General features: G+C 41.1%; 1 protein-coding gene across 1 annotated transcript; it reads right to left on the bottom strand.

The window, feature by feature from the left end:
• Window positions 1-4,445: 4,445 nt before the first annotated feature.
• LOC147886833 (uncharacterized) lies at window positions 4,446-30,783 on the bottom strand. The gene is made up of 6 exons (XM_087394388.1): window positions 30,490-30,783; window positions 27,550-27,715; window positions 27,133-27,385; window positions 5,637-5,901; window positions 5,285-5,448; window positions 4,446-5,154 (listed from the first exon to the last, which is right to left on the bottom strand). Exons 1-6 carry the CDS (start codon window positions 30,710-30,712, stop codon window positions 4,957-4,959), a joined length of 1,269 nt encoding a protein of 422 aa, XP_087250514.1. The 5' UTR covers window positions 30,713-30,783; the 3' UTR covers window positions 4,446-4,956.
• Between the last annotated feature and the right edge of the window lie 33,751 nt (window positions 30,784-64,534).

The raw sequence follows: 64,534 nt of genomic DNA, 5'->3' as shown, positions 1-64,534 counted from the left end.
ACAAGTCAGAGGGAGCAATGAAAAACCACCAACTCAAAGTGGACCGCAAACAGACAAATAACCAAGTTCTTGTTATGCTCAGTCCAACCAAAGAAATACTCGATGCATGTTCAAAACAACAAACAGCCCTCACTAGTATTTGAAATGAAAAATGGATGCAAATTGTGAGAAAAGAAAGCCACAAACGGACAAAAAACAAGTGCCTCTACACCTATTTTCATGGAGAAAACCATAAGACCTTGAACAAATTTTTTTGTTTGGATGATCAATCAATAGCAAAGGGCAACCACAAATGACAACTAGAATTGTCACCAAATGAAAGGTTTATTGCATCAAAAACTTGTTGCATATTAGGCAAAAAGCATACCCATGTTGGCTTTTCCTAGTGATTGCTTCAAGATAATGTGAAGTTCTTATAATTTTTGGAACTATAGGCACTAAACTCGATTCCCTAAGGAACACCTTGAAAAATTTTCCCTTAAGAAAGTCCTAAAATTCCAACAAAAAGTAACAAAATGGGAAGAAGAGAGACTTTAGAGAAAAGGGAAAAGGTAATTGAGGAGAGAGGTGTACCTCCAACATGGTGTTGGGCTGCTTAATTGATGTATTCATTTTCATTAATACAAATACTTTTAAAATTTCCTCCTGTTATTGTGTTTTCATGTGATGTCCAATAATTTTTTTAATCAGCATAAATTTTCTTTGGAATTTTCTCTCTCTATTGTGACAAACCATGCTTTTGTAGGTCTCTACCCACCACTCTCACAAAGCTTTCTAGTAATGCAATGATTTTTGGAAAAATGTTTCATTTACTATGTTTTCATACAATTTGAAACAATTGTTTTCATTGCACATGAATTTTCTTTTGAATTTTTATCTCAATTGTGTTAAACCATGCTTAATTCTGAGTCATACATGTCGAGTTATGATTTTTGAAAGATCTAGGAGACATTAGGAGCCATATGACAATTAATGACGAAATATAATATGACATTATTATTCAAGGAACCAACAACAATATATAACCAATTAGTTAGATCACATTTGGGCTAATATGTACTCACCACATACCATGATCGGAACAACACAGATATGGACTAATATGTATTACCAAAATACCTTAACCAAAGAAACACTTCTGGTCAAAGTATTTGGGTACTATATATGAGCCCAAATGTGATCTAACGGAGTGTTATATATTTGAATATAATTTCATATTATATTTTGTTAGTATTTGATGCAAGGCCATCGATTGTGGTGTGGTACTTAGCATACCTATATTCAAGTCATCCAGCAAGATAATGTTGAGACTATTTTATATGGACTTCAAGAGCTTGTCCAATCATTATAGTAGCTATTTATATTTATACGATGGTGATGTGCATACATTTCTTGAACATTTGCTTTTCAACAGCACTAACTTTAATATTATGGAGGTTCTTGCTGTATGAGTTGCCTAGTCACATTGTTTTGTGTATAAAATTGGAATGCCTATAAAATTGCAATACCTATATTATTGTACTACCTATATTGGATGATTTTTTCATTATTGAGAATTCTTTTGGCAAGCGTTGTGTGCAAAGTTTTGTAGAATGTCACCATTCCCAAATCTGAATGCTAAACAAACTCATGTTGAATGATTGAACTAATCTGCTTTTAGATGTCTTCTTTTGACATTAGGGATTTTTAAAGTCCATACTAATTGATTGTGCAATCTTATCATTTCATCATGGACATTTTTGTCGACTTTGAAATTGCTATTGATGTCAAGTGGTTGCAAGAGATATGTTACTAATGGTTGTTTCTTTTGATAAGGTAGTGTATGCTAATCTGTGTGAACATCTTTGGTTGAGAAAACTACTTTTTAACGATGCATGATTATGATGCCAAACCTACTTGCCACAAATCTCCACATGTTTTTACCACATAGGCTGCAAAGAAAAAAGTCATTATGGTTATGCAAACTAGCTCACATTATCAAATTTGAGTGGTTTACAATTTTCCTTCCAATTAAAATCATCTTATCAAAGACTCCAATTTGTAATTGTGAGTATGATTATGAGACCATGCTTGTTTTTTCATGTGATAAGGATGTCACGGTTTTTGTTTTTATTGGAAAATGCATGTTAATGCCACTAATTTTTTACGCCATTTTTGTAATTAAAACAAGCAATAGTGATGTTGAGAGGTTTGTGTAAATGCTTGTCATGCAACAATTGCAGTAGTAGTGAAGGTCGCCTTGTACTATCAAAAGCAACACATATGTACTTTAGTACTAGCACCACCGCTGAGAAATTAATGAATTATTGTTTGGATGAGTGATTTTTCAATCCAGATTATGTCCTTTTAAAAAATCAAGATTTTCCAACATGTGATCACATGTACTCCCAAACAATATGTACTCCAAGTTACACTTCAAGAGCACATGATTGTGTACAATATAATATTGTTTTTTGAAGGTCTTATAAACATGCCCAAAAACATTTTTAAAATCAAAATAGATATACCAATGGTATGGCCCTTTACGGTCCTTTTGTTGGTTTATATCATTGTTTGTATAAGGACCCATACCAACAATATATGATCTCTTACTAATAGTATAAAACCATTTACCTATAGTAAAAATATACCATTGGTGTATGGCCATATATCAATGGTATATTTCCAAATATTACCCAAAAACTTGTGTAATCACGTGATTAGGAAAACCCTAATTTATCGTCAAGTTTGTTGAAAATATACCTTGTGGTTCCATGGGTACATGTTTGAGGATTGGTGTGTTGCCTTATTATTTGTCGACTTTGAAATTGCTATTGATGTCAAGTGGTTGCAAGAGATATGTTACTAATGGTTGTTTCTTTTGATAAGGTAGTGTATGCTAATCTGTGTGAACATCTTTGGTTGAGAAAACTACTTTTTAACGATGCATGATTATGATGCCAAACCTACTTGCCACAAATCTCCACATGTTACCACATAGGCTGCAAAGAAAAAAGTCATTATGGTTATGCAAACTAGCTCACATTATCAAATTTGAGTGGTTTACAATTTTCCTTCCAATTAAAATCATCTTATCAAAGACTCCAATTTGTAATTGTGAGTATGATTATGAGACCATGCTTGTTTTTTCATGTGATAAGGATGTCACGGTTTTTGTTTTTATTGGAAAATGCATGTTAATGCCACTAATTTTTTACGCCATTTTTGTAATTAAAACAAGCAATAGTGATGTTGAGAGGTTTGTGTAAATGCTTGTCATGCAACAATTGCAGTAGTAGTGAAGGTCGCCTTGTACTATCAAAAGCAACACATATGTACTTTAGTACTAGCACCACCGCTGAGAAATTAATGAATTATTGTTTGGATGAGTGATTTTTCAATCCAGATTATGTCCTTTTAAAAAATCAAGATTTTCCAACATGTGATCACATGTACTCCCAAACAATATGTACTCCAAGTTACACTTCAAGAGCACATGATTGTGTACAATATAATATTGTTTTTTGAAGGTCTTATAAACATGCCCAAAAACATTTTTAAAATCAAAATAGATATACCAATGGTATGGCCCTTTACGGTCCTTTTATTGGTTTATATCATTGTTTGTATAAGGACCCATACCAACAATATATGATCTCTTACTAATAGTATAAAACCATTTACCTATAGTAAAAATATACCATTGGTGTATGGCCATATATCAATGGTATATTTCCAAATATTACCCAAAAACTTGTGTAATCACGTGATTAGGAAAACCCTAATTTATCGTCAAGTTTGTTGAAAATATACCTTGTGGTTCCATGGGTACATGTTTGAGGATTGGTGTGTTGCCTTCTTATTTTTGGATGGTAGGCATATCATAAATAATCAAACCTTCTGTTTGTATTAGTTTCTATTTGGTTTGCATTATATTTGTTTGCAATGGTGCGTCCCTATGTTCCAATCCTCACCTAGTATTTCTGCATAGTTAAAATTGCATATGTTGAAATTTCTATGTTTGAAGTCTTAGCTAACATTTCTTTGTAGTTTTGTAATCTTTGCTTTTCTCAAATATTTCCTTCACAACTACTATCATGGTCACAAAGGAACTTCATTACTTCTAACCTCTTCACTTCTTAAATGCCATTACAAAGCATGTGTTTATGTTCACTTAGCAAAAACTATCTTGTGTGCAGCTTGTCTTTATTAGTTTATCAAACAATGCAAAAACCAATTATTGGTATCCTACTTCTGGCATATACTAACAAACAAACCTTGCTTGATCTAGAATGGGGTTAACTTGGCCTAACATACATTGCCTTGTACTAATTCAAATATTATATGGGCTTGCTGTATTTAAGAGAAAAGTCTTTGAGTCATACAAACAATGGGATAACAATAGTCGCATCCTACATGAGAGTCGAGATAAGGTCCTTGAGGCATATGTACGTTCGCAACACATGCCAGTGGTCCTAGCAAAGCCTCAATCATGGTTTTTCTCCACACTACTTATCATCTTCTTCCTCCTCTAACGCATAAAGTCACAATCTCGATATTAACCTTCTTTCTAAGAGAGATACATTATGCTACACAAGAATTTCTTTACACAAAGTGTACCATTCTTAAACAGATTTGATAAATATATTAAACTGCCTGTTGAGACAACCTCTTTAGAAAATCTTTGAAGTGACAGCTCACATATGAACACTTCCGATGTTTCACAAATAATGTCATAATTGAGGTAAAGATACATTGAATCCACGGACTCGCGAAATTCCGTACAGAAACATTCAGCAAACTACTTCATAGCCTGATGTTAAACCCAGTATGAGCTCATGAGGAGTTCTTACAGTGAAGAGGATGCCAAAAGAAGTCCCAAAATGACAAGGTCAGGTATTATGCTGTCCAGGGAGCTTTATATGTTTCTATCATTTGAGAACTCCCAGCATAAAGTGCGCACCCCAACTTAAAAACTCAGCGACTGTTTGAAGGGCGGCCAACAATCCCAGCATTCTCTTCAACATGCATCAAATTGCGCATACCTGCCAAGGCTGTCAAAACACCAGGAGTTGTACGAACAAACTGGAGAGCACAATGTGCATCTGTCCGCTGATCCCCAAGCTCAGGGAACTTGTCTCGTATTTGAGCAGGTAAGCCCTTGCAAAGACTAGCCTGCATACAGTACAAATCCAGATTTCGTAAACCTTAAGTTCTGTCAAGCCAAGGTATTCAATCAATTCACTACAAGGCATTCAACATAATATTATAATGAATCAAAACACAAAATATACAGGCACTCCACCTGATTCAAGGAGGAAGATGCAATGACTGAAAGACCAAGATGGTTGGCAGCATGAAATAGAGGGAGCCGTCGGCCCTTCACAACCTGCATTGGTGAGCTAGCAGCTTCTTGCAACGTCAAGTTAAAAGGCGCTTGTACAATTTTGAAACGATGGTTATCTCCACCTGTGTGTTTTAAGTAAAATAATTGACACTTTCAAAATCCTAGAAAATCACATAATCCTGCTCAATGTAAATTATAACAAAGCAGTTAAATAAATTTGGGCTTTCAAGTGATAACGCTCTCCCACATTGCCAACTTGGACATTCCAAGAACAAACACACTGAAAGGTTGTCAAGAACCCAGAACTTACCAACTTCTTTGGCAAAAGATACTAGCTCCTCAAGTGAGAGATAATTCTTGGATCCAGAATTGCTTCGAAACGCATTCCAACTGGCTATACCATACATTGTTATCTTCCCATTGTCAACGCAATCCTCAAGCGCAGAAAATGCCTTTTTAATGCGCCCAAGAACCTCCTGGCGCCGGTATGGAGCAACAGCAAGCTCAAGCTCTGGATTGTGAAGAAGATAAACGTCAATCGTCTCCAAGCCAAAGTTTCTTCTGCTCAACTCCAACTGCATCCAAAATGGACAACCATTAGAAGGTAGTCGACTACCATGGTTCTCTCTCATTTTTATTTTCCTTTTTCGTGACAGATATATTTCCAAAAAGTTTATTTCACAGATGGTCACATGGCTGCCATGTGATGTCCAAGCTTGGTTCTCCCTCCCTCCCTCCCGCTCTCTCTCTCTCTCTCTCTCTCTCTCTCGTGGGCATATGTTCACATGCACATGGATATATATATGAGAGAGAGAGAGAGGGTGTGGGTGTGTCTATGCATGTGCGCATCCCCGTGCGTGTGCGTGCACGAGTGGACCACACCCATGCACATCTATACATACAATATTACATACATCTATAAATAGGTAAATACAATGTACATAGACAGACAAGTATTGTGTATGCATACATGTGTGTGCACGTTTGCACGTGCATATGTATATGTACATGTACATGTATGATACATACATGTGTGCACGCACACACTCGCATGCATGCACACATGCATATGTATGTATATACAATATACGTGTACACTTACTTATATATACATGTGTGTGCATGCACATGTGTAGATAGAGAGATGTATGTATGTATGTACACATGCACACATGAGTTCGTATGTGCACGTGTGTCGAAAGAGAGAGAGAGAGAGAGAGAGAGACACACACACACACACTCTTTTGTTTTTTGGGTGAAGTCAAGTTAGAGTAATATTACAATTTGCAACCCCCTAAAAGAAGGGTGAAGCAATGAGACACGCGCGTACACACGCATGCATTTACATACAATAATGAACATGCACAAGTATAAATGTGTGATGTTTTTTCTAGAAGGTAATATATGTATCTGTGTGAGTATGAATGTGCATGAGCATCTCTCTTGCCTCAATTTAGAACGTCTACGTACACATCAGTTATTGATCAATTATATCAATTTGTTTCTACATGTGCTCAGCTTTTCCAGGACATATACACAATTTTGCTCACATTTATGTTTATTAGTCTACTCCTTTCAATGCACTCTCTAAGTCATTAGATCTCAAAAATTGATAGCAAATCTGTGGCTTGGGGTCATTTTGATTCCCTACGGGTGAAGTCGTACTTCCCACATTTTCAAGTTTTCTAGTAGGTTACGATCTTTGCAACAGCGCTTTTTGCGGTTCACAATACTCATTGTCACTTGCACTCATCATCATCTTCGATCTTAGCAAGATTCAATATATGCTTGAAGCTTTCATGCTTGTGCCCATCCACCTAAGCCCTCCTCTCATTTGAAGCATTTTGCCTCCACATGTGCCCTTTAACTCTTCACCGTGTGAGGTTTTGGAGATAGAAAAAGCTCAAAAACGTGGAGCTGACCTGAATTGAAATTTCAAGAATGAGATTCAAGAGGGCTATCAACTGTTTAAACGCTGGGTGAGTTAAAACTCACGCAACTTCTAACTCAACCCTAACCTATCAAATGTTAAAACCCAAAATGTTAAACCTTAGGAGAAAAAAGTAACCAACACATTGGCCACTGCCCTGAATTTGACAATATTTCCAACAACCCCCTGCAATGACAATGTCCTAGTGTACAAGGAGAGATCTCAATCGCCAAATGGAATTAAGCCCAAAGCTCTACGGAAAGCTTCAAACTTTTCTCTAGATAGGGACTTGCTGAAAAGATTTGCAATGTGAGAAGATGGCTACGAACCACCACAAAGATCTACCATCAATCTCCTAAGCCATACACATTCAATTGTAGTTGTGAACACTTCCCTGTACTCCAATTGTACTCCAATTCTACATTTCTTGTTCAACCAAAAAATGCATGAACTGCCCCTAAAGAAACAATCTCCACTGGTGGAATGTAATCACTGAAAGCATGCAAGTCAAAGTGACCCTTTTGGCATAGAACAGATCAAGAGACTTAGTACCCTGCAAATATCTGAAAACATGCTTTACAGCATACCAATGCTGTGTTTTTGGGCTGTCATATACCAATGCTGTGTTTATGGGCTGCATATACCTTTGTAACAGTGCCTTGACTGTTTGAGCACACTGCCTTCACTCGTTTGCATAAATTGATAGTACAGCAAACCAGAACAGACATCTCAAATCAAGCTTCAAGATCCTTCTTGAATTCTGCAATTCTCTCTTTGTTTGTGCCTGTGAGCACCATATCATCCACATACAAAATGACAACAAACAATCCTTTTTGTCTTTCTGGACATAAAGGGTACTCTCAGGTGGAATACTCTGTAGACCCTAATTGGTCAAAAAAGTATGAATTCCCTTATTCCAAGCCCATGGGGCTTGTTTCATCCCATAGAGCACCTTATGGAGTTTGCATACTTTATGTTCCTTCTTCACATACACTTCTTCCTGTCCCCATTGCGAAAGGCTGTTTTAATATCCAACTAATCTACTTTCCAACCAAAATGAGCAGCCAATGAAACAACACCACCTGATGTTCCTCTTGGAGTAACAAAGTATTCAGCCTGCACATGCTGATGCACAGCAGCCTTTGGATGCTCAGGTCACGTCCAGGATAAGCCTATCAAACATGAGGATGTGCAGAAGGTTGTTAGAGAAGGGAGGGCTGCTTCACTAGAAGCTAGAACAGTCCGTAGATGGCTTTTATAGACTTTGCAAGACAGCAGACTTTCCAGCCAGACAAGGGCTGGCACAAGAGGGACAAGTGGAGCAAACTTGGTTGATTCAGCTTGGATGACTTTACTGTATGATACAAAAGAACCAAGCAGTTTTGAGTCTGCTCAAGACAGTGAGCATTTGATGAGGCCATGCAGTTAGAATTGGATACTATCATGAAGAACGATACATGCAAAATGATGAATTTGCCCAAAGGAAAGAAAGCTATTGAGACAAAGTGGGTGTACAAGATAAAAAGATCTGATGGTACCATTGACAGGTACAAGGCAAGGTTGGTTGCCAAGGGCATAGTTGCAAGAAACGGCCTGGCAAGAAAGAAACGGCCGTTTCTTGCCAGGAAACAAAAACGGCAAAACGAAAACGGCGTTTCTTCAATTTCGTAATACCCTCTTTTTTTTTTGGGTGGGGGTGGTTTTGTTGTTGTTGTTGTTTTGTTGGGGTGGTTGGCTCTCTTTTGATTAAATTGTTTTTTGCCCTCTTTTGATTAAAAAGTTTTTTGCCGATTCGTCGCCTCTTGTCATCGTTTCCACCGCCTCCTGTGCTGCTGCTCTCCAACCTCTCCATCTTTGATTCCTGTGCCCTGGCACCCGCAGCCTGCTCTCCTCTCCATCCCTCCATTCTGCCGGTTGCTCTCTACCCTACAGGCTGCAGCCTCCTCTCCATCCTGCAAGTTGGCGATTGCTCTCCATCTTTAGCCTACTCTCCATCCCTCCACTACCTCTCCTCTCTTACCTCTCCATCCTCCTTGTACCTCTCATCCTCCTCCTCCGACTCCTTCTACCTCTCCATCCTCTTTCAGCTCCCCATCCTCTTTCTACCTCTCCATCCTTTCTCACCTCTCCATCCTCCCTCTCAACTCTCCATCCTCCCTCTCAAACTTCAGATTGTGATAACTTCAAACTTGTTAGAACTTGGAACTTAGAACTTAGTTCATGACACATGTTGATTGTTGAAGCATCATTCATGGATAACAGATGATACGAGATAGATCAATCATCATAGGAATTTAGAATCATAGAAGCATGCATGATGCTTCAAGTATAGATAATTGTATTATGTACGATTTGCACTCTATTGATAATTATATTATGTATAAACAATAAAATTTTATACACCATTTCTTCCGTTTTCGTTTCGACAGGGGCCGGAAACTCCGTTTCTTCATTTCCGTTTCGGTTGGCGACTATGGCCAAGGGCTATTCTTAGCAAAAGGAGATAGATTAATGAAACCTTTGCCCCCACTTCCACGATGAGCCAGGTTGAAGTTGCAAGATCCAATCCCATCACACTTGATTGACTGATGATCTGTCAATACAAGAAACTTGGAACCATACAAGTAGTGGCGCCAAACCTTTATAGCATACACAACTGCATACAATTCTGTTTCTAGTGTGGGCCAACAATATCGGGTGTCATCTAGCTTTTTACTTTCAAAAGCTACAGGTCTACCCTCTTGGAATAAATTGCCCCAATCGCAAATTCACTCACATCGGCTTCCAGAACATAAGGCCAGGTAAGATCGGGTAATGCAAGAATAGAAGCTTCCTTGATAGTTTGCTTCAAGGTCTCAAAAGCCTTATTCAATGCATCATTCCAAGAGATCGACTGGGTGGACCTGCGTCCACGACCTTTCAATATGTTGCTCCAAGGTACCGTATTGTGCGAATAATCACGCACAGAGAAAGAACGGTTTCACTATCTGAGGGATGGGCCATCAAAAACCTTTTGGATACGATCTAAATCAATGCTAATGCCTTCAAAAGAAATCTTGGGTCCTAAGTAAAATGATCTCCTTCATAAAGAAGTCACATTTACTTATCTTGGCATAAAGCTTGTGCTGTCTTAAAATAACTAAGACAATCCTAAGGTGTCCGATGTGATCTCCTAGCGATCGGCTATATATATATATACCTTTGTAAGACTACAATAAGTCCAACCATACAAATTTAAATTTTGTTCTAAAGACAAAAAATCTACACAAAAAATAAAAGGAAAAATGAAAGAGAAGAAAAAAGAGGTAACAAAAACTTTTATGAAAAACAAAAGGAAAACATACTTAGCAAGCAAAGCAACACTTATGTCGTCATCAGTGCCCAAGCATAAGCAACTATATTGGGTTTCTAAAGACTTGCGGAGTCTCTTGGGCAAACCCAGTGCTTACTGAAGTACGTCAAATAAACAAAAGAGAAAGAAAACAAGATAAAAAGAAGAAAGAAAGAAGGTGACTAAGCAAAATAAACAAGCAAGTCAAGAAACAAAAAACAAAATCTTTCAAAAAATTGGAATTAGCTCTCTCTCTCTCTCTCTCTCTCTCTCTTATTTAAAACATAAAAAGGTAAAAGGACCCTTTACACTTATGTATCGTTTCCTACAAAGAGGCAAAATTACAATCCTAACTTAGAAAGCACAAGCATACTCAATCAAACTCTCTTTTAAAACTAAAAGAAAAACGGGCCATTCAGCTCCTCGCTTTTTGTTTTCAGCGATCGGCTATATACCAGATGTCATCTAAGAACACGACAACGAATTTACCTAAATAATCTCTGAACAAATCGTTTATTATTTTCTAGAAGGTAGCAGAAGCATTGGTCAAACCAAAAGGTAATACGAGAAACTCGTAGTGACCATACCTAGTTCGGACAGCGGTTCTATGTGTTTAGCATAGATACGGATTTGGTGATAACCCGTACGCAAATCAATCTTAGTGAAGTACTTCGCTCTGACCAATCGGTCTATCAAATCATCTGAACGAGGAAGAGGCTATTTATTCTTAATTGTCACTTTATTCAATCGTTTATAATCTACACACATTCTCCACGAACCATCTTTCTTCTTTCTTAAGAGGACAGGTGTACCCCAGGGTAATTTACTTGGACGAATATAGCCCATATTCAAATAATCTTGTAGCTGTGAAGCTAGCTCATCCTCCTCGAGTTAGCTCATCCTATAAGATGAAATACTAATAGGTTGAGTCCCAAGTACTAAATATATGCGTGTCCACAACACCTAGCGATCACACCTACGAGGTGCAGCTTCCAGCTGGCTACGAGGTGCAGCTTCCAGCTGGGAAGCAGTTTAGGATCGTAAGACCGACAAACTTTCTATCTGGATTCAAGACTACACAGCTGCTCTTATGTGCTATGTCATGCACTTCAAACATGTGGACTTGTTAATCAGAATAGAGTGGTTTAAAACCCACAATATTCAGATTGGATGGAAAGATCATACACTCTCTTTTTTAGATAAGGATACCCAATTTCGTATTCAATGTGATAATATTCACTCTTCTCAAGGACCTATTGTATTTGCGATGCAGCTTCAGAATATAATAAACACTTCTCATTATGATGTGTATTAGTGTGTTTTAATTCCGCTTTCTTCATTTGTTGTCTCTGTTAATGATTTAAGCGTGTTTGAACACCGTGAATTGAGAACGTTGTTAGATGATTTCACGGATCTATTCCCTGCTCAACTATCGGAAGGTTTACCTCTAGAACGGACAGTAGATCCTCTGCACAAGTTTATAGTTCACAAAATTGTGAGAGCTGCCCGGGTCAAAGAGAATGTAAACTCTTTGGTCCCTTACTTCTCCATAAGCTTAGAAAAGACCTTGGGGACCAAATAACGAATTATTAAAAGTGCAATTACAAGAAAGTGCGTAGGTAATGACATTTACAGAAATTGAAATACTACCCGCAAAAAAACAACCAACAACACTCTCTATAATGTAATTTCAGTCGTAAAATACAGCAGAGGCACTCTCATTTCTTTCCCTCTCTCCCTCTCTCAACAGAGACACTAGAGCCCAGGACAACAGTCGGGTTGGACCCCCCCGAAGGATTTTATTACTTGAGAGAAGATAAAGTACTTAGTTCAGCGTAGAGTTATTCATACATGAAAATCCAAAACGTGAATGAATGAATGAATCATTACATGAGCTCTCAGGCTCCCCTTCTTGGCAACAAGCCACTTGTCAATTTCTACACTACTTTCCTAATTACATGCCACTAAGGGCAACTCTGGAGTCTTCGAAGCACTTGGTCACGCGAACCACCTCCCAGACTCTGATTATGCTCCCGTAGTGCTTAGGAAAATAACTCCTCCTAGTACCTGCAACAATTAATTTAAAGTGCACCACCATGGCACCCATTAATTGTTAGCGCTTTGCATGCAAACAACACATTGTGGACTAGTTCTAGTCACGGTGGGCGTCCCCACTAAACACGTGCACACATAACAAATATAAAAATATATATATTTATTCTCTGGTTGACCGAAGTCAACGCTCTTGATCATAATTAAGGAGCTTTGACCAAGGGTCGAGGCACCTTAATTATAGCCAAGTCTCTCCAACCAGAGTTGACACATCTTGATTAACCCTGGTTAACCCTCTTGGCGCATGCCAAGTCTCGTTGACCGAAGTCAACACTCTTTCAACGTAGTCAGCTCTGTAGTTCTCTGGTTAACCGTAGTTAACTCTCTTGGTAATAAACCAAGTCTCCTCGACCGAGGTCAGGTTTACTTGACCAGAGTCAAGTATCTTTGACCATAAGCCTCGACCGAGGTCAAGTTTACTTGACCAGAGTCAAGTATCTTTGACCGTAGTCAATTCTTTGACCATTAAAAGAACTCTTTAACCATAATTAACACATATAAAACTCTTTAATTATGATCAAATAAATGATCAACTGTACTTTGACTTAGGATATTTACATGGTGGTAACATCCCCTCGGCTTCTATTCAGTTGACCTTAACTGAAAAGCTTCCTTGTAAACATCCAAAAGCTGTGGATGATCGGATAACATGCCTTCGTCCATCCACTTGGCATCTAATGCCGTATAATTCTTGAATTTTACAAGATACCTGTAAAACTCCTTGCCCTGAGGGCCTTTGCGTACAATATGGTACACAATTTGCTCTGGCTGAAGAACCTCCTCCAGCTCATCCACTTCTGGTGGATCCTCTGATACTGGCTCTGTAGGCTCTGGCCCTTAGAATTTCTTTAAGAGACTCACATGGAATGCATTGTGAATCCTCCAATGCTCTGGCAATGCTAACCTATATGCAACCTCATTTATTCTTTCTGTAACCCTGAAAGGACCATAGTATTTGGGAGATAACTTTGCATACACTTTCTGTTTGCCTTTAAACTTGCGGAGCCTAGCTTTTCCAAACTTCAAAAGTACCCAATCCCCTTCCTTGAGATCTAACTGTCTCCTATGCTTATCTACAGCTCTTTTATGTTTCTTTTGAGGCCTTTCGATTGCTGTTCGGACTTGGCTGTAAGCTGTCTGGAGGTCTCTCACAAATTGATCAGCTGCAAATATTTCGTCCTTGGTCCTCAGGATAGGTGGCAAAATCACCTTTCCATAGATGACCTCAAAGGGGGCTATCCCTGTAGAGCTGTGTACTGTATTATTGTAAGCAAACTCTATCAATGGTAGGTACTTTTCCCAATCTGAACCTTGGTCACCCACATAGCATTTCAGCATATCCAATGCTGTAGAATTTGCTACTTCACTTTGATCATCTATCTGGGAATGGAAAGAAGAAGAAAAATTCAAATTCGACCCCATGTTATCAAATAAAGCTCTCCAGAATAGAGTGGTCATTCTAAGATCTCGATCACTGACAATGGACTTAGGCATACCATGGTGCTTAAAGGTTTGTGCCACGAAAAGCTTAGCCATATGATCTGCCTTTATGGTTTTGCGAACCGGAATGAAATGAGCTTGCTTGCTGAATCTATCAATAATAGTCCAAATCCCATCATTCCCTGACTTTGATCTTCGCAAATCAAAAATGAAGTCCATTGTAATACTTTCCCATGGTGCCTGAGGCACGGGAAGAGGCATAAGCAGGCCAGGTGCCTTCCGTCTATCATACTTCACTTTTTGACACGTAAGGCATTCAGTAACAAACTGATGTATATCTTTCAGCATCCCTAGCCAAAAGAAATACCTCTCTAGTGCTAGAGTTGTTGCTGTAATTCCTCTATGTCCAGCATAGGGAGGTACATGGCATTCCTCCAAAATCTTTTTCCTCATCTCCTGGGTGATGCATAGGCAATCATCTTTCATTAGATACCCATCTTTCAGGAAATAGTGACTGGTGGACTGCCCCTCGTGCATCTACTGTAAAATCTCACCAAAATCTGCATCATTAGCATATTGCTCCCTCATGCCTTCCAGGTCCTGATGATAAGCAATAGTCACATTATTAACCTAGAGTCTTCGGGACACAAGGCATCTGCTACTCTGTTCCGAATTCCTGGGGTATGGACAATCTGAAAATGATACATTGACACCATATTTGCCCATTTCATATGCTTCTCGAAAAGTTTTGTCTGAGTTACAAAGTATCTCAGACTTTGGTGATATGTTTTAACAGTAAAATCTGCCACCCAAAAGAAAATGAATGCTTCCGGTATGGATGGCAAGGATTACAGCCAATAACTCTTTCTCATAGATTCCCAGATATCTCTCTGCATCCCAGAGTCTCCTACTCTCGTAGTCCACTACATGACCATTCTGATGCAATGCAGCCCCAACACATTCCCCACAAGCATCACAATGCACATCAAATGGTTGATATAAATCTGGAACGATTAAGATTGGCTCTGTAGTCAGTCTCTCCTTGAGTGTGGTGAAGGCTGTCTTTTGAGGAATTCCCCATCTGAAAGCTGTATTTTTCTTAGTAAGATCGTGGAGTGGAGCAACTATATCCGCAAAATGCCTGATAAACCTTCTGTAGTAAGAATACAGGCCTAGGAAACTTCGAACTTCATGCACAGTTTTCAGCTCTGGCCATTCCTAAATGGCACGGATCTTTGCTGGATCCATCTGTATCCCATTCTTGGATACTATATGCCCCAGATAATGGATTTCTTCCTCGAAGAATTCACTTTTCTTGCTGTTTGCATAGAGCTGATGATTTCCCAGCTCTTGAACACTATAGCAAGATGTTCCTTGTGCTCTTCTTCGGACTTAGAAAAGACAATTATGTCATCGAAGAAGATACCTGTGAACTGTCTATAGGGTCGGAAGATACGATCCATCATCCTATTGAAGGTAGCTGGGGCATAGGTCAATCCAAAAGGCATCACCAGATATTCATACAACCCAAAAGTAGTGCGGAACACTATCTTGTGCACATCCTGAGGCTGTATCCTCACTTGGTGATAGCCACTCTTTAAGTCTATCCTGCTCAAAACCGAAGCTCCATTTAACTGATCCAGCACATCATCAATGCACAGAATAGGGAATCTATTCTTGATGGTCATTTTGTTCAGTGCGCGATAATCGACGCACATATGGAATGAGCCATCTTTCTTATATACTAGCAGTACAGGGGAACAAAAAGGAGAAGAACTGGGCTAAATTAACCCCTTGGACAACATTTACTACTGCCTGGATTCTTGGACTGAGACTTGCTTTGTACTTTCTCATTTGGGTTCCTTTGGAGATCTTTTTGAAAGGTGCAACCTGCAAATAAGCATCCCAAAACTTTTGGTTGTACACATCCACTGTATCTCCTGCATCCATATGCAAACTGTCCCAATCTTGAAGAACATGATCTCTAAACTGTTTAGGCATAAACTGCTGGTAGAAGGCTTTCTTGAAGTCCTTCCACTTCTTTGGGGCTGACCCATCTGTGGTCTGTGCACTCCACCATGCACTAGCTGTCGCTGTCAAGTGTAAACTGACCATTCTTAATTTGGAGGATTCTGAAAACTTCTCTGTACCGAATGCAGCATCAAACTGCGTGATGAGCTGCAATGCTTTGTCTGTATAACCATACTGTCCATTGTAGGTCATAAACTTGACAGATTTACCTCCCTCTTTGAATTCCTAGGTCTCTCTAGAAGACTTACTCTTCCTAGACTTCTTGTGTTTCCTTCTTTTCCTTGATGGTTTATCTGATAAAGAAGATGATACAGAAGTCGAGCTCGAGGTAAACGGTGAAGGATTGGGAGATCGGTAATGATGCCTCAATCTCTTCCTGCTATGAGACCGTCCCCTATGAGATCTCTCTTTCTCTAGCTGTACACGAGAGTGTGCCTCTGGCATTGGCACATCATATGCTGCATTAGGCATAGCTTCTGCTTGAAACAAATGTTGAGCTCTTGGATCCTTTCTGAGAATTTCCATCTCTTGTATACGAGTGCATACCATCTACTCAAATTCTTGTTGAGTTTGCTGCACACTTCTTTGTCTTGGATGTACATCCCTATCTTGTGAATCCCACTGGATAGGTGATTGAGCCATTTTCTTACAACTTGTCTGAGATCTGCAAGTTTCTCACACACTGTGTATGCAACTGATGCACGCTGTCTTTGCTTTTCAAAGAGAAAATTTACCTCAACAAGAGGTGTCTTGCATTCACAATCTATGCCAGTACTGGGCTGTCAACTCAATGTATAAACTTAAAGCTGTATGCCCCTTTTCTGGCTACTGCAAATGACTTCAAAAAGTATCTGTTTTGCCCTCTTTTCACTGCTCAAAGGCATGCATACTCTTTTTCTGCAAATCTCTGATTTTTCTCTGTTTTCTGCTTTTTCTGACAGTAACTACTCTCTCAGATGGTTGAAAACTGCTAGCAGAAACAGTCTCTGTAACTGTCTTTTTTTTTTTGGACAGTAACTAGATGAAGTAACTGGCTGGTTACTCTAACCAGACTAGTTCTGGTCTGCTTTGGTTGGCTCCCAACTGAAGTCAACCCACTGTATTCTAGTTAACCAACTATGGTCTGGTTAACTACAGCCAAGGTTGGTTGGTCAAACCTGGTTTGTCTAACCAATCTGGTTTGGTTAGACCAACTAACTGAACTTCTAACCAGGGTGAACTAACCAAAGTTAACTGAACCACTGGTTTGCCACATCAGCAGCTGACCTGTCTGCCATGTCAGCCTCCTGTCAGCCCTGTCACATCAGCACCACACATGTGTGCGCCACGTCATCTGCTGACCTGCCACGTCATTTGCTGCCTGGCTAGGTGCTACGTCAGCGCAGTACACATGTCTGCCACATCACGAAAGCCACGTCACCTAAGGTGTGAGACCTTAGCTGAAGACGGGCGATAGATTCTCTCACGACGTCGCGCATCACACCTTCGCCAAGCATCCGCGTGAAGGTGTGGCCAGCGTGATCAACCTTTGCACTTCATTTGCTACGAATTCTTCCGTTAGGCGCCTCTTGGATCTACCCTGAAGCATGGAGAGCACAGACCCTTGGAGTCGCCATCACGTCCGTCACGAATCCCATCGAATCCATCACACTATCACCATGTGCACCTGTGTGAAGGCATCCGTTATCTCTATTAGTATCGTTACTTCCTTCACACAGAAACCCGAGGCCCAAATCAATGGAGCCTCTTTGCTCTTCCTCGTTCTCGTCAACCTACAAGTATATTGTCAGTCAGACTATGAGCAAAGCCCTTGCTCATTTTTCCATCGTCACACAAGAATTATTTTCTCTGATCGTGATTGCCATAGAAGGCAATTCATGCCTTGCTCTGATACCAATGAAATACTGCCTGCAGAAAAACAACCAACAACACTCTATATAATGTAACCTCAGTCGTAAAATACAGCAGAGGCACTCTCATTTCTTTCCCTCTCTCCCTCTCTCAACAGAGACACTAGGGCCCAGGACAACAGTCGGGCTGGACCCCCCCGAAGGATTTTATTACTTGAGAGAAGATGAAGTACATAGTTCAGCGTAGAGCTGTTCATACATGAAAATCCAAAACGTAAATGAATGAATGAATCATTACATGAGCTCTCAGGCTCCCCTTCTTGGCAACAAGCCACTTGTCAATTTCTACACTACTTTCCTAATTACATGCCACTAAGGGCGACTCTGGAGTCTTCGAAGCACTTGGTCACGCGAACCACCTCCCAGACTCTGATTAGGCTCCTGTAGCGCTTAGAAAAATAACTCTTCCTAGTACCTGCAACAATTAATTTAAAGCGCACCACCATGGCACCCATTAATTGTTAGCGCTTTGCATGCAAACAACACATTGTGGACTAGTTCTAGTCACGGTGGGCGTCCCCACTAAACACATGTGCACACATAACAAATATAAAAAATATATATTTATTCTTTGGTTGACCGAAGTCAACGCTCTTGATCATAATTAAGGAGCTTTGACCAAGGGTCGAGGCGCCTTAATTATAGCCAAGTCTCTCCAACCGAAGTTGGCACAACTCTCCAACCGAAGTTAACCCTCTTGGCGCATGCCAAGTCTCATTGACCGAAGTCAACACTCTCTAACCGTAGTCAGCTCTGTAGTTCTCTGGTTAACCGTAGTTAACTCTCTTGGTAATAAACCAAGTCTCCCCGACCGAGGTCAAGTTTACTTGACCAAAGTCAAGTATCTTTGACTATTAAAAGAACTCTTTGACCATAATTAACACATATAAAACTCTTCAATTATGATCAAATAAATGATCAACTGTACTTTGACTTAGGATATTTACATTGTGGTAACAAAAATACATGTCATCGATGCTTGGTTAGCTCCCTTAGCTTTGGTGCCTTGTCTCACATGGAGCTTTGGTCCCGGCGCTTTCATCTGGTTCTTGCGCTTAGGACAATCATTTCGAGTGTGACCCCACTCCTCGCAAATAAAACAACATCCTTTCTTTAGCTTAAGGTTGTAGGAAACAAGCTCGACCATTTTTCATCTGAGTCGAGTTCTTCTTGGAGGCGTTCTCAACTGACTTCGACTCCCCGGTACCAATTGTTGACTGGAAGAGCTTCCTCTTATTCTTCCCACTCGTTTCGACAGTAGTGGTTTCCTTTGTGCTGGCCATAGTATCATCATAGATGCGCGCATAGTTCATGGCCTCTTGCAAAGTGGTACACTTGTTGTTCTTGATCTGAAGCTTGTACGAGTCAAGCAAACCATCCACAAAGAAACCCAACAAAGTGATGGGGTCCATCTTTATAGATCTGGTTTGTAAATCAAACTTCTAAAGATAAACTTCAAAAGTCAAATTCATCTTAGACATATCGAGGGCCTTAAGCTTGCCTACGATATCATAATCCTTCTCCTTCTTCAGAAACTCTTTCCTGAAGACCTCTTCAAGTGGCAAGCTTTGGTCGGAGTTTCTTCCACCACAATAACGTCTTCCTTTATAAATAACCTCCTGCAAGTTGCATCTTCTTTTCATCGGAATAAGGGTGAAACTGAAAGTGTACTTGCCACTTGTACAACCAAGTCTCAAACACCTCCTTCGTTATGGATTTTTTATCTCCGGGATAGGAGTCTAGTGTAATGTTCGGACCCAACACTGAAGCACATGTGAGTGCTTGAACAATGCTAGTCAAAAGCGTGACAAAAACCTAAATCCCTTGGAGTTACTGTGTCAACCCCGTTTGATTCGCATTAACCAGCTCAAACTTCGCATCGAGAGTGGTGAATTCACTGAAGGCAATCTTCGTAATCAAATCATCGTAGAGGCCCTGGCCGTCCCCTCCATGGTAATCCATATCTTGATCACCCACTTGAAGTTTGGGTTCAACTGAATCGGCCATAACCGAGACTGGATTTGCTGAAGAGAGTAGTCTAGAGAAGAGAAGTAAAGGTGGCCTCGAAGCTAGGAGTCTAAAACGAAGGGGAAGCTTGTCTTAATGGTAGGAGATAACGAAGAAAGAGCAAGGTTGGTTAAGGAGGAGAAAGGCTAGTTCTAAGCTGACAATCAGCCGAGTTGATGAACTACAAACCCCTGCGAATCCTGGCTAACGAAGCTCAACAGTGATGGCGATGTTTTGTACGGTCCTCTGCAACAAGCCGTACCAAGTGATGGGATCCAAAGAGGGTGCCATGGAGGGATATCACATATACGCAATCCATGGACTAGGGCAGTGAGGCAAGCCGGCCAAGCTACAAAGTGAATAAGGCAAGCTTTTAAAAAGACCTGGATTTAGAAATCCCACCCTTCTATTTTGGAAGAGATGACTTAGCCTCTAAGTCTCCCGAATACAGCTCAACCCAAATCGCAGCCCTACTCAACCCATAGCGCATTCCTCTCCGCTCTCCTTCGCGCCCTCTCGTCTTCTACGCAACCACTCCCGTACACGAGATCTCTTGGATACCGCCTCAGCCCAGCGTCTACCTAGTAGCTCGTCTCACATCTCTGTCCAACTCTGAGGTCTCACTGCTCCCTCCTAACTAAACCTCTCTCTCTCTCTCTCTCTCTCTCTCTCTCTCTCTCTCTCTCTCTCTCTCGGACCTTCCACATCTAGAGCACCACTATGAATTTTGAATTTCAGACATACCTGGAGGAAGTCACGTCCAATTTTACTGTAACCGAGATTTATACCTCAGGAGTTGGCTCTACTACCAACTAGCCATCCTTGCAACCGACTGAATGTTTCTTCATAATCAATGCTATATGTCTGTGCATACCCCTTGACAACTAATCTTGCCTTGCATCTGCTCACAGAACCATCTGCATTATGCTTCACCTTATAAATCCACTTGCAGCCAATTGTATTCTTCCAAGGCATCCATTTCTTCATCCATGACTCTTATTTTTCTTTTCCCATGGCTTGCTTGGGTGTCAAAAGCAATAACTCTGCCTTCTTGCATCAAGACTGCTCATGTAGCGATGTCGGAAGCGTCGATCATGACCTCAAATGGAAGGTTTGGATCAGCAATAGCCATAACTGGTGTGGTAGTGAGTGCTTGCTTCAGTTGTTGAAAACTCAGTTTCGGGAAGCCACTGAAAAACTGCTGTGCTTTTCAATAATTCGGACATAGGAGCTACGATTTCGGAAAACTGATAGACCTTTGTATGGTAGAAGTTTACCAATCCGAGAAAAGAGCGGACATCATGAACATTCTTAGGAGTAGGCCAGTTTTGGATTACCTCGACCTTCTTGGAATCCACAGAGATGCCTTGAGCTGAAATAACATGTCTCAAATATTCGAGTTGGGTTTTGAAGAACTCACTCTTCTCAATGTTGATGTAGAGAGAATTTGCGCGGAGAACTTCAAAAACTTGGTGAAGATGTTGTTTGAGCTCATGTAGGGATCTGCTGAAAACGAGGATGTCATCGAGGTAAACGATGACGAACTTATCGAGGAAAGGCCTGAAGATGTCGTTCATTAGTGTCATGAATGTGGCCGGGGCATTATTTAACCCAAAGGGCATGACCAAACATTCATAACGTCCATACTTTGTTCAAAAAGCTGTCTTGTACTCATCGCCTTCTCATATGCGAATTTGATGATGACCTGAACGAAGATCAATCTTTGAGAATTGTGTTGCATGTAGAAGATAATCGAAGAGGTCATCGATGCGAGGCAATGGATACTTGTTTTTTATAGTGAGCTTGTTGAGGACTCGGTAGTCGATGCAGAGACGCATTGACTTATTCTTTTTTTCCACAAGTAGTACAGGAGATCCGAAAGGGTTGCAACTGGGCCGAATGTGACCTTTGTCGAGTAGTTCGGTGACCTGTCTTTGGATTTCTTCATTTTAAGTGTAAGAAACCCGATAAGGAGGTTTCGACGGTGGATTACTGCTGGGAATAAGTTCAATTGGGTGATCCACTGGTCGTCGAGGTGGTAACTGCTTTGGCAATTCCTATGGAAAAATATCCAAGTAGGGTTGGAAAAAAGGTTGGTTGAAGTATTCAGGAAGATCCTTTGTTGGTGTCTCCTCTACTGCCATAACTAACAGAAGTGAAGTCTTTACTTGGCGTTTACGAACCCACTTCTTTACTTGTAGGGCAGAGGCAACTGCGGTTGAAAGAGAGTCCCTAGAACCAGTTAGCTCAATAAGTTTTCCCTGTGGACAAACTCGATAGTATGGCTGCGAAAACTGATTGATGGATCATAGTCGTAGAGCCACTGTTATCCGAGTATGACATCGTACCGAGAAAGAGGCATGATGTCGAAGTTCAACTTGTCCGTATAATGTTGGATGCGAAAAGATAAGTTTTTTATCCTGGTGTTGCACAAGAAGGTAGTTCCATTTGCGAGTTCAATCTGATAGTCCATGAGACTAGGACTGGTGATCAATCAGATCATGAACTCCTCGATATGTGGAAATCTAATCCAACTGTCAGCGCCTTTTTGTAAAAAATTTAGTACTATATATTGTCGATGAGGATAGTGACCGTTGTTCCACGAATCAATCCTTGAACACAAAGTACTTGAGTGGCCAGGGAAGGTTCGGGGTTGCTCGCAAGGCTCAGGTGGATGGTATTTGCCATTCGAACAACTTTGCCTTTCTTGTCTTGTGCTGGGGTAGCATCTTCTCTTTGGGAAGTGCTAGATTCCATATTGGAATTTTGCTTTGGTCGCTTGGGACAATCGAACCATCTATGGTCGCCTGTACAGATGGTACAAAGTCCTTTTGTGCTGGAGTTGTTCTTCTTCTCAGTGGCCGCACTTTTATGTTGGGGATGTCAGTAATGACTTTATGAAGAAGAGGCGCGATCCTTGGAGGAGTGCTTCTGTTGGAATCCAGCATATGATTTCTGAGTCTTCTGGGGATATTGAGACTGCCGCTGACCTTGATTACCGGAGTTTTTTCGAAACATGGTGTTATCTTGAGGACAAGCACCTTTGGCCATAGTAGAGTTCTGTGTGCGATTAGCACTCTGCTTCCCTGTGTTTTGGAAATCTGTAATGCGCTCTGTGTAAACAATAGCGCCAGCTGTGATGGTGATGTTTGCTTTAAGGACATCAATGCGTAACGAGGGATTTAGGCCTGAGATGAAAGCATGAAGGTGATCATCCTCAGTTAAACCATCAATCTCCAACACCAATGTCGTGAACTGAGAGATGTAGGAAGACAGGGAGCCCGTTTGCTCCAACTGTCGGAGTTTTGAACGTGCTTGGAAGTCCGCATTGGCAGATATGAACTGCTTACGGAGCACGTGTTCAAAACGTTCCCATGTTAACACACTTTTGCCGTCCTTTAAGCGTCTTTGCCACCATAGAAAAGCTGTATCCTTGAGGAGGGAGGCTGCTAAGGCGATCTTTTTGCCTTCAATGAGGTCAACAGTATCAAAATACATGCGCATTTTTGCGAGCCATTGGTCAACTGTATGGCGATTGCGTTGACTAGTGTAGGCTTCCGGAAGTTTGATGTCAAGACTTTTAGTTTTGGAAGCTTGAAGTAAACGGTAGAGGGCACGTAGTTTAGTATTTTCTACCTCTGGTGGGAATGAATCCGCATAGTCATCTGGTTGCGTCACGTCATCCTCTGTATGTGTGGTACTGCTAGAATCTTGAAGTTGTTGGACTTTCTGAACCAAGTCAGAGATGCTGTCCTGAAGCTGGAAAATTTGAAGTTGCAGTAGTGTATCGCCTTGTACGTTGACTTCAGGGGTCTTTTTTGGACTTGAGTCTTTGATCTCTGGAGAGGCTTCACGCGAGCGTTGCGACATATCGGAGATCCCTGTGAGAAAAGCGCAAACTTGCGCTCTAGTTTCTACCATTCCTGGAAGAAGATTCGGGCTGCTCCATGAGGTTGCTCATGTTGGAGGGGGCAGGCGAGGCAAGATGGAACCACCCGTGGAAGTCTAGTAAAGGAGGTCATGTCTGAGGTAACACTGGTGATGCCGAAAGTGGTGTTACTGCTCGTGAGAGGACAGGAGTAGGTTGCAGAGTCCACGGATCTGAGAAGGGATAGGGAGCTGCTGTCGGAAGTGGAGGATATCCAGGAGAGCCTTCAGAGTGTAAATACTATCTTGGGGAAGGTACAACCTGTATAGGAGGATATCTGGGAGCTGAAGGAGGTGAAGAGTACCCTAGAGATGCTGAAGGTGAGGTGTAAAATTCTCTCCAAAGATGGATAGCAAACTCTTGAGGAATATCGGGTTCCGGGTATCTTCGTGTCTCGTGGAACATAACCTGGATTGTGCTAAGGAAGTAATGTAACTGAGATGCCTCACGCAGAAGATATAGGATGTGGTCCAAATCACTAGGAGGGCACGTGACAGAAGATCCACGATTCAAAAGCTCCGAAATGGGCTGGTTGTGCAATCTGAACACGATATTGTGTGGTAGATGATGCCTGAGGTGTCCTTGAGATGCCGGGTGAATTACCAAGGGTGTCCATGCTTTAAGGGAGCGTCTTTCATTTGCTGAAATTTGATAATGACAAGAGAATCCTTAGAAGTAGAATGGAAAGAATTCACCTGGCAATGATTTAATCTGCCAATTTGTTGCATAGAAAAGGCCTGCAGATTTCTGTCCGGAGGTCCTTGTTGCAGTGGGTTGCGAGGAGCAGATTGGGGCTGGCTGGTCCAGATTGGAAAACAGGAACAGGGCGCATTTAATAGGCTGTCTGCATTGCGATAGGAGGGCTGAACCGCTGCTGAACTAGCAGGAAAAGGTGGCGAAACAAGGGGGGCAGGCTGTCAATGGCGAAACAGGTTGATGGCGAGACCAGGCTGCGGGCTGTCACTGGCGAAACCAGGCTGTCAATGGCGAAACCAGGCTGCAGGCGTCCAAGGCTGATTTGCGACCGAAATGGCAGGCTGACGCTGAATCTAGTGCTGCAGGCTGGCGAGGCTATCGCTGATCTGGCGCTGCAAGCAGGGAACCAGGGCCGAAAGACTGGCGAGGCTAGGGGTTGCATATGGCGAGGGGAGCAGGGCAGCGAAATGGCAAGGCTAAGGGCTGGCAGCGAAATGGCGAGGGTATGGGCCGCGCAGCAAGGCCAACCTGTTTGACAAAAATCTGTATGGGCATTGAAAAGGTGCGCCCTTTTTTCGTTTGTGCTGCCTACGTTGGGTAGTTGCCCCAAAGAAAAATAAATTTAAAAGGTGGGTTTATTTGACCCTTGGGTAACCTAGGGTAGACCTAAGGTATGGGGCTGGGTTTTCCTTTTTGGTGCCCTTTTATAAGTGCTTGGTGCCAAAAGGTGTGCCTATTCGAAAGGGTGTGACCCTTGGAATAGGTGCACCTTTTCATGAAGGCGTGTGTCCCTGTTTTTAAAAGGGGTGTCCCCACATGAAGAGGTGTGTCCTTTTTTCCACGATGGGGTGTGTCCCTTGGGTGAGGAGTCAAGACTCTTCATCAAAAGGTGTGTCCGATGGTGGAAAAGGTGCGTCCCTTGGTTTTGGGACAGCCCAAGCACATGAAAAGACACGATTTTTGTCGTGTCCATTCACATCAACTCATGATGTGTGGGAAATGGAGAGGCCATTGATGACTTTAGGCAAGGTTGGCGCTAAAAATTTTTACACTCATCCTCTCCATCTCTTCCATGCACAATGTGCACAGATGTCCTAGCGGAAAGAGATGTATCAGATAGGCGCTAGAAGGTGGAGGGCATTTCCTACAGGCAGGAGCGAAATTTGCTCTGATACCACTGTAAGAAATCCTAGATTTACTATATTTAGAGATGTGCTAAGGAACAAAAAGGAGACTGAAATAACAGAAAACAAGGAATAATTGTATTGCTTGAATGTCTGTAGGGTATCCGTTGTGTGTCATCCATACAATTGGGCCTCTCTTATATAGAGAGTGAAGAGTTACACATGAAAAGGTGTGTACTCCAAAGTGTATGTGCATGAAGAGGTGTGTACCCCTTGTGAAGGGTGTGACCCTTGATGAGAGGGTACATTACAATAGAAATGTCTCTTCAATAGAGTGTCTCTTGTGAAGGGTTGTGCCTCACAGGAAGTGTCCCGTCGAAAGGGCAAGGGTTGTGCCCCATAGGAAGTGTCCCGTCGAAAGGGCATACCCTTCCACAAGTGTCCATTCATCAAACCATCCATAAGTCTAGAAATAGAGAAAGGAATACGTCACAGATCGTGACAACACCTACACACTATTGGATGTAGAAGCATCAGTAGAGGGATGGACTGAGGCTGCCATCCAGACAGCAAGATGACTGTCACATAAAAGATCTTTGTTCATACTTTTAGGGAGCAGCCACATGTAGGTACACCGTTCGAGCTTAATATGTAAGGATTTCTACATCTTTATGAGATCTACTACTGGCTGTACATCTGCATATTCTCTCTCCACTTCTGAAAGTGTTATCTATCTCTCTCTTCTTCTATCAGCAAGCAAGTTCACTGAGTGTTGAACTCTGACAGATCTTAACTTTAGATCTCTTGCTCTCTCAATTGGTGATTGCAAGGACAATATAATATATACACATTGCGTTTAGCTTTGCTATAAACCCAAACAGTACCCAATCATAAGCTGCCATCTGGGTTTCGAATCTCTTAGGTAAACCCAGAGCTTACTAAGTTTTTTAATCCCAACCTAAACAACAAAAGCTTCAATAGCAAAAAGGAAAGAAACAAGCAGAACTAAGAAAAAGAAATGCATGCGTGCATGAGAGAGAGAGAGAGAGAGAGAGAGAGAGAGAGAGAGAGAGGTTAACGTAGATTAAATATCCATGACAACATACCCCCACACCCAAAAAAAAAAGGGAAGCAACAACAACAACTAATGCTAACACAAGGAAACAAAGATAAACCAACATACATATAAGAAAACAAATGAAAGACCAACGCAAACACAAGGAAACAATTATTATCATTATATTTAATTTTATTTATTTACTTTAAATTTAAAAATAAAAGGATGATTTCATTTCACCTGGTTCATAATATATGGTACTGTAAGGCAATGGCATCCACCCAAGAGTTCACCTTGCTGGAAAAGGCCAGGTTTTATGTATGTCTCTTCGATGTATGTGCGAGGATCAACACTCTGCCTGTAATCAAAAGACAGAAAGCCTCCCTTTGTACAGACAATCACTTCATTCCTCTTAATAATCCCCTGATTAATGGCTCTTGACAAGCACTGACCAATAGCCAACTCACTGCGCATGTTACGGTAATTGCTTGCACTGCAAAACCTCAGGTAGAACAATATACTATCAGACAAGAGCATGCATTATTAGTGACACAAAAATGCCTTCCAAATTCCTTGGGTATAAATGAGACTATGATAAAGCAAATAGTGCATCTTTGGTCCCCCAGAAAAGTATGACATGGGCAAGAGAATGCTTACGAGTCGATGACATTAATACCAAGGGTCAAGCATCTTGTTATCGACTCTATGTATTCCCTATCAACTTCATCCGTGTCTGAGCCATGGTAAGTTCCAACACCAAGAGATGAGACAACGAGATCCCCAACCTTACCACCTATTTTCAAGTGTCTGAAGTGACCAGCTCCTGCAAAATATACATACCGATATGTACAAGTTGGCCACAAAAAGCAAGTAAAGTAACATCTCACCTTCTCAAAGTAAAATAACCTTGTGCCTTCCAGCATAAAGCACAGAATGAAACAAATAGATGTGCTTTCCTCTTGAGAAAATACTCCCTGTTGGCCACCAATGGCAACCACATGGCCTCCTAATGTTACAAGTCCACCGGTGAAAAACATCCAAAAATGAACTGCATAGTGTGCTCAATAATTCCAGCATGAAATCAACATTGAAAGAAAGAACACACAGATAAGTTGTGGAAGCATATACCTAGATGAATCCAGGAACATTCCCAAACTCATCCTCTAAAAACACAACATAATGCAGTTTCAATCTCACGATAGTCACTCGTAAGATTGAAAACTATAAACTCCATCATGCATAGCAGGGACTAGCTACTATGACATCCCCACTGACGTCATCAGCACCCAACAATGGGTGTAGACCATAGTATAAAAATATTCTCACACATACAAATCCACGCACCCACACATACTTGAGCATCTATTTATACAAAGTCTTCGTACTGAGTTTCTGTCGGCACTCCGGAGGTGAAGGGCAAGCTCAGCCATGACGAAGGCTAGCACTAAAGGAGAAGGCTAATCAAAAAGTTGTGGAAGCATGTCCAATTTGCCAACCAGAAGCCTGTTGCCAGATTTGAATGGCCAGAGTATTACAATTGAAAGAGATCTTGACACAAACACTACTAGATAGTTAGGTTGAATTGAGATCAGCTCCAGCCATTTTGTATAAAGATGCAAAAGCTTGGTTACAAACTGAACCAGCGTTTTCATCTTACACTAGGAACAGAGGGAAGCACACTGCTCTGAGCATAAAACACAGCATTTAGAGCACATGTTTATCAGACTGCATTGTATTAAGTCAGATAAAAGGGAGGCTTGAAAAGGCTGAGAGAAAAAAACAGATACCCAATAGCGCCATTGAAGAAATGGCAGAAGGTGCAGACTGCCAGAGACAAACACTTAGATTTTCCCGGTTGGCGGGAGAGAGAGAGGGGGGAGGGGGGGGGGACTTAAAAACTCGATATATTTCTGAAATCTGCCTTCAGAAAATTTTCTAAAAGTCCTTCCGGAATCTTGACAACAGGCGACAGCATCCAGAGATGATATCTGCTCATGAGATTGAATTATGATGGACCTTCTGAATGCATTTTTGGCAAAACTAGCATAGAAGAAAAACATGGAGACCGAAAGAGAAAAAGATTCTTTAAAATAAGAAACCCTTGATTAAAAATGACGTTATTTGGGTAAAAATACAATCCTTAACCCTAAAGGAAAATAGGCCACTGTGGGGGATAAGTACTTGGGAAGCCAAGAAATGCTCAACCCTGCAGGACCATAATGATGCCAAGTATAACCCTAAAACTTTCAGAGGTCCATAATTAGGATGTGCTTGGGTTCAATAATTATTCGAAATCCTCTTTGTTCACCTGTCAGATGTCTTGCATACAAAAAATCACACAACCCACGGATGACCTGCGATGATAGTATGACTATACCCCAAAAAGTCTCATTGGGATATGTAAGGGAAAGAAGTTTGTGAGACAGCTTTAATCAAATTCTAGATGAAGGCTACTAGGCACATCTCTCGACACAGTAAGGCACCACCTTATTGTTTATTGGGAGCAGTACCAATGGATGGGGCGATTGGTAAGATCCGGCAAGGGTTGAAGAGTAGTAACGAAAACACACACACACACACACATTCTAATTTCACATACAAAAGAAAAATAACTTTGGTTAAAAATGTTCGCCAAAGCACTAACATCTAGCGACGTAGTTCTGATAAGAGTTTTCTAATCTTGCATGAGAAAGGTATGGATCTTGGGCACCACTTTTTCGTGTTAGAAAAAGGATAACAACTAAGTCAAACGTCAGCATCAGGTATGCTTTCCATCTATCCTCCTTTCTGCTGTTATTTCATAATAGGCAAATGGAATTTCTGCGCAGCGGACATGCTTTCACTCCCGTACATGGGGGATGGGACTCGATTCACTCGCTGCAAGATGCTGTTCGATCTCACCCAGATGACTATCCAGTTGTTCTGTCAAATCAGTCTGCTGAAAATTTCAAGGCTACCGCTCCACGTGACCTACCATGCGTAAGGCTACCCCTCCACATGAGTCTACCATGCTTTAAGCTCCAATAAATTAATAACACGCCCCAGGATTCTGTTTGCATGCTTTTTAGACTGCTTCATATGGGTAGGTGTCACTCCTTCGTTTATAAGCTGGTTAATCCCTCTCGTCACTTAAATACTGACACCTACTTCAGGTGTAGCACGAGACTACAATTCTCTTGCAATGGCAAGGGACGATCGCTGACCACTCTGCCAATACACGGAAAAGCAATGAAAACCACCAATGGAGGATTGCGTGTCGGTTTAGCGCGAGCTGGAGCGATCACTGCATGCACAATCATTCTGGAAACTGATGAAAAATATACTCTTGCAGGACGTGTTCGTCAAGATGAAACTAAGACTCCAAAGCAGTTAAAGAGCGTTGTTGGTAAGTCAATGTCCCATGTGGAAAACGAAAATTCAAACGTCCTACGATAAGATAGAACCCCAAAAGCTCTGCAAAAGAGCTCAATCGAACCTTGGGAAGAATGACAGCCCGAGCAAAAACGAAACCGCTCACAAAGCTAAGCGACAATGAGTGTAATGTAAAGAAAAAAACTCTAAAAACTGGAAAGAAGAGGGAGGCAAGGAAGAACCAACCTGCAGCGGAGCCGATTCTCTCGGCGTAGAGGGCGGTGCCAGCGGCGTCAGCGCGGCCAGGGATTAAATTGGAGGGGGGGGGAGAGGGAGGGGAAGGGGAAGGGTCGGAGGAGGAGGAGGAGCAGAAGGAGGGGTGGTGCTGGAGGCGAGGGCAGGGGGACTGCTGAAGAAGCCATGAGTGAGCTCGAGCTCGAGCTCGAAGGAGGGCGCCCTTGACTGTCATTTCGCGAAGACGAAGCTTGTGAAGACGAAGGTGGTGACTACCCAAAAACAAGGACCTTACATCCGCCTCCCTTCTACTTAGGGTAACCCATTCTTTCACTTTATGAATTTGCGCCTTATTATACAAGCCTCTCCCCATGCTTCCTCTACATTTCCATCTTCGCCCAAAGCAACACCCAGGTGCGCACACCTTCCCTCCACCCCTCTTTTGGCGCTCGAGAGCCCGTCAATTGAGCAAAAGAAGTAGCGCTGCAAATTGCCTTTCCATGTGATGGAGATTCACGCAACCTGTTCCTACCTACATCGGCCTCTCAAGGTCTCTCGCAACTCCATCGACCGAATATCCCAGTCCAATATAAGGGAAAGAATTGATTAAAGCCCTTGTTTTAATAAAGAAAAAATCAAATGAATGAAGAATGAAAAATCACTATACTAGATTAGTCATTGATTTAATAATAACTTAGAAATAAGAAAATGATTAAATTACTTTGAATAAAGATATTATTTTAATAAGTTATTCATTACTTCGTATAAAGCACTTCATTGAATAACTTATAATGAAAGAATAAATAGGGTTAGGGGATAGGGGAAGAAAGGTTGGGCTCATTAAATTAAAGGGTTCTTAAGGGGAAACTAACAGTTACAATTAAGCATGATATATAAAATAGAACCAACAAAGTTTACGAGTTGAAAAGCTACAAGAAGGTAGAAGGATAACTATAGGCTTAAAATCCCAATTGAGCAACATAAAATGAATGTGTGTGTGTGTGTGTGCATGTGTGTGTGTGTTTGTGTGTGTCTGTATGTATGTATGTATGCGCACGCATGTGTGTGTGTGTGCATGTGTATGTATGTATGTATGTATGTATACATACATACACACACACACGCATATATATATATATATATATATATATAGAGAGAGAGAGAGAGAGATACATAGAGAGAGAGAGAGAGAGTCAATGTATAATGTATAAGTAAGTCAACATAAAAAAATATACATATAAATGCATAAGAATGGAAAGGATGCAACAAAGCAACAAGAAACAATTATATGCACACAAATTATCCACTAATTTAAGAGTATATGGAAAGTAAAGGAGGCTTAACTAAATACAAATAAGGCAAAGGATAGTAACCGGACATCTCTCCAAGATTTCAAGTGACACTAGAACTGTTAAGGTGGGTTGGTTGACGATCAACATTGAAGAAGGGGAGCACAAGACATTGTGAATTGAGTAGGGGGAAGCTCGCCAAAAAGATAATCTTCGCTAATCATCATAGGCGTAAAAGGATTCTATGGGGCAGGGGGGTGGTTAAAGATTTATCATTATTTGAAACCAATGACTTCTTAAGAAAAGGTGCATCAAAAGTTAGAATTGTCAAAGTCTAAGGAAGGAATTAAAGCACTGAAGGTTGGTAAAGTGATTAAACTAAGGAAGGATTAAAAATTTCTCAAATCAGAAATGCATGTGTGTATGAAATTGTGTGTAGGGGTAAAGAGGAGGAGGGGTAGTGGGGGAGGAGGGGGAGGGGCAGGGGGGCGGGGAGTTTAGACATGGACTTGGAACAAAGATAGGGAAGTGTGTGTGTGTGTGTGTGTGTGTGTGTGTGTGCGTGCATGCATGCATGCATGTACATACATACATGCATACATACATACACACACACGCATGCACGCACTCACATGCGGTGCACACACACACACACATATATGTTATGGCTTATGCTAGATCAAGGGTAGCAAAGGACATCGCTATAGAAGGAGGTTACATGTGTAATGGGTACATTGCTCATACTTAGTGAAACAAAGTTATGCCATGTGTCCCCTCCAACCTCCTCCTCCACTCTCTTCCTTTTGTGTCCATTTTTTGCCAGCCCTAGTGAGAAGGATATAATCATGAGTTTGCTTCTAAAGTTAAAATAGTTTTTTGAAATTTTGGGTGTGTGCAGAGCGTGGAAATTTTTTATTCGTCCATTTGTCAAGGCATCTCATGCAAAGCCAATTCTGGAGGCATTACTTGCAATGAGGGATGGGTTCCCTTGTGAGGTGTTGTGTGCCCATGGATGGCCATTTGGGACCTGTCAAATCGATACACTCCTTGCATGATTCGACCTTTCTTCTCACAATCAAGTCTCCATGCAGCTATTCGCTTCGCGTTCTGACATGTGTTTGAGTTCTCTATAAATGATTGGCAGCCTCATGCTTTGGCTCATGTTGCATCGTGTTTTATTACTATAGTGAGTTGCATAGAGATGGCCAAGTATGAGCAACCCTATGTCCATGGAAACCAAGAGCAACACTTTTGGGCGAGGTTTGTTTGGTTGTTGTTTCTAGTTTCGTACTTCTCTTCCTACTTCTAGCTTCGTACTCTTCCTACTTGTGGTTGTATTTGCATTGAAATTCAATCATCTATGTTTGCAGAACTTGCAAAGTGATGTGCAAGACCATAGAAAGGCATGTTTGTGAAGAGACTTCCCATATTTGTAGTGAGGATCTTCGTTAGGAGCCTTTCTCATCTCTGTGAGTTCTCGTGAAATTGAAGCGGGGCTTCTACTTTTCTAGAAACGTCAACTTCAGTGGAAGAAGGGGCATGAGGTTTACCCACAGGTGGCTTCTAACTTTACTCTTATCCTTTTGTGGCTAGCCCAAGGAAAGCTCCAAAGGAGGAAACTTCTAAAGCACTCTGCCATTAACGAAACTGCTAAGAAATCATTGCATAAGGCCTTTGAGGCAGTAGTGAAAGAAGCGTATGCTGAAGCTAGATTTTAGAAAATGATTAGCAATAGTTTTTAGAAGCCCTTTCGTTTCTTGTTTACCATGATTGTTTGTCAATGAGATATTTGTTCTTGTATGCGGTATGTACTACTCAAATACTAGACTATTAAGGTACTACTACACATATACTTTGTGCAGTCGGTGCCTTGTGCTGAGTTTGGACAACTATTAAGAGTTTTAGATGTGGATTGTGATTACCTTTGTTGCAATCTAGATTATTGATAGTTTTGGTGCAATCAAGATGGATGGGACTTTGTTTTGGAGTTTTTGTTTAGTTTATCACGATGGATTGGATGGAAGAGTTATTCAATTTAGAGGTGGATGAAGGATGAGCCTCTTATGACGATGTGCGTTAATTCAACTCCTCATGCATTGTTGACGGCTTATTCATTTCTTCATTGTATGTTGAACTTGTGATGTTGTAAAGATTCTTGGATTTATGTATTTGAAGAGATTTGTGAGCAATTATGATAACCTTGCGATTGAGACTGCAAATGTGTGAGGTCACTCGGTGGGAGAGTTGCTTCTCTTTGAAGTATTGCTTGTCAACCAGCTATAGCAGAGCAGTTTCTGTTTGCATAATAGCTTCAATCGATGTCCATTTCCGTGTGGTGTGATTGCACAAGTCTTTTCATGCTTAAGTCCCTATGCATTAGTGTTGATAGGAGCACAAGATCTCTTACACCATCACTTCCACACCCGATCGATGCCCATTTTATAAGGGGTGATCACATAAGTCTTTCCATGCTAAGTCCCTGCAAATGAGTGTTGACAAGAGCGCAAGAGTCCTTAAACCATCACCTGCACATCCGCACTAGTCTAGAGAGAAATTTACATTGAGATGTGTATCTTAGGTCAATTGTGAGCAAATCTTTGCTAGCGCATGGTGTCGTGGACTATACTAGCGGCAAGCTTTTGTTATACTTAAAATTGTCGGCAAAAGTCCTACATGGATTCAAGATGATTTTGGGACCAGTCGATAGCATATCATTGTTTGTTCCATATGCACGTTATAGATGACCCAAACATCAGCAAGCTTTCTTTATCGACTACGATTGTTAGCATACCATTGAAGACAATCTTTTAAGCATTCATTCTGTGATCTGGTAGCTCCGTTCAGTGGCCTACATCTTCCTAACTGTGCTGTCAATGTTTCACACTTTCCCCCTATATCATACAATTAACATGTTCGTGTTTTGGTTTCAAGAAAAAGTTTATCTAATGAGATGTCATCACGAGACAAACCAAATGCAATTAATCGATTGAGATATGTAATAGTTTCCTTATTCATCTTCCACATAATATTGTAGCAAGTAGGGATTCTTCAACAAAGAAAGAAAGTGACAATGAGGCTAGCTTGTCTATGGGGACAAACAAAGACCATGGGTGGTATCACCCTTAGTATTACTTGGCACCAACCCTGTGCCAACGCCCAAGCACCAGTTCCCTTAACCGCCAAATTAATGAGGGGGTAACTCTTTGCCATTGCTCTACATTAGTCAAATCATAGATTGCATAAGGCATAGGCTCACTTAAAGGAAAGAGTGTTAGTCAAGTATGGCACATATAAGGCAAGCGACCCTAGGTAAGCCATGTGCTTGAGGGCAGATTTGATTGATAAACACAAATATGACACCATCATGTTGGTGCTCCTCATCCATATGTGCAACAATTCAAGGACTTATTATAGATCGAGTCCTTCTATAGGACTAATGGAGACATAGTGTTGAAGAAGGCAATGAGTGAATGGGGACAACATTCTAACTGTCTACATGTTGATGCAATAACCATAATAGTCAAAGGAGAAGCATTCACCCTACTTCCAAATCACTTTATCACCACATAAGTGTCATGGCAGTGACTCGGGTTATGTCTTTGAAGGGCATGATATCCACAATAATGGGCACAATATCCTTTGTTGTGATCAAGGTAGATATTGTTGGTGGTGTAGCTGATCAATTGACCATTGCTGGTGGACCCACGATTGAGGACCATGCTGTTGTGTGAGTAGCCATATCGAGAAAATTGCTTGAATTGTATTTTGTGCACATAATTTGTCAACATTGCCTGTGTGGTAGTTGTGAATGAGTGTTAAAGTAATTTTGCATGACTCATTTAAGGGTATAACAAAGATGGGATTGTAATGTACATGCTCAAGAATTTCTCATACATGTGGGCCAAGAACGCGTGTTTGACTTCACAATCCTCACAAATATGTTAGATGGTGACAAGAAAGAGGAGTTGACCAAGTTTTTGTGAGCCAAGTCTTGAGTCTTGGCTATGGATGTGTGGTCAGAACTTTCCAAAGTTGTTTCTTTCACCTTATTGCATGATTTTGTAAATCATGGTTGCTTTTGTTTTATGTAGGTGTCCAGCATGTTATGGTTCATGAACCTAAACATGAAATTGGTGGAGTTCCAATGTGGCCATTGCGGAGGCACACATGTGAATTCTGATTGAGCATGACCAATTTACTACACATGCAATGAGGTTTAGTTCATCTCACAAATTCCTTCGTTGAAGGGGAGGGTTCTTATTTGTGAAGGTGCCAAAGTCTCAGTCAAGTATGGGGAGCACATGTTGGCAATCTCTTATCTTCAGAGGCCCCTTTTGTAGATCTTATTCATGTCTACATAAGGTTGGAAGGTTTTATACCAAGTCTCAAAGATTCAACTATCTTATATACCCACATTGAATATTTTCTCAACAAGTTCTCAATTTAAGATCCTAATACTATTAATCAAGATAAGATATCTTTTGATTTCTTTCTCTTTAATGATCGATCATCATGTTGTGCATCTAGTAACTCATCACATGAAAAATCTAGAACAAATGATGCTTAAGAAGTGGGATGAAAAACATATCCTTGAGTTACTTGGATAAAGGAGATATGCTTGTTCAAGGGAGCTTGACATATTATTTTGTTGTTTTGAAATAATGTTTGGGGAACTTAAAAATTGTTTCTTTTATTAATGCAACATTCTAGTTTATATACTTGAAAGATCTCGACATGCCTGAGCCAACGATGCGCTACTTTGCTAGAGCCCTTCTTCTTAGATTCCTCCCTAACTCATTGATAGAAGGCACATTCTTGCACAAGTCAAGACATGGATAACATCAGTTAGTACCTTATCTCATACACAAGCGTGTCATAGAGAACATTAGTCACTCACAAAATTTTGCTTAGACTATGCCTGCTCGCCTACATTGTGATCGCTTGCCTAAAATGGTGGTGACCGCTTGCCTAAACATTTTTTGCATTATTGGTGATGACTTTATATCGTTAAGAGTAGTGTAAAATACACTATTATAGAAAGGATGATGAGAGCTTAGCAAGAAACCTAACCCTAACCCTAAGGGATGGACATGCATATGTTTTAGTTTTATTACAATACAACATAGTGTGTACCTAGTCATCTCTTGTGCACTCCATTGTCGCTCCCCTCCTCAAACACGGTATTAGAGCCTCAAGTGCTCTATCCTTTGTGAGAGAATGCAAGCCTTGATTTTGTTGAGGCAAAAAGGCCTCTTCTTAAGGTAGCTTCATCTTTTAAAAGCTCATCTTTTACACCTTTTTCCCTCTCAAATGTGCTTCAAGAAGTTCTCCATTACAATTTATGGAGCTTGAGTTATCTTCCTTTGAGTGATGTTTTTCCTTATGGAAGATTTGTTAAATTCTTCATTTTTGTTTTGAGAGAATTTTGAGTTTTTCCTAAGGCTCTATATAGCATTATCTTTTGTGAGCTATTATTTTGGTAGAGCAACATGAGCAATTTTGGTAGAGCAGCATGAGCCATTTTCTAGTAAAGAAGCATGAGCCATTTTGATTCTCAAAATTTTGAGAAAACATGCGTGCCTCAGGATCTATGGAGCGCTCTAAGGTGGATGGAACCTGTGTGGAAACATGATGAAGAGAGTGCTCATGACATGTACCTCAAGTCAATTAGGTTCCAAGATAGATTAGCTTGGACTCATAAAGAGAATCTTGAGTGCGTGCTTTTCTCCACTTTTACTCAACAATACGTAATAGGCCTCTTATATAGAGAGTGCCCTTTGAATAGTCAACCATGTGGGATCCTCTCATCCACATCTCTCCTTATGGATATCCTCAATCCACATCTCCACATCTTGTAGTCCACATCCTAGGGTGGCTACTTTAATTCTTTCCTATACCATACCTTATCCCTTTAATCTATGTGCTCATGGCACCACAACTCTCAACACCTCCCCTTGGTGCCATGATCTTTTGGCTACTACAAGGTGGTCAGATGTGAGTTACATTCCATCACCTCCCCTTAGTGTATGCATTGCTACTTAAGGTGACCTGGTCAAGTGTGGCTTTTACATGCCAATACCTCCCCTGGGTGCTTTCATAGCTACTCTCAGGTGGTCAGGCTTGATTTACAAAATATAGGCAAGATTGGCAAGGTATTTGTTTCTCAATACATTCCATTGATGTCACCTTTTGGCTCATTGCTTGATGACGATGCTGTGTAGTTGACTTGCTGGTTCTTCAATCTACAATCTTCTTCCTTGTGTAGCTTCATGCATGATGCTTTGTTCTTCCATGTGCCTTGATGCTTTATGTGTGGATGCCATGCTTCGTGTTATGGTCATCTCATGCACTTGTGCTTTTGGCATGCTTATGACAATGATGTGTGCACTCATGCTTTGATTTGTCATTTGTTGCAAAGGTCTTACCAATTGATTTCTTTCAATATTGGTAGTGTCTAATTGCTAACAATGATTTTGATCTAATAGGCGCGTAGAGCTCAAAAATAAGATCACTTTTCCTTTTTGAAGCGTGTCCAAATTCTTCCTAGATTGTAAGTTATGCCTTGTCGAAGTTTATGTAAAGAAGAGGGGGCCTTGATGATGTGGCACAGGGGTTCATATGCTGCTTGCATGGACTGTGCTTGGGTGGCACTGTAGTGATCTTTTAACCCAGCTTAGTTAACTAGCCTTGTCTTGAAGGCTAACCTAGAGTAAACTCCACCCTGGTTAAAAATGACCAAACTTGCCTAACTCTAGACACTCCTAACCATTGTTTAATATTAACCACTTGACTAAACCTTTTCTAACCAAGGTTGGCTTAAAGTAGCTTGATCTAACCAAGGTAGCTGAACCAACCCTATCTCTTAGGTTTGGTTTCAATATTACCACGTGTCATGCAGAGCAAACCTTAGCAAGACAAAGCCTTTGAGGACTCAGCGATGGCGACGGAGGCAGCATTTATGGAGCTGATGCGAAGGGAGCGGCTTTCAGAGGTTTTACCCATGGGCTCATTTGGAGGCACGATTGCATGGAGGCTGGTAGTCCAAGTTGAGTGCGTGTGGGAGCGAATTTCTGTTGCCCTTTGATGGAGGCAGTTGGAGAAGGAGCCACGGTTTCTGGTCAATGTGCAGCGTTTGGAAGCGTCATTGGCAGTGGCTAGGAGTTGCAGGAGTTGCTGGAACCGTCGTGAGTCGTAGAAGAGCAGCCACTTACTGCCAGATGAACCTTTGGAAGGTGATGAGGGAGCTCATGAGCTCCATGTGCTACTGTAGAGTCACCATTGAAGTTGGCTAAAGGCAGAGCCTTAGCATAAGCGGCACGGAGTCATTTGTCGCTAGAGCTTTGGTAGATAGTTGGTTGAGCCGCCTTGCTTTGGTGTTGCATACGAATATGCTGTGGAGATGATCATTGAACCGCTTGCTGAGCAACGAAGGTTTTGTTGGCATAGCGAGGCTCTAGAGAGGCTACTAGTTAATGAAGAGATGTAGCATAGTTGGCTATGGAGATGCTTGGATGAAGGTGCACCGTGTGCAAGCCTAAGATGCCATGAGGAGGCCGTTCATCGGAGTTAGCTTATGGCTATGGCTTAGGAGGCTGTTTTGTTTGCTTTGCTGCTTGCTAGGATAGTCGACTGCTGGGTGTCGGCACAGTGGCTAATGAGTTGCCGGCTTGCAAGCATTTACATCAATGCAAGGATTGGAGCCATTTTGGAGCTGTAGCTCGAGGAGACTACACCGAGCCCGGGAGTGAAGGCCATTTGTAGAGCTAGGAGTCTACAACTGATGAGTAGTCTTTCTTACAGAGAACTTTACTGAACTCAGAATATCTCTCAAGAGGATAGTTAACAACTCTCGCTTCCAAAAGCGCTCTCTCTCATGTGAACGGAAACATCTCAAATGACGGAAATCTCTCAAAGAATGAATGAATATCTCTTTCTCTCAATCTCAATCTAGGATTAGCTAAACCTAAGCTGTGATACCATGAGAAAACATGCGTACCTCAGGATCTATGGAGCGGTTTAAGGTGGATGGAACCTGTGTGGAACCATGATGAAGAGAGTGCTCATGACATGTACCTCAAGTCAATTAGGTTCCAAGATAGATTAGCTTGGACTCATAAAGAGAATCTTGAGTGAATGTGCTTTTCTTCACTTGTACTCAACAATACATGATAGGCCTCTTATATAGAGAGTGCCCTTTGAATAGTCAACCATGTGGAATCCTCTCATCCACATCTCTCCTTATGGATATCCTCAATCCACATCTCCACATCTTGTAGTCCACATCCTAGGGTGGCCACTTTACTTCTTTCCTATACCATACCTTAGCCCTTTAATCTATGTGCTCATGGCACCACAACTCTCAACAATTTTGCATCCTTTTTCTTTTCTCTTATTTGCAAATATTTAATAAGAGAGAAAAGGAATACTATAGTTGATGGTAATAACAACCAAGTTGAAAGAAAACCATGTCCATTAGACTTAGCAAGGCAGAGTGTCTATGCCTGCAAGTGCATAAACAAACAAAGAAACATCTACACAATAAACTTGCAATGACTCCTATAAAACTTAGCACCAATGCAAAGACACTACCAAGATGAGGTTCCACAATGTGATTGAAAATAGCAGGAGGAAGACAAGCAAAGTATAAGAAGTCAACCAACAAATAGTCAATGGCACACACAACAACAAAGCAACAATAATGATGCATAGCAACGGCACACACAATAGTAATGCACGAGCCCAACAAGGATGCAACAAAAGTAATGAGAGGTGCAAGACAACATAAGAAGTAGAGTGATGTTGACCACAAAACAAGACAACCTTAGAGTAGATAAAGGAAGCACACACAAGCAATAAGCAAGTGTCAAGCTCAATGGAGCCGCAAACAAATGTACGAGAAAGTAAAGAGAGCAAGAATGCAATCACAATAGACTTATGAAAGAAATTTAGGCAATAGCAATAATAAGATTCAATACAATAGAAACTATAATAAAGAAGAGAGCAGCGCTCGTAATAACACCATCTCGCCCTCCCTCCTTCTGCAAATTAACCACAAGTGGTTCTGAATAGTGAATAAGAAGCGCATTTGCTGGACAAAAGCAACAAAGCAATCACCATGATTTGTATTCATTGTGTTGTAGTTTTAGCTTCTCCATAACCTTCCCAGTTTCCATATAGGCCATGTGGTAAGCTATCACATGGTAGCTAGGTTTAGGTAATAGGCCACATCAACTTGCACAGCTACATAGTGCCATGTTAATAGCCATGTCTTACTACCACATCATCATCATAATCAACAATTGTCACATCATTAGCACACATGGTAGTGCCACATCGTTAGGGCCACCTCAGTTGCCACATCAATAGCCACATGGCATGCTACCATATCATCATGTGCTACATCACATTTTCATGCACCACATGCACACATAGTTCCATGTCACTATGCATTACACCTCATCATTTTTTACCCCTCCTCTTGGACAAAGCCTAGCAATTTTTCATGCAGCATATGCACACATAGTTCCACATCACCATGCATTTCATATCCATTTTTACCACTCTTCTTGGACAAAGTCTGGCAAATTTTCTAACAGCCATAGCTTTTGTTCCATGAGGAATTTACAGTGCTATAGAAAGCAAAAATGCTCATTAACTCATGCACTATATCATGGTTACATCTGGTTTTGATATCTAGCCGTAAAAAAGTTCAAATACATTAAGACTAATAATTGAAATCACATCATGATCCATTGCAACCTCTTTAAACCAGCACATAAAATGAACGAACATAAATTTGTTGTTGCATTGTCATATCGATGTGTAGTCTACCTGTAGACTTGCACAACCTTAGAGGAGATCCAACTCCAATAATCCCAACGAGCCATTTCCTAAAACACTCCACTTGTTCCTAATGGAGTTAGTATCCTTAGATCTATAATTATAGCACCTTATTACTTTGGCAGTGATTAGTTCATCACTCAATGATACCCTTGTAAAGTATCATTAATTGATTTTTATCATTGGTTCCTACACATATACAATCATCCTTGTACAGATTCTTGTCTATTTTCAACACATCATTTTCATCATTGTTTTATAGGCTTGATCTTTGGCATCTTTGGCACGTTGTTCCATCATGGCTTGGATCACACATTTGTTGATACCCTCACATCCACACAAGTTGGGTCATGGTTTACAAAGCATTTTGTTTTGAGAGGGAGTATAATGTGCAATAACCAAGCACAACAACACAGAGCACACAGACACATTTCCTTAACTTTAAAAAAAACTTACGGGTGCATCTAGTTGCACATTTATTAGCACATCTACAAACCCACATTTATAGGCACATCTATATAGCAGACAGATGTGCCTATAGATTTGCTTTTAGACGCTCTGTAGAAATTTAAAAAAAAACAAAAAGATGATGGACATATCTTTAACCATATACTTGAATGCCCATATGCAATGGCCCTCATCTAGTATTGGAAAGCAAAGTTTTGTCATTTGGAGTACCTCCCAATGAGGGAATTTTTCTTTTATCACTGAATATACACTAGAGCAAGGTATTTAATCAGCCCATTTCTCTTAGTGCATCCCAAAAAGGCTTATCCTTAGGCATGTGATACGTATAGGATGTTGTGGATGACAATGCTCTTTCTTTTCCTCAAGCAATCAAAAATTGCAAATTGGAGATGGGAGTGTAAGTCCAATGACTCACCATAATGCAATCCTTAATCCCATGTGTATCTGAGTACTCTCTTTGCTGTTATGAGGTGAAGCTTCTTGGGATTCTATATGAATCGACTGAGCACACCAACTTAGTTATAGATGTTAGGCCTACTGATAGTCAAATAAATCAAGCTACCAATGAGTTGTCTATATTGAAGAGGATCCAAATCGTCAAGTGTCGAAAATTTGATGTCGCCTTCCATAAGGGTTGTGAGTGGATTGCTTGAGTGCCCTATATGTGCACTTGCCTTGAGAAATTGCGAGATCTTGCAAAGTTTTCTTATCACCCATCCCCTCAAGAATTCTCTTATCAACTCCCCTCCACCATCCCCTTATAGATCTCTTCAAAAATCCCCTCATCTAGGTTTCCTAGAAAAATCCCTTTTCATCCCCTCATAATCCCCTTGCACTATCGAAAAGTAGGTGGAAAGGGTGGCCTAATTCTACATTTTTCATTTCCCTAAAGAACAAAATTTTCCTAAAAGGAAAATTTTTCTATCTATGCTAAAATTGCCCTTTTTTGTTTTCGCCCTTTTGGTCTATCCTTTTGAATAATGCTTAAGAAACTAGAAAGCCCATCCTTTCGTACAAGTTCAAAAAGGCAGATTTTGGGTTGCAAACCCTTCTACACTATAATTTTATTAAAAACTGGGCATTTTCCCATACCTTTTAGTTCCCTCCATGGAGGATGGGAGCTTTAGTATAATTGTTTTATAAGCATGGTTAATTGAGTATGAAGTTTGCCCTTTCCTCTCCATCATTATTTTATAAACATGATCAATTGAGCTACATTCCATCCTCTATTCAAGTTGGCGAGGGCACTACTCTAGTGCTGCAGTGCTTCCCTTTCCTTTGTATGCATTCGATTGCTATGCGTACTGAGCCCACTTTCCTTGCCAAAACCAATTGTGGTATGGGGTTCTTTCCTATTCTGGTGGCCTTCTCAATTGGTTGTGGTTTTGATGGCGGTGAGTGTTGGTCGTGGTTGTGGTTATATAAGTGAAGGAAGCCCTGTGCAGTCTTGCATTGTTTGTCTCTTCCTTTCATTTACAATACTTAGTGCACCTTCTTCTTTGACCATGGCTTCCGAAACAATGGAAAGTGGCAGTTTGAACTTCAAATGAGGTACTCTCTCCTCACCGGCTGCACGTTTTCTTTCATGTTTTCCTTCCTTCATTCCTTCATTTCATTTAGGGATTTCTTGATTTGAGGACCTATGTTGTGTTATAGAACTGGGAAAGTTCGATGACCCATTGCATGCAGGACCCGTCCACGATCCAATGGATACACTTGACACCATGTCTTGTAGTTTGATTCCTTGCAACCCAATTCTTGATCCAATGCAAGATTCTAAGTTTTTTATGATTCGTATTTTGATTCAACTATTGTTGTCAATGGATGACTAACCTTGCTTTCTTTTGTCCTCATTAGGTGAACAATTTCCTGCTGGAATTAGACAAGAGGTTGAAAATTGGGATTGCTCTATGGAAGAATTTTGTAATCCAGTGGAGGCTCTAATGATTGTCGAAAGCACTGTGAAGATGGAAGGAGATAGTCTCCATAGTATTAAATGCTCTGCATCTCCCTTTAGAGCTGCCCATGTGATTGTGTTTGTCTCTTTTCTATTGGTGAATGACAATTCATTATGTGCATGTAGTGTTCATTAAGGATGCTACTTAAGCATCTCGTGCGAAAAGATGAATCCATAATTGGTGCACTTGAGGACCACTTCTTTGCTGAATTCCAAAATAGAGTAAGCTAACATGACCATGGCTCACTATAGATACATGATGCCCCTACATTTGAAAATTTGGCTATTGAGACAATATCATCAAATTCATAGATGAATACATAACAATAGATAGCATGCTTCTACATATATCGGAGAAAGAAATCCAAAAGAGCAGACATAGAAGAACTTGCCTAAAAAGAAAGAAGCGATGCAGGCTTGGTTTCCGTAGACCACCAATGAGAGAAACAAAAATATTGCTCTACCACCTATAAACAATGAAATTGACAGAATACATGCTGAAAATGCTAGGCATGTTTTCAAAGCATTAGAGGACCTTGCCATTCAGAACCTCAAGTAATTTAAGAAAAGTGTTTTAAATGACCAAATCAAAAACATGAGTGGGGGGGCATATGAGAAAGATAGAGCATCATCCTCTTAGAATGTTCAAACAAAGAAACTCATCTTCAAGCTTCAGTTCATAAATAAAAAACATGAGGCAAGCAATCTTCTAACCTTGTATTCACATCATCATGTATGCTGCCTGACTAACACACCAATCGAGCATGTGGTTCCGAGCTTGCGGATTGCGGTGGAGGATAGGCTTCTTCCGCAGGAGTCTATGGTGTTTCGTCTGGATGTGCTAGATTAATTGGATAATATACAGATGGAAAGATATTATCTTACCCTGGAGGTTCAAGCAAGGCAAAAGTGGAGGGTGGATTTGGCTTTGAAAAAAAAGCTATTTGATCGTGGACAATTGGTGTTGCTGTTCAATAGTCATCGTTTAGGGTGGATGCCGGGGGGAAGTTGAAGTTGCAGTGGTCGAGACCTTTCTGGATATTTCATGAGTGTGGGTCTACTTTGTTCTATCTTGCGGATCTATGAGGGTGCATTATCCCACATCCACTTAATGGCTTTCGACTGCATCCTTATCATCATGACGGGAGTCTTCATTTACCCATTTTTGGTATCTAATGAAGCACAGATTCCCTGGTAGAAAGTGTAAATGACAAAGATCCACTAGTGGATCTAGCTTCAAGGTTGGCTCCAAATCTTTGTCATTGCACAACAGGAGTAACCAATAGTGGCCTTGGCTTCCACCGAGGCAAAGTTCAGAGGAACACCAATAGTGATGTGAAGCAATTTAGTTCAGAATGCTTTTATTGGAGATTGTGATCCTTTCTCAAGGCCCTTTATTACTCAATTCTAGTAATATGATTAACATTTGATTGCAAACAAACCATATATTTCATGCCAAAACCAAACACAATGAAGTTCATTCTCACTCATTCGCAAAATAGACATCAATGAAGAGATAGATCTGGTTCACTATACAACACAAGAACAAGTTGCTGATCTCTTCACCAAGCGACTTTCCCTCGACAAGTTCACACACTTTTGACATCAGCTTAGTATTCACTAATTGCAACTTAAGAGGGGGACGTGAAAGATAGTTGATAAAAATGTACTCACTATAAATACATGCTCTATAGTTATTGTGTTCAGTACATAATACTCTGATCTTTTCAGCTTTGTGCTTTTTTAGTTTTGGCTTCTATCATATGCACCAAGAAAATCCAAAAATATATTTTTACATGCACCATCTACTTGTATACTGCAATTTAAAAGGAGGTATTACAAAACAGTGTGAATTGCCCTAATCTATATAGGACTCTTAGGGAAGAGGGACAATCCCTAACCCTAATCATAAGGGGTGGAAAGTTGAATATGATAATCAGTCAGTATGAACAAATGAGCGAATATAACATGTACATCCTTTGGCTTCTAAGTGATACCAAATTCAAAATTCCAAAACCATATAACATCCAAAAAAACATAGCTATTAATCATAGTAGAGAACCTGTGGGACTAATCTAACCTTCAAAGAAATAGTTCAAGATATGATAGCAGCATGAGAGCAAGCTTCTTCTTCTAGCACACCATGGGGGCACCATGGCATCCTTAGACTCACCTATTTCTATACCAGGAAAATCATGGCAAGCTCCAAGATGAGCTGAATTTTTGCTTTTAAGATAAGATGTCCATTGGAAATAGTGATGATCAAGTCATCAACATAAAGAACTACAAGAACGATGTCTTCCATAGTCTTCTTCATGTAGAGGGATGGATTTGAATTTCGTGGTTTAAAGACAAATGCCAAGAAATGATGTTGTCAATCCATGCATTTCATGCTTAGGGCACCTGTTTCAAACCATAAATAAATTTTTGCAACTTTTAGACTTTCTTTTCTGTGCCATTGACAATATGTCCTAGAGATTGTGTCATATAAATTCCTTCATACAAAAAATCATTGAGGAAGGCACCAATCAAAGTGTGGAGCTAAGGATATAGCTATCTTGGTTATGGTCATCTTTGCAACTAGTGCAAAGAAGTCTTCATAATATATGCTAGACCCTTTGACATATCCCATAGTGACCAACCTGACTTTGTATCTGTCAAATTCTCCATTTGAGTTGAGCTTGACTTTGTAAATCCATTTATGGGATTTTTCTCTGTAAGGTGATCTATCAAAGTCCAAGTCTGGTCTTGAAGAAGAACAAATGGTACTCTTCATCCCATTGCATGTTACTACTCTAAAACTTGCGCTACTTCTTGAAAGAGGTTGGTTCTTCTAGTTCGTTCACTTTGGCCATGAATGCAAAGTTGTTCTTATAGTCCACCTTTCAGGTTCCTTTGATGGTGGATGGATCTTTTGAGATTTGCAAAACTCTTTGGAATGTTATTGATGAGCATTGCATTGGTCATGCCCACTTTATCAAAGACCTTCCCTCTGATGGTGCAGGCAAAGGAATCATTTGTATCATTGGAATAGATAGGTGAGTTGGTATAGAAATGTCGTAGGAGTATCAAAATAGGACAAAGCCTCATCATGATAACATCTTTGGATATGATCGCTCTCTACTTAATTAGATCATATAGCTTGTATGCCTTTGGTTCTTCTATATACCATGTAATGATGCACTCGATTGACTTGACATCAGGCTTGTTTCTTGGTGCATCTGGAACATCAGCATAGGCAAGAGAACCAAATACTCAAAAGTGATTGAAAGGGAGATTAATTCTATTGAATTGAAAGAGGGCCTAATTTTGGTGAATGCTCTTTGCATCACGTTCTACAAAAGAGAGTGGGTTCATCAAATAGATTACTAAGTCAAGATGCCATTCAACTTGGAATGCTCCATGCCGACCATCAAAAGTGTTTGCCCTTCCTCATCTTTAAATAGTCAATGGCATGCTTGTTCTTTCTAGAATCCACTAGAATGTCTCATGGCATTGTAAGCCACTTGCGATAGGTTATGATCAAATTCCATCAGTAGAATAATTCAAGACAAAGAAAAAAACTAGGGTCCTCCCCCTTCCCCTCTTGTGGGCTGCTGAGAGAAAAAAATAGGGTCCTCTGCCTTGCCCTCTCATGTACAAGAGACAATGCCATTTTTTCTATTGTAGGCTTTCAAAGTGAGTGGAGGACATGCATGTGTAATACTTGTAATACAACCCGACATGAACTTTACAAAAAAAATAAAATAAAAAAATTCAAATGCCGAGTGTATTAAGGAGGATGGTCAGTCCTAAAAAAAAGGAGACCAATAAAAAATTTGGCTTGGAGTGGTGGGTGCCATGGCCTACGCTGAGCACTGAGTTAGGTGGTCTACTCTACCCTACCTTAACATTGGCTTTGACTGAATGAAGTGCATGGCTGGCCACCGGGTCTGAGGTATCTAGGATATGTCCAAAGTCTCTAAGGAGAACCTTGGTAACCACACCAATGGCTAAGGATCTAAAGCCCACTTGAACCTTATGTTTGGGGATGTTACCATTGCAAACTTTCCAGATTACCAGCAGGACTGCCGCCCTTATGTACAGCCAGCTTGCAGCTAATGTGAATGGCATTCTAGAGGAATCCCCTAAGAGCAAGATCTGCCATTGGTGGCCTATGTCGAACCTGGACATAAGTCCCGTGCTACAGATAGTCGATTGAATCATGTGCCAGACTTCCTTGGCTACCTGGCATTTCCAAAAGAGGTGCCTCATGTCTTCAATTGCCTTGCCACAGAGTCTGCATCTTGGGTCCACGGCTACTCTCTTGGCAAGTTTTGCCCTCACTGGCAGCACTGATTGAGAATTTTCCATAGCAGAAACATGGCTTTTCCCATCTGACATCCCTTCCAAATTTTGGTAAGCCTACTCCTCCACTAGGTCTAGCCTCGTCTTAAACCCCATATTTTGTTCAACCATGGTGTGGCATTCTGCATAGGAAAAAGGCGCCTATAAATCAACCTTGCTGAGATCTTTCTCAAGGGGGTTTTCCTCAGGCGCTATTGCGAGTCAATCTGATCCCTAGCCCTTATTGGGTTAGTTGGCCAGTCTTCTCTCCAAGATAGCCCTGGTCAAATTGGCTTCCCCGTCTATCATTCAAAATTGAGCTTTCAGGACCTCGATGGATTTCCAATCAGCCTTGGTCGGGTCCCACATATCTGCCCACATGGCCAAAACTTTTTTGAATAGGGCTCGGCTCGCCAGATGTCATGATAGGCAAAGGCCTCCCCATATCTATTTGGAGCTTTTCTCCACCAAATCCCTGAGACTGGCATTGCCTTTGAGGCCCGCTCTTCCTTTCCATACAAGGTGGTCAATGCACACCTTCCAAGCCGTCACGAGCCCTACCAACAGGTCGAAGCCAAAGATCTTGACCAGGAAAGCTGATACTAATTTGTCATACCATGATAGGCCATGCCATTGTCTCCCTCCCACGCCTTTTGAATCCTCAATCCTTGCCTTTGCTGGTTCTATCCAAGGGGTGGGCTTGCCAAAAAGACGAGAGCTAGGAGTTTCCCAACCTGGGCCAGGTTCTTGATTTTTATATCTGGGAGGGCAATTCCTCCCTTAAGCTTTGGGGCTTTTAGCTATTCCCAAGGGATGTAGTGCATCTTCTCCTACCTTGCTGCTACGGAGACTGCAAGAATGCATGGAACATTGCCTCGATCTCCTGCCAGTGGGTTTTTCTAAAGTGCCACAGTGAGGCCACATAGGTCAGTGATGTTGCCAGAACATGCTAGATCACTAGGCACCAGGTGTTCCAACTTAAGCAGACTCCATTCTAGCTCCTGAGCTTTGCCTTGATTTTCTCTTTGAACTAGAGAAAACGTTGCCTGAGAGACACGTCAACACCTAGAGGGCCTCCTAGATATCTAACAATTTGCCCTCTTGGGATCACCTTTGCTCCTATATCCTTGACCCACAGTCTGGCGTAGGGTTTGGATTGGATCGGATTAGGAAGGACTTGGTCCAACTGCACTTCGACCTCGATGCTTTGCTAAAGATCATGATGATGTTCATGAGGTTGGCCACGCTCCCTTGATCCTCCTGGACTAGCGCGATCGTGTCGTCTGCAAACAACTGATGGGAAAACTACTCATCGGACTTTTGATCTCGCCCCACTATTCACTTTTGATTTAAGCATGGTCATCAGTAGCACTGTGGCGATAGCATAGAGGATGGGTGCTAGTGGGCAACCTTGGCAGATGGACTTCTTCGATTTCAAGTTGCCAACTGTGCCCCCATTAAGACATAGACAGCTGACGCATTACTAAACAAACAACAAACCTTCTGCAAGAATCCAAGGCCAAAAGCCTACCTTATCCATCACTGCAAGGATGTAGTCCCATCGGTGTTGTCTCTATTTTACCAAGTGTAGGTTCCAAGGGTGCTGGTCACCTATAGTCGTGTTGTCATTTGTTGTAGCATAGGTCCTTGGGTCATGTTCTAGTGAGAGGTGTAGGCTAAAGCATGGAAAGCAGGTCTCATGCGCACGTGAATGAGAAAGAGGGCTTGATTATAATGATGATGGAGGCTCTCGCCTCCATGGGAGTTCAAGGGTTTAGAAGAGGGTTTTAGGGTTTGAAAGGGAGATAGGGTTGAGAGAGCTAACTAGGAGTTCCAGGGTTCATAGGGGGTTGCATGGTTTAGGAGGAGTCAAAGGTTGAGGAGTGGAGAGCTAGTCTTCTTCGTGGATTCGAGGGTTAAGGGTTGACGATGAGGGAGGAAGGAGGAGGAGGAGGAAGGAGGAGGACGGAGGAGGAGGAGAAGGGAGGAGGAAGAGGATGAGGGAGGAGGAGGAGGGAGGAGGAGGGAGGAGGAGGAGGAGGGAGGAGGGAGGAGAAGGAAAGGGGGGAGGAGGAGGGGGAGGGAGGAGGAGGAGAAGAAAGGAGGAGATGGAGGAGGAGGAGGAGGGAGGAAGGAGGAGGAGCAGGAGGGAGTACAAGGGTAGAGAGTGCAAGGGTAAGGGCATGCTAGAACACGATAGTGTAAGAGAGCATGGGCGCAATGGAGATCAATCACATGAACACAATAGTGAGCTTGAACACTGAACCCCAAAGAGTCAGAGCTTCATTCCATTGAGAGATATTTATACATGTTGGTCTTTACACAATCCGTAGGTAGGGACCTCTTTTGTAGGAGACCTTCTGGACAAGAGTCCCTTCACTTTTGGGGGGGACCTTTTGGGTCTCTACACAAAATGGGGGGAATTTTCGGGTCTCTACACAAAGTGCGGGGACCTTTTGGGTCTCTACACAAAGTGGGGGGACCTTCGAAAGTGTCGGCTTTTAGTCTTTCTCTGTCTAGATCCTGATTTTGGAAGTATGATTGGATCTTTTCTAGAGAGGAGTTTAGCTATCCTCATCCTTTAAGATTTATCATACTATCTTTCAGGCTCAAGATATTACAAGCGGAGCTTTGCCACTACTCTACACACACAATGTTCTCATAGTTGTTGTCCTGGAGTGGACTTCTGGCCCTTGTTGCCACAGGTTAACAACTCCCATGGACTGATTTGATTACCCATCCTCAGGTTATGGTTGGGTCTGTAGACGATGTTGTCATGCGATTGTCTTTACCCAATGAGTATGGTAAAGATGGCGGTGGTGATAGATGGAGCGAGCTTCTTGTTGATCTTTTCCTTGTAATCCATGAACACCGTAGATTGCTTGCTCAGTTTTTAAGAAGCCAATGTCAACCATTTCTTCAAACAAGCACACATAATGACCTTGAAGAGATATGGCCCTTTGAAAGAGGTGACTTGTTGTTTGAGCATCTATCTATTGATTTGGATTGAAGCTGAGGTTGGGAAAATGGTCGTCAATGGTGAGGGACACCTCTAGGATGACTACTAAGGCTGTATCTTGCACTTTCCTTGAGTGTTTTGTCATAATTGCTTTGCATAATTGATGTATGTGTGTCCAAGTCTTTGGTGAGTGTTTCCTGGCTTGTCCATTTGATTTTAGAGTTTCTATTGATTAATGGCCAATTGTGAGGAACATCTGCATTATCTAGATCATGATAATTGGCATCTTACTGGTAGCGACGAGGCACCGCATCAAATGTGGGATGTGTGTGAAAGGAAGATGGAGCTTTCATGTATTCAAGGAGGTACTTTTCATTGAGTAGCTTTGGTCTACGCCAAGCAAGACATGGCTTTAATTTCATGCTGATGTCTGGAGTGATTTGTTCTTGGTGGATACTCATTGAAATTTCGGAGAGGTCTCATCCTCCTCTTGACTACATATTGCCTCAAAAAATCACGAATGGGATTACTGGGCATGGGAATCCTATTTGTATCTTGTTGCAACTCTCTTGTGGGTGTGCAAATTGAATTATCCAATTCTTGAAGCTCATTGATGGAATCATTAATGGTGTCTTCCATTGAAAACTCAAGGGAGATTGAAGGAACATGTGGTCTTTGGGGAGAGGAAGAGGTTATAGGGGAAAAGCTTGAGGTCAAAGCAAGTAGTGAATTTGAGAAGGTACAAGTAGGGATGCTGGTGGAAAGTGGAGGGAGAGCAGGGCAAATTGATTTAGCAACTTGATAATCCTCAAGGGATGGATTGTCAAGTGTTGGAAAAAAGTTAGGTGTAATTGGATGATAGGAGTTAGATTCTTGGATTAGGCGATAGTGTTGAGAGGCATGGGCAAAGAGGCATGGCAAGAAATATGGATTAGCATGGATTTTTGGAAAGGTATGGAGGATAGTACTAGAGTTAAGTAGGGATGTGAGTAGGTCAGAATAGAGAGTGGCAAGATAAGGGAGATTAGATTGAAGGTAGACCACATATTCCTTTGGCAGATCCTTGCCGCTTCTGGTAGGCATTAACAACTTTAATTTTGGATTCTTCTGGGAGTTGTATCCCATGGAAGTTGCTGGTGATTGTTGCAGTAAAAGTAGGAGTCTGGATACTACTCGAAGAGGGGGGCTTCCCATCAAGCATTCATATAGTAGTATTGCATCAGCCTTTAACCGTATGAGATTTGCATGCACTGAGAGATAGAACACATTCCTCTCGTCTTAATCCATATGCTGGCATAGATCTCAGAGAGTCTTTGTGCTTACTGGTCTAGTCCAATCAAGACCAGATACTGCATGTAACACTTTGATTTGCAAGTGTTTCCAGAGTATGCGTATTCTTCCTTCAAGGTGATCCTCTTGCTAGAGGACTACACAACAAGCTCTTGGTATAAGTTAGTGATGCGTTGTAGTAAAAGATCTTGTGCTGACCCCTCCGCATCGTCATCGACTTGACCCAGTCGTTGAATTTCCAACTTGGAAATTATTGCTTTTTGGTTTAGCCACTCCATGCACTTATCTTTATACTTACCCAATGTGGAGGTGTATGCAAAGCTTTAGACTATTGAATTGTTGAGCTGCTTTTGGATGCTCTGGAAATTGATCATTAAGCATGTAGAGTTGGAGTATCTCTTGCTCTTGAGCATCCAGTTCTGCTTTGGTGTGCACAAGTATCTCATTTGATGCCATGCATTCCTTCTCTAGTGCTTGAATTTGATGTTTACCTTCTTTGAGGCTGTTCTGCAACTCATTGTTTGTGTCTAATGTGGCATGGAGCTGATCCTCTTTAAGTAGTAATCTTTCATTTAAGTGCACCAATTCCTTCTTGATATCATCACAAGTGGCTTGCATATGGGAGAGGGATAACTTGACCTTTTCCTTTTGGTTCAAGGCATCAGATAGCTGTAGGTGCTTATCTTGGAGAGAAACCGTGGCTTGTATGGCATCCTTTCTACTTTCTGCTAGAGCATTTTGTGTAAGGAGCTATTGTTGCATTTGTTTTGCCATGCTTTCCTTAAGCTTCATAATTTTAGTCTCGGCACTTTGCAACTTGGATTGGAGTGATGGGAGCATCTATCTTTCCATTTCTCTTTCTAGCTCATCTGATGCCATGGTAGCAAATAATTGAGACCATTGTTGTAACTATTTGCTGTGATGTTGTATGATCTAGAATGTGCTATGGCCTTGCTTGTATTGGGCATACAGTTGAATCCCATGTGCCCATGTGGAATTTTGATCTATTTCTTGAATAACAGTCTGTTGTATGGTGCCACTAGAGATATTTGGGGGTTGTGACTCTAGAGTCGTGGAGTCATCAACATTGGTGACTTGTGATTCTTGGAGAGGCATGCTATTTGGCTCTCTTGCAAAGTCATTATGTGGAATGGTATCCTCTTGGATTTCCATGCTCGAGTTCTTCTGTTGCAGGAGCAAGACTGAACTCAGTTGCAGTATTCTTTGGTAGAGTTCCACGTTGTCATTCTTTGGAGTCTGTTTGGATTGTTGCCCTTCCATGCTATCCGCATTGAGAGTAGGTTGAGGGTCTAATTCCCATTCTGGTGATAATATCAATGCTTCAAAGTCCTCTATATCTTGTGTTGAGAGGGGTGTAGAGTCATCCTCTTGCTCTATTGCAAACCCAATTAGTATGGCCAATAGATGGGCAACATAGCTTTTGCTAGTATGGGTAGTGGATACATAATTGGTTAGCAGCAGCAGCAAGGATATGTGTTGAGTCTAGTTGTGTAGTTTTGCTCTACCAAGGAGTGTAAGAGGTTTTACTGACATATAGTTTTTTCTCTCTTGAATGATTGAAAATGTTAGCCAAAAACTTAGCTGCCTCTTTGCATATGGGGTCTAGAATCATATCATGGCATATTCCCTCGCTTTGTGACTTTGTGTTAGGTGGGAATAAATCTTGAATTCCAGACAATCTTGCATCCAAATGTTTCTTTGGATATTCTTCTTATGCCTTTGGAAATGAGAAATTCTCCTGCATAGTGGATCTACTGAGGTAGATATGTAAGGGCTTTTCTTTATATGTTACTGTGCCATACTTATCTTTCTCCAATTCTCTGCTTTTATATGATGTTATGAATTGACAAATGTATTCTGTCATAGCAAGTATTGGTAAGAAGGATTTTAGCTTCTCAAAAATACTACCTAGTCCCTTTGACTGCAAGAAGTTGTAAGCATTGGTGACATGATGAACGTTGAGACTCGTGGCCATACAAGCTGTATTGTTCCATCTGTTGCTAGCTCTTTGTTGGTCGGGTCCTCAAGGTGTTCTGCACCTGCATCCTGCATAGTCAATTGCTCTGGCTCAATTTCTCCTGCCTCTAGTATCCCTTGGTTCTATGGCATTTCTTTTTGGCATGTTGCATTTATTTGCTCATCAATATCACTATCCAAACCACTAGCTATGGTCGTTTTGGTGCTGACCTCTAGGTTGGTGATTCTGGACCGTGTCCTTCTTCAGGTTGGTGATTTGAGTAGGGATGTTGAGGTTGAGGCTTGGGCCATTTGGCATGGTGTCACTTTGTCGATGGTGTTGTAGGCCTTTTTCCCATCTTATTGGACTGTCTTCACCTTGGCATTTACATGAATCAGGTCCCAGTTTGACAATGTCAATATAGTACCATGTACTAAGAGTGCATGTTTCTTTTGTGAGTGGCTAATGCATTTTACTCTTTTTGTTGATGAGGGTGCCATGTGTGTGGATCAAAACAAGTATCACTTGGGGCTTTTATTTGTGCAATTTATTCATGGTGCTCAAAACGTGTGGGTGCGCTATGCATGACTAGTGAGGTGGGCATTCCTCCTATATGCTTAATTTGCTAAGAGAATCATAGGGCAGCTAGGGTAGCTAGGACTCAATCATCACCTATGAGCCCTAGGTTGAAATTGATTGAAACTACCTATATGTGTGAAGGCGTACATATGCTAGTGAGTGCTCGTGAAACAATCTAGTCCTAACTATGGAAGACTTGGGGCCCCTAAATCTTCATTATTATCGAGGATGCTTGCATGTTGATATAGTAGTACTTCAGTCGGCTCCCATTTATTGTTGTTGTGATCTGGACTCCATCCAGTGTTTCTAGTAGCATAGCTCCAATGGGATTCATTGTTTTGACTCTATAAGGTCCTTGACCTAAAAATTTGAGCTTGCCCTTATGGACTTTGGTATTGTACAGTAGAACCAGGTCACGTTCCTTGATGTCTTTGTCTTTGAGGTTTCTATCAAACCATGCCTTCCTTCTTCGTTTTTATGTTGTCATGGCATGGTAGGCAACTAATCTGGTCTCTGTATGCTTCTCTAATTAGTAGAGTCTTTCTTTCAGCGATGCATGATCTCTCATACGTTCTTGTACTGCTATGCATAGACTAGGTATTACAAATTCTAGTGGGACCACAGCTTCAAGGCCGTACACCAATCAAAAAGGTGGATTCGGCTTGTCCATTCCCTTGGGGGTAGTAAGGTGTGCTCTTTCTATGGATCAGCATAAAGCCAGATAAGAGTTATTGGATGACCTCATTGACAAAATGTGTGCCTCTATCTGACATAAAGCATCCCAAACCAATTTCAACTTACTCTATACAAAGGACCAATAAATACATTAACAAAGAAAGAGCACATCACATCATGCATACCAAACAATGAGGCATATGCATATCAAGAACATAAACTTTTAAAAAATAAATAAGCATATTTTTCTTCAAGTTGTCAGTTGGATCTAAAAAACTTGGTCCTAGCTCATGGTGCCCCTTAGCCCCCTACCTTGTGAGTGCAGAAATACTTAATGCTCATTGAATCAACAAATCATTAAAGTTAAAAACTTTAACAAAGTATCAAAAGATGCCTAAATCATTTTAAAAATGTAATCACCTTTGGTTGGTTTAACTACTTACTGTTTTGATGGCCAATTTATCTAAGACTATGTACCATGGCTATCTTGAATCTACTCTAAAGCAGCTCAAAAGAGACTCGTCAATGTTAATATCACACTCACGGCTAAACTCCTTGCAACAAAGACATTATGAATTGTGAAACAAGCTTGAACCACCTATCTTGAACTTTAAATTACAAATTGGCATGCATACCTCCTACTTTAAGAAATCAAATAGGCTTGCAAAGTTCAAACGAGTCATGAATCTTCATTCAACATTGTGTAGAGGCATCTATTCAAGATACCTAACGATTTACCACTATGAGAGAGAAAAAATAAAATCAAGGCAGGGTCATGGGGTTTGAGGGGCAAAAGGTTTTCTAACCCATCAAATTGATTGGATGGGGAGAAAAATGTGACATACTTAACTCGCAAATTGCGAGTAAGGTCATTTGAAATTTGCAATCACAATCAAGAAGTTGGAAACAGGCCGAAAAGGCTAGGCACTACATATCAAATTGTTTTACAGCATTCCTACCAGCCTCTTTTTGTTCCTATCAGCTGCCACTTGTCTAGTTTTTTCACTTGATCATGATCGTGCCATTTCTTACTCAACTTTGTAGTCTTTCCAAATGTCTGCCCTTGCTTAACCGCTTTACGTATCTATTTTCGATGCCTTGGATGCTTTTATGAGATCTAGCTAATTTCTCTTCGTTATTTTGAGTGCTTGCTCCACTTTGAAATGCCTTCCATCGTTCCATCTCCTTTCTAACACACTACTTTGAACTGCCCAGATCGGAAGTGTTTACAGAGAGCATTTCCATGGAAGCGGCTACTATGATGGAAGGTACTGGACAATGTGGAAGCTGCCTATGTTTGGTTGCAATGACTCTGCTACTGTATTGAACGAAATCACAGAGTGCAAGAAGGCTTACCTTGATACTTTCATCCGTGTGCTTGGCTTTTACCCCAAAATGCAAGTGCAGTGGCTTCCTTGTGTAGAAGCCATCATAAGAGGCTATAGCCCTCTCGCATAAATAGGAGCGGAGCTCTATATGTGTGATGTGAAATTCTGAAGCCACTAATGTGGATTCTATAGAGCAAACCGTTGCAGTGGCACTAGTACCACAAATCACGATTCATAGACCACATCTGCATTTGCGATTTGCAATTAGCATGATAGACTTGAGAAATGGGGCATTTACAATACAGGTCCAGGGAAATGGCACCTTGGAGTAACAGGATCCGCAAAATTGTAGTACTCTAGCCAGGCGATGTTATAAGCTGAAAGAAATTGTTCTCAGGTTGATGTTTATCTTGTTGGATATACTTAGCTGAATGGAACAACTGTGGAGGTAGCTCTAAACCTTGTGCAAAGTAGTCGAGAATCCTACATTGCTGTGCTGTTTTATGTAGCTTGGTGTCCATTCTCCAAACATCTACGGCCATCATTTAATATGCTATCTACCTTATTTCCTTCAATTTATCATGTTGTAGCAGAGGACACAACCATTCGACCAAGGTATCAGCCTTTTAGATGAAGCTTCCTGCTTTTATACCAAAGCTCGACTTGATTTTGCGGAATTATGATAGGCACAAAACATATCATGATCCTTTTCTATGCAGCAAGAATGCTCATAGCTTAGTGACGTTCATGAGTCCACCGTTGACTACCTTTGTTTGCAAGGATGACTCCTAGTGTTGATTGCACTTGCAGCAATTGTCGTGTTCCTAGGATGGTGCAAATCACGTAGGGGAATTATGATAGCTCCATCACTGCTGCTACTCCACAAGAAAGTTTTGATGACAGCAGCATAGCTATCACGCTCAAAAGCAGGTACTTGGTATTTCATTTGTAGATTTCTAGGCCATTGCTTAGTGGGACAAAAGTTAGCAGTGCAACAAGTAACTGCAACTGTTCAAGTATTGTCTCCGATAGCCACCCAAGCACAGCTCCAAACACAGCTTTGGATCCTACTTGCTTTCTAGTCCGTGTGTCATTACCCTCTCCTGCATCTTCCCCATTGCCCATGACCCTCTTGACTTTAGGGAAACATAATCTTTTCTCTTCTTAAAAGCCTCTTCGATGGATACTCGTAGACTGAGAGACTTGAGGGGAGAAGAGCAACCGTGTTCTTCTGGTGCTAATAATTACACTCAACTTTCAAGGACCGAGAGTGATTGGTCATCCTTTTCACATAGCTTTGCATTGCAGGGGAAGGACCTGATCATCGAGAATGTTGGAGTCTGGAGATTCAAGGTTCAAGGGCCATTTTGGGTATGAAAGGCGAATCAAGACTCAAGATGACTAGAAGGCTGAAGGCGACTAGCAGAGGAGGAAGACTATCGGCCCCATGCCCACCCTCCACTGCACGCATCGCCTCTCCTTCGGCCTGGCATCCCCCCACCCCTTTTTCATTTTGCAATAGAGGAGATAGCATGTGCTTGCTCCCATCAATTTCATTTCTATCTTAGCATTGGGAACCTGTGAAAACTCAGAGTTCCCAACTCATCATCGTCATGGTAGAGATGATGGGAACTTGCATGGAAGTGCCTTCTAACACACTCTTTCAATTTCAGCTGCTAATCTAAAGCGAGGAGGGGACTCGGGAGGCCATTAGTTTAAATGATGAATCTACACAACATATGAAATGTGCATGAAACAAGCTCAAAGTGAAAGTACCTGAAGTGATGACTCACGAGTCCTAGGTGATGGTTTGAGCTTCAAAGTTTGTATGAGTTGACCAGTGAGGAGTTCACATCACACGATTGTCAATGCCTCATTGCCTCTCAAATCTTGATTCAGGATTCTGCAAACATTGAGGCTTGAGCCTTGAAAGGTGTCGGTGGGATTCGGGAACTTGGGAACTTGGGCTTCCTTTAAAGATTGATGTGACAGGCTCACGAATCACTACTTAGTACTAAAGTCTAAGTGCTCACGACTCACTGCTCACAAGCAAAGATGAAGCCTGATAGCAATTTGCAATGGGATAGAGCATTAAGCAAAGATGTGATAGAATGAGAAAAGACTAGAGTTTAAGAAAGGGACGTTGGATTTTGGAAAAGGGACGTTGGAAAAGAAACCTAAACTACAAGAGACTAGAACCATAGATGTAATGAGCAATCAAGGGTGATGATTGAATCTTGATCCATTTGATCAAGGGTTCTCATACAAACCACATGGACCAATTGGATTTAAATTTACATCAATAATATATGCAAATACTAGTATAACCTTTAGTTTTAAAGTCCTTAGGCAACATTAACCGGTATGCCAAAGATACCTTATTAATCTAGCCTTGATTTTCAAGGTATATCTTGGAAATACCCTTAAAGTCAAGATTGCCATAAAATGTTATCCTTTTAAATAACCTTGTTCTCATCACTTAAGACGGTTTTTTTCCATTTTTGCTGGTTCAAAATACACTAAAGTATGGGTTTTTTCTAACACTGGAGGCCAGGCAAGGGCTCTGTGGAGCTACACCAAGGTTGCATGGAGACTCTGGAAGGTAAGTGCAAGGAAAGTACAGGTGGAGAGCTCCGAGCTGCGAGTTAATAAGAATGTCACCAATCATTTTCTTCCATGATGTTGGCTAGGATTGCAAAGTAAGACTTGGCACGACGATCACCAACATAAAAGTAGGGTTCACACGCATGAAAGACCAAACATCAAACTCCCTCATCACTCAATGGTGTCCATCATACAAAGAACGTTTCAATATTCTCACAAGGCAAGGCTTTTAGGATACATCTATTGTGTTCTCCAAGAAATAGTTAACAATCCCAATTCCATAATGTTTTGATGTTGAATCCTTGGGTTCTTTCCATTGTAATGGAAATTTGATCATCAAAAAATATCATCATGGGATCATCCTTAGCCACTCTAAGATGTAGCATCGAATCTGTATACTCCAAGATTTGTCACAAACCATCTCATCCATGTAGCCTCACGTCCAATTTCAAAAATCTTGAATACTACACTATCACCTTCAACAACCTCCATCTGAAACTTTATAGCATTAAATGCCATTGATTTGAGTATCTAGGTCCTTTAGGATTTTGATCGAGCAATGTGAACATCAAATCTATCAGCTCTTGGTAGTATAACCCTTTCTCAAATTGTGAATTTCGTTCTATAACATTATTCCATTCATTCTTCAAAGTATGATTAGTCATATGCTTGATAACAATGCACTTTAGATGGAGAAGAACTAGCATGCTCATCAATATTTTGAACCTCAACATTCACCACAAAAACTTGTCTCCTATATCAAGAGCATTGCTCAATGTATTATGGTGAACTTCATATGCTACATCTTTACTTGAACTTTGAAGGATCACCAACATCACAATCGCTTGAAGGATCACAACAACATCACAAATTTCAAGAGCATTGCTCAACACATCATGGGGTGAACTTGATATGTTGCATCTTTGATGAAGGATCATAAACATGACAATCACTTGATGGAACTAGTGTGATATGTTCCCAACATGAAAGGGTGCTTTGTTAGAACACATCTTCCACATAACTTGAAAGCATGCATTATCGTAGCATGATCTAAGTGGTGCTAAGTGTTGAAGAGTACCCATTAACAAAATGGTGAGGGCATCAACCCCTCTATCTAGCCTAGCAAGAGGCAACTAGAGAGCAGCAACGTTAGAGCCAACCTACCAAGCTAGGATCAGGGAAGGCCGGAGGCGCCAGGCCTTGCAAGAGTATGGAGGGCATTTGCCCTTGTTTTGAAGACCCACAAAGTTGGTGGGTATAGAATGGAAGCCAACCTAAAATGTAGTTCAGAGGACCTAAAAGTTAACTAGCTGCATGATAATTGTGGAATGGGGTCTCATCTAGTAGGACCAATCAAATGGAATCAAGTATTGTAAGGGATGAGGTTGCCATGTATATAAGAGACATGTGGAGCTGGTTGGTCCCTAAACTCAAGTGCCTGCACATGGCCATTTGACATACGTTAAATAGAGGCATGTTTCAAGACAAAGTAAATACCCTTTGCACATTGTACATCAATATTGTGACTCAAACCTACTACAAACCTAGGTGTAACCTACTACAAAAGCTATTGAAAAAAAACGATGTGCATTGGCACATTAGCAAAGGCTTTCTTGCCCATCAGTAAAAACGATGTGCATTGGTGCATTAGCAATGACTAATGATCCAAAGGGTTCAAAAGGGTGGCATTTCCATGAAGATTGCAGATATAGAGATCAAGAGAGAAAGGCTAATAAAAATCTAGAGCACACATCTTGATAGGACAAAATGATGCCCACGTGGGGCTGGATGGCTAATGTGGGTATGGGATTGGGTTGGGAACGTGGGTGGGCTAATATAGACATGGTAGAAGAGGGGGTTTCTTGATTCTTCCTTTCTTCCACTGTCACCCTTTGCTCATTCATCAATGTGCATCCCTAAAGCGAGCTGGGAGAGAGGGGATTACAACATGTTATGTATCCCCACAGATATTGGATTATATTTGGACAATCTCTAGGGACATATCTTACCTTCCTTAGCACTCCACGAGGACATCTAGAGGTGCAAGTAGTTAGGAGAGGTCTTGTTCATATGGGACTTCAATGCCAAGACCAACAACATGTGTGTAGAAATAGAAAGAGAGTATGTCCCCCTATACATTGATACATACATTTAAGTATTTGCATGTGGCATTTTAGTTTAGTTCTTTTCTTCTTATTTGTTGTCATAAATCTATAGAATCTTCCACTATACAAGATTGTGAGACTGGATAGATGGCTTAAGTGTACTAAATGTATGAGAATACTTGAGGGGTAGATTTATATTTAAAGCCTCTATTGATTAGCAAGTTCTTTGCATTGTGATAATTTTCTAAACACATAAATGCATAGAAGTACATGATGAAATTAAAGTTAGATTTTCACACACACACACACACATACACAACTAAATATAAATGCATAGAAGTACACGATGAAATTAAAGTTAGGTTTTCACACACACACACAACACAACTAAATATGTGACTTATTGCATATTCACTACTCTAGCTCTATTCATTAATTTAGTTGAATTTTTACCTACTTTTTGTGATCATAAACTGTGACTAAAGAAATACGTAAAATATCTAACAAGAAACCTTCTACCAGGCCATTATAGAAAATTTCATTCTTTAATTTTGTGTCATTTTAATCATTTGATTATTCTTGCTAAGAATCTACATGTTGTTTCTGTTTACCTATGTATGCAGTGTCCTTCCATGTTCTTGTTGAAGATAGAAGCATGAAGAGATATATCCCTACTATATGACATGATGAGGGGTAGACATATTGCTAATGATGGGCCTACCATAGGCTTAAGTTAGTCAAATGTACACTAGATATAAGGGCACAAGTCTTCTTTTGGTGCTTAATTCTATAGATCTAGCCAAAATTTTAAATTGTATATATAATATGTTGGCGAAAGTTTCAAAATATATTTATTTATTATATGAAACTTTGGCAAATTTTCATGGACTTTATTTATAATTTTATAATCTTAAAGGCTAAACCTAGCTCTTTTTTTAATTTTAGTTTCAAATTGTGGCGAATATACTAAGCTTTTATTTTTATAAAAGCATATAAACGTTTACAAGCCTGTTGACTCTGTGCCAACATGAACTTATGAAGAAAGAGAAGGTGATACAACTTTGTGATACAACTTTGTGTTACAACTTCTAGACACAACTTTATGTTACGACTTTGTGTAACAACTTTGTGTTACAACTTCTACATGTAGAGAGAGAAGGTGTTACAACTTTGTGTTACAACTTTGTGATACAACTTTGTGTTACAACTTTGTGATACGGCTTTGTGTTACATGCAGAGAGAGAAGCTCTCCAACTTGTATAAATACCCCATAATGGAATGAAGCCCAGACTCTTGGGGCATTGTGTTGAGTCTACATTGGTATTCCAAGCATTTGTCTCAAGTGTCCATGCTTCCTTGCACTGCACGTCCAAAAGCATGTCCTAACCTTGCAACCCTTATCCCCTCTCCTCCAACCCTGCAACCCACCCTCTCCCTCTCCTCCTCCCTCCTCCTCCTTCCTCCTTCTCCTCCTGCTCCCTCCTCCTCCTCCTCCTCCTCCTCCTCCCTCCTCTTGTCTCCTCCCCCTCCCTCCTCCTCTTCCCTTCTCCTCCTTCCTCCTCTCTCTTCTTTCACCCATGCTCTTACACCTTCTTCCTCTCCCACTCCTATGCTTTCCTAAACCCTTAAACTCCATGATGTTCGAGGGAGACGAGTTCTCCACCATGTACTCTACTCTGAACCTTGGATCCTCCTTCTAACCCTGGACTCCTTCTAAACCTTGGAACTCTTTCTGAACCCTGGAACTCCTTCTGAACCCTGGAACCTCCTTCTGAACCCTGGAACTCCTCCTAAACCCTGGAACTCTTCCTAAACCCTGGAACCTCCTTCTGAACCCTTAAACTCCTCCTAAACCCTACAAACCCCAATGAAGGCGAAAGCCTTCATTACCTCAACAAAGATGGTTTACGTGCCTTTTACACATGCTTGCACTTTGTTTGCTTACCACACTTAAGCCTACGTCCCTCACCGGAACATGACTCGAGGTCCTAAGCTACACATATACTACAACGACAATCCCAATATATCTGTAGGTGACAAAAGCCTCGGAACCCTGCAAGATAGAATACCCAGCTCTTCCTACGAAAGCAGTAGGAAAGAGCCAACATTTGGCGCCGTTGCCGGGGAGACTAGCATCTCAAGTAGCGAGTAAACATACATAGGTATGTGTAAAACAAGTCACTACTTCAAACTTTCACAAACATAACACTCAAGGGCAAGGAGAGTAAAATTTTTTCCAATTCTAGCCAAACATATCAATCCCAAACATCCACTTTGGGTTACTACCTTAAGAAATTTTCTTAATTTCTTAAATAGAAGCCACATGATCTACAATCAGGCTAGGTAGTGGACACGGTTGCGTAGAGCTTTCAATTTCGATCATTTTACCTTTTTACAGAAAGGCAAACCGAGCTCTTCATAAAGCGTTATGGCTCGGGAAGAGTTTAGGGTTAAACCCTAAACCTAAACCCTAAACCTAAAATCCAAACCTATAAAAACCTACTCCACCCCCCCTCATTCTTCATCTTTCACTTTTTGCCTCCATTCTCTTCCTCATTCCAAGCCCCACACAAGACACTCCTCCCTCTCCATCGACCACCCCCTTACTCCTATCCTCGCCATGTAAGTGACATCGAGCCCTTCTCGCAGCGATGACCTA

Source organism: Dipteris shenzhenensis, chromosome 23, assembly GCF_047967505.1.
Source record: "Dipteris shenzhenensis isolate YYH24624 ecotype China chromosome 23, Dip_SZ_1.0, whole genome shotgun sequence".
Lineage (NCBI taxonomy): Eukaryota > Viridiplantae > Streptophyta > Polypodiopsida > Gleicheniales > Dipteridaceae > Dipteris > Dipteris shenzhenensis.
Note: the sequence above shows the minus strand (reverse complement) of the source record. Positions and strands in the feature narration are given on the sequence as shown.

Excerpts from the sequence above, each read along its gene's own strand:
- LOC147886833 (XM_087394388.1), bottom strand. The coding sequence starts at position 30,712 with ATGACAGTCAAGGGCGCCCTCCTTCGAGCTCGAGCTCGAGCTCACTCA. Across the intron at positions 5,902-27,132 it reads TACCATATATTATGAACCAG|TTGGAGTTGAGCAGAAGAAA; the intron begins GTGAAATGAAAT and ends TTTTGGATGCAG. Across the intron at positions 5,155-5,284 it reads CATCTTCCTCCTTGAATCAG|GCTAGTCTTTGCAAGGGCTT; the intron begins GTGGAGTGCCTG and ends TACTGTATGCAG.